Source organism: Aotus nancymaae, unplaced genomic scaffold (genome assembly GCF_030222135.1).
Source record: "Aotus nancymaae isolate 86718 unplaced genomic scaffold, 86718_ANA_hifiasm-v0.15.2.pri h1tg000044l, whole genome shotgun sequence".
NCBI lineage: Eukaryota > Metazoa > Chordata > Mammalia > Primates > Aotidae > Aotus > Aotus nancymaae.
This window is the reverse complement of record NW_026988458.1, coordinates 3,378,633-3,450,721: the sequence shown is the minus strand read 5'-3', so window position 1 is coordinate 3,450,721 and position 72,089 is coordinate 3,378,633. Positions and strand designations below refer to the sequence as shown.

General features: G+C 43.0%; 1 protein-coding gene across 7 annotated transcripts; it reads right to left on the bottom strand.

Annotated features, from left to right (window-relative positions):
- Positions 1–31,527: 31,527 nt before the first annotated feature.
- On the bottom strand, positions 31,528–68,956 carry ANKRD10 (ankyrin repeat domain 10). Of its 7 annotated transcripts, XM_012464765.3 has the most exons (8): positions 67,275–67,897; positions 66,208–66,284; positions 64,580–64,732; positions 59,318–59,409; positions 46,340–46,575; positions 36,363–36,458; positions 34,331–34,378; positions 31,528–33,111 (listed from the first exon to the last, which is right to left on the bottom strand). In XM_012464765.3, exons 3-8 carry the CDS (start codon positions 64,718–64,720, stop codon positions 32,636–32,638), a joined length of 1,089 nt encoding a protein of 362 aa, XP_012320188.1. In that variant the 5' UTR covers positions 64,721–64,732; positions 66,208–66,284; positions 67,275–67,897; the 3' UTR covers positions 31,528–32,635. The 7 variants fall into 7 exon arrangements, with proteins under 7 accessions (XP_012320188.1, XP_012320186.1, XP_012320187.1 ...); XM_012464763.2 differs by lacking the exons at positions 66,208–66,284; positions 67,275–67,897 and adding an exon at positions 68,611–68,820; XM_012464764.2 differs by lacking the exons at positions 34,331–34,378; positions 66,208–66,284; positions 67,275–67,897 and adding an exon at positions 68,611–68,956.
- Positions 68,957–72,089: the final 3,133 nt, after the last annotated feature.

The following is a 72,089-nucleotide window of genomic DNA, read 5'->3' as shown; positions in this document are numbered from 1 at the left end:
ATCACAGCTCACTGCATACTTGACCTCCCAGGCCCAAGCCATCCTCCAGCCTCAGCCTCCCAAGTAGCTGGGACTATATGTACACATCACAATGCCTGGCTAATTTAAAAAAATCATTTGTAGAGATGGGGCTCTCTCTATGTTGCCCAGGCTGGTCTCAAACTCCTGGGCTCAAGCAATCCTCCTGCTTTGGCCTCCCAAAGTGCTAGGATTACAGGCATGAGCCACTGTGCCCAGCCTATGATGCAGTTCTAATTAGAAGCTCCAAGGAGAGATTTTGGGTAGCATAATCACTTAATTCCAGTGTTCAGCAGGAAAAATAAATGTATAAGAATACCAAGAACATCATAAACAAGAAAGAGTAGGAAGCTGGCACACAGTCAAATGCCCAGAGGAACAGAGCGGAACTCAGTAGCCTGCCCAAGCACACACAGAATTCAGTACATGGTAAAGGAGGTGCTTCAGGAGTGTGAAGAAGCCATTCAGTAAATATTTTGGGGGCAGTGCCTATGTATGTGGAAAAAAATAGGAGTTACTACTTCCTTCATACCACATGCAAAAATAAATTCAAAATGAATTAAGAACTAAATATGGCTGGGCATGGTGGCTCATGCCTGTAATCCCAGCACTTTGGGAGGCTGAGGTGGGCAGATAACAAGGTCAGGTGTTAGAGACCAGCCTGGCCAACATAGTGAAATCCTTGGGCCTACTTAAAATACAAAAAGTAGCCAGGCATGGTGGCAGGTGCCTGTAATCCCAGCTACTCGGCAGGCTGAGACAGGAGGCTCGCTTGAAACTGGAAAGTGGAATTTGGAGTGAGCCAAGATCACTCCACTGCACTCCAGCCTGGATGACAGTGCGAAACTCCATCTCAAAAAAAAAAAAAAAAAAAAAAAAGGAATAGGTAGCATATAGCAGCATATTTTTGAAATCTTGTGGCCAGGAAAGCAATTTTATATAGGAAATTACATTCAGAAACCATCAAAGAAGATGGGGATGGATTTGACTACTTGAAGACAAAAATGTACAAGTTAAAGACACTAGAACAAAGTTAACAGTAAGGTACAGAAAGGTGAATATGTGCCACATGTAAGCCAGGATTGGCAGCAGTATCAACCTGTAAAGAACTGCCTGAGACTGGGTAATTTATAAAGGAAAGAGGTTTAAAATACTCACAGTTCAGCATGGCTGGGGAGACCTCAGGAAACTTGCAATCATGGCGAAGGCGAAGGGGAAGCAAAGCACCTTCTTCACAGGGCGGCAGGAAGGAGAAGCGCCAAGTGAAGGGGAAAGAGCTCCTTATAAAACCGTCAGATCTCACTGAGAACCGCTATCCCGAGAACAGCATGGGGGAAACCACCCATGATTCAACCACCTCCACCTGGTCTCTCCCTTGACATGTGGGAGTATGAGGATTACAACTCAGGATGACATTTGGGTGGAGACACAAAGCCTAATCGTATCAGTAGCGTAGGAAAGCATCTGTGAATCAATGAAGGCAGTCTGGCAGAAAGCTGGACAGTATACAAGCGGGTCACAGAAAAATAATTCAGGTGGTCAATAAGCGTATAAAAGGACTGCCAGTGAAGTGTCCCTGTACTGAGACTGGCTTAAAATTATGTTCGAGCCCCTGTTTCAGTTCTGTTGAAAATATTTTGTTCCATAAGAAGTATTAAAGTTTCAAGAAATTGATTCTGGAAAGTCTGTATTTGAGGCAATTACCTAATCTGTACCTGATCTTTTAATTTCGATCAAGTCTGACAGGCACAAATGACAATTCTTTTCTTTTTAATTTGCAAATTTTTATTCATTATGTAGAGTGATCAATCAAGTCGTTTCATCACGTTAAGGGCGCTCTCCTGGTTTTGGCAGAAACTCATTCTTGTCACATTTCATAAGTTAAATAAGCTTTAAAAAATGTTTCCATTCTTTAAGCACAGAAATTAAAAGCCAGGCAGGAGGAGCGGAGCAGGCAACTTACCCTAGGACAGCATGTGTCACGTCAGGAAAGTTGGTGATTGGACACAAATTGCATTTTATCTTCTCTTTTAGTGTGTTTCTAATTTCTTTTCCATGAGCTGCCTCTTTCAAGGTTAAGTCAGTTGCTCCCTTGGTAGTTTCAAAAATAACCACTAATACTTTAAAGATCACCATCCCAGCCTTAAAAATCCTCACACATTCCATGGGCCAATTTAATTAACATTGGTTTCCAGGATTGGTATCTGAAGCAATTTGAATAAAATGATGATATTAAGGGTGGACCAGATGATGGTGGGCATTTGGGGTAAATCAGAAACCGCACTTTCCCCAGGGCTTTCTGGGCAGCATTGTTGATCATGAAAGTGACACCTCTGCTCACGGATCTTGTCCTTGACTCTGTCCTCCTGGAACAAAATTAGTCTTGGCTCCCATCTGTTCCTGAACTTCCTATGATATGCTAATTTTTCTGTCGTCTTGTTTCCCCCATCTCTGCCAGTTTTTAGCGTCTTTTAAAAGAGATTTATTTTATGAACCCTTATGTGATTGATATATATTAGACAGATGAACCCTCATGTGATATATATATTAGACAGATGAACCCTTATGTGATATATACACGTATTAGACAGATGAACCCTTATGTGATATATACACATATTAGACAGATGAACCCTTATGTGATATATACACATATTAGACAGATGAACTCTTATGTGATATATATATATATTAGACAGATGAACCCTTATGTGATATATATATATATATATATATATATATATTAGAACCCTTATGTGTTTGGGGAGGCATGAGGAACTCTCAATCTCTTTATAAGACTTAAATATTTGCAGTATGCACATTACTTGGATCACTTAATTTCTAGCAACAAACACCAACCAGGTGCATGGCAGGATATTCATGCCACAGGTCTCTGAGAAAGGAAGAATTCGTTGTCACATTTTTAGAGAGCCTGTGAGCACAAAAGCAGCCTTAGCTGATCACAGCCTTCTACAATTTCCACCCAGATTGCCTCCCCCACTCCTCTGTTCCCAATCCCTCCTCCTGACACAAACATTAAAAAAAAAATGAGGGTGCTAGAATTTAAATGTCATCTTCCTTCTGGAGATTAAATCAATCGTGTGTGTCAAAAGGCTTGGAAATATTCCTGTGTTATAATGCAATCATTCTACTTCTGGGGATCTATCTTAAGGAGCTGATACCAAACATGGAAAAATCCACACAAAGATATAAATTGTTTCATTGTTTATGTACTAAGATAGGATCATCTGCCCTCTCTTGCCTTTGAGGCAGAACATGTATCCACTCCTCTACAAGGAATTGGGGCCATTCCAAAAATGTATAATACCATGGGTCTTTTGTAAAAGACAGAAAGCAACGGAGACTCTGCTAGCAGAACAACACACCGCGGATGACAGTAAGATTCACCGCTTCCCTGGCCATCTCATCGCAATGGGAGTGTGTTCTTCTTCTCCTCCTGTGCCGCATATCGGAGAACTTGAAGCCCTCCTTCTTCAATGAAGAAAACTGTTGGCCGAGAGTCTCTGTCATGAACCAAGTAAGAGAAGAACACAAAAGATCCTGAGAGATGAAAAAAAAAAGGGGTTGGGGGCGGGGTGGGAAACCACAGGGACGGCAGAGCAGAGAAGAGGGAGGTAGACCAGATGCCCCAATGATCTGATGCCTCCAGAGAAAAGTAGCGAAGAATTTTCCCAGCCCTTTCAATTCTATACATGTCGATTCATTGAGTAGAAATGTCTTCTTTCGGTACTGGACCTCCTTACTTGGGTTCCCTTGAAAACGCAGACAGAGGCGAGGATGAGAGCGGTTATGCCTTATTTGGGAGGTGCAGACCTGGGGCAGCAAGGGTGAGGGTGTGGGGCTGGAGGCAGGGAGACGAGGAGGCCGTGGGGAGTGACGCTGCAGCTCACATCACGCATGCATCCACTTGGTGTGAGGGCTGCAAGAAGTCACGCCCCAGAGCAGCCACAGGCCCGGAAAACGGAGGGGGCCAGCTGCTGGCCGACCTCTGACCTCTGTTTCCCATTGCTCAGTGCTCGCCCCTCCTGGCTGCGCCACCTGCCTTTCTGTCCCTTGAGGCTGCTTGGAATTCAGGTGCTCACTCAGCAGGATGAGAAGAACAAGAAACAGCAGCTGGATGCTCAGCCACGCAGGCGGGAGCAGGACCAGCACCCTGGGCGGAGACTGTGGCTCTGGAGCTGGAGGAGCAGCTGGGAGGCCGGCAGTGCAGAGGGAAGCCAGGCAGTGTTGAGGGTGGGGAAGGAAATGTGAAATTATCTATGTGTCCAAGAGTCGGGAAATGGCAAGCCAACCGCCTACCTAGCGGATAAAACCTTAATCAGCCATTAAAATAATTTAATGAAGATAACACTATAACACAAGAACGTGTTTATAAAATAAAAATTTTTTAAATTCGTTGGTATTCCAGTAATATACTATGTTTACAGTTATGTTAAAGCCATAAAATAAAAGTTGGGAGATTCACTTCTGAAATGACAGAGCGAGGCTTAACAGATTGTTCCTCCAAAAAGAGACTACAAAATTGGACAAAACTGTGAAATACAACCATTTTAATGCTCTGAAAATCATCAAAAGTCATATAGTAAAGCTTATGAAGATGAAAATATAGCATATCCAAATTTATGAGACATAGCACGATGAGAGGTAAATTTAAGTCACTAAATGCACGTATCAGAAAAGAAGAGCTGAAATCAGTAATCTGAGCTACCAACTCAAGAGCCTAGACAAAGAAGAACAAAATAAACTCAATGCAAAGAGAATAAAGGAAATATGAAGAGAAGAGAAATCTGTGAAACTGAAAACAGAAAAACAATAAATACAAGCAATGAAAGAAAGAACTTGTTCTTCGAAAAGATCAATGCAACTGACAAACTTCTAGCAAAACTGACACAGAAAAAAAAAGAGACAAGACACAAATGACCAGGATCAGAAATAAAACAGGCATCGCCACAGGCCACGTATCAAAGGCACAGTAGGAAAGTGTGTGATCAACTCTACATACATACATGTGACAACTTATTAGAAATGGGTCAAAAATTTTCCTAAAAAGATGAAAACTGCCAAAACTTACACCATATAAAATTTGCTTTGAATAGCTCTATAAATATTAAGAAAATTAAATTTTAATTTTATCCCCACACCGCTACAATCATACTTAAAGTCTCCAGGTCCAGATGGCTTCTCTGGACAATTGTACCAAATACTTAAAGAAAAATCAATACAAATTCTACACAGCACCTTCCAGAAAATATAAGAGGAGGGAATATGTCCCAACTCATTCTATAAAGCTAGTATTATCCTGATGCCAAACCAGACCAGGTCCTGCTCCCTCAGACCAGGAACATGAGTCGGATGTGCTCTCTTGACACTTCTAATTAGCACTGTACTGGAGGGTCTAGCTGGTGCATTAAGGCTAAAGAAATAAATGCAACCAAATTTCAAGAGAAGAATAAATATACAAGAAAAAGAAAAATATACAAGAAAAGAAAATTATAGACTAATATCCCTCATGAACATAGATACAGAAATTCTTAACGAAATGTTAGAAATCAAATCCAGAAAAATAAAAAGGATTAACATGATCTAATGTGATTTATTCCAGACTATAAGAACGGATTAACATGCAAATTTCAATTCTCCTTGTAAACCACATTTATAAAGGACAAAAACCACGTTCTATTTACATTATCTCAATAGGTAAAGAAAGAGCATTTCTGGACAAACTAAACAACTACTCATGATAAAAGAAAAAAAAAAAAAACACCTCTCAAAAACTAGGAGTGAAAAAGCACATCCTTACCCAAGTAAAAATAAATGCGAAAAGCTCGCGGCTGACTTTAACCTTAGATTAGGGACTGAGTGCGTGCTCCCTCGGACCAGCAACATGCTTCAGATGTCCTCTCTTGACACTTCCAATTAACACCGTACTGGCGGGTCTAGCCGTGCAGTAAGGCTAAAGAAATAAACGTAACCAAATTTCAAGAGAGGAATAAATAAAATGTTCTTTATTTTCTGATGATTTGATCCCATATGTAGAAAATCCTAAAAAATCCACACAAAAAAAAACCCCACCTGGAATGCATGAGTGTGGCTAGATTGCAGGATACAAGGTCAGCATACAAAACTCAGTTGTCTTTCCACAAACAGGCAATCAACAATCTGAACGTGAAAGTCATAAAACAGCTCCATTCAAAAAGAATGCCTTGCAGTAGAGTGTTCAAACCAGCAACCAGGCCTCATTTAAGGATTGCCATGGTATAGCTCAGAGCAAAGGTCCCTGAGGTCAGATTAGCATGGGGGATGGGAGAAAATGGCTTAAAAAAATAGATCGTATCTGCCGTCCTGTTGCCTACACGAGTGAAACCCAGTGCTGGGGACTCAGAGGCAACGCAAACACAGTTGACTTCTAGAGAGGGCGCTAAGGTCAGCCCAGGAAATCCCGTCTAAACCAGGTTGTATTCCAGTGGGGCTCAGGGCAGCTACGGAGCCAAACTCCAAGGAGGCTCCTTGCTGCGCTGGGTCCCTGGGTCGCTGTGACACAGCTGTGCAGGCTTAAAGCAGCACAGATTTATCCTCTTACAGCTCTGGAGGCGGGAGGTCAGAGCCGCGTCAGGAAGGCTCCTGGAGGCTCCCAGAGAGAATGCTTCTCCCTGCCTCTTGCAGCTTCTAAGCGGGTGCTGCATCCCTGGGACCTGGCCTCAGTCACTCTGACCTCTAATCCTCCCGCCTCCCACCCGGGTGACTCCAGGGAGCCCGGTACATCACCCAGGAGAGTCTCCCACCCCGAGGTCCCCAGCTCACTCAGTCTACCAAGTCCCTGCTGTCAGGTAAGGTTTTGAAAATTAGGATGTGGACATGGGTGGGGGGGTGTTATTCTGGCTGCAGGAGACACTGGGGAGGCTGGGGGAAGGAACCAGGGAGCGGGGGAAGGAACCGGGGAGCGGGGGAAGGAACCAGGGAGGGGGGGGAAGGAACCGGAGAGTCAGGAGGGCGCCTTGGAACTGTGGCACTTATAGGAAAGGGGAAGATACATTTTTTAAAAACAGGCTTCTTGCTTACATTCTATTTCTGTTTGCTTTCTTAATTTTTTTTAAATTATTTTATTTTTTTGAGACGGAGTCTTGCTCTGATGACCAGACTGGAATGCAACAGTGCAGTGGTTCTCCTGCCTCAGCCACCCGAGTTGCTGGGGTTACAGGTCTGTGCCACCACAGCCAGCTAGTTTTTTTTGTATTTTAGTAGAGACGGATTTCATCATGTTGGCCAGGATGGTCTCGATCTCCTGACCTTGTGATCCACCCACCTCGGCCCCCAAAGTGCTGAGATTACAGGCATGAGCCACCGTGCCCAGACTTTTTTTTTTTTTTTTCTTTTTTTGAGATGGAGTCTCTCTCTGTCACCCAGGCTGGATCGCAGTGGCTCAATCTCAGCTCACTGCAACCTCTGCCTCCCGGATTCAAGCGATTCTCCTGCCTCAACCTCTAGAGTAGCTGGGAGATTACAAGCCGACGCCACCACACCCAGCTAATTTTTGTATTTTTTTAGTACAGACCATGTTTTGGCATGTTGCCTAGGCTGGTCTCAAACTCCTGGCCTTAAGTGACCATCCGCCCCTGCCTCCCAAAGTGCCAAGTCAAGCGTAGAAAGACACTTAATGAAAATGGAAAGTCCCTCCCCACATACCTGTCCCTTGTCAGATATAATAACGTGAGTTAAACTGTGAGCATTTTCCACACAATTAAAAATAGTTTCTATAGGTTGCCACACATTTTTACGTGGTGGGTGTTCAAATGAGATGGGAAGGTTTGCAAAATGCCTGCACAGTAAACACGTTTTTCCATAAAATCCTTTTGTTCAATCAAGTTTTTTAAAGACAGGTTTCCTGAGGCATAATTTGCATGTATTAAAATTCACCCTTTTAATGTGCAGGTCTGAGTTCAGTGTTGACAAACACAGAGTCATGAAACCACCTTCACAATCAAGACAGAAAAGTTGCAGCCCCTCCCCCAACCCCCGGTGCCTCTTGGCAGATGATTCCTCCCCGACCTGGCTGCCCCTGCTCTGTCTACAGGGCCGCCATGGCTTTGTCTTTTCCAGAATGTCATGTAAAGGAAATGGTATCATGTGTAGCCTTTGAATTTGGCTTCTTTCACATGGAATGAGCTCTGTGTATTTTTAGTATGAATCTCAGTCTATTATCTCCCTAGTGTCGGAAGTATTTTTGGAGATTTGCTAGAAATCCACTTCACTCTGACTCTGCACGTGGATCTCACTGGGCAGGCGGGAAATGCAGCCGCTGCGTTCTGGAGCCTCCACCCCCTGCCTGTCTGGGTCTTTCTTGGTTCCACACCAGGTGCTGCTGAGATGCCCACCATGCACTGGCACTGGGGTTCCTCAGGTTTCTCCTCTGCTTCCACCAGGGTCCAGCAACCTCAGGGGAGGCTGGAAGCTCCAGTCTAGAATCCCACTCCCCGGGGCACCAGTGCCTTGGCACAGAGCCAGCTGTGGGGTTTATGCCTCGCTCCCAGCATTTTCCACAGAAGCACACCTCCCTCCCCACCCTGGTGCCCTCGGTGAGACTGCTGAACACCAAACTTGGGCGTCTTGCCACAGTGCCCTGGAAGCAGGAAATCCCTGAGCAGGCCACCTTGAGCTGGAGAAAGAAGAGTGAGACTACAGGAAGAAAATGAGATTAGTGTCTCAAAAAACCATCCTGACCCAAACATCCCTCAGTGGGGAATGGTTGAATCACAATATGTAGGTCGGGCACCACTCAGCAATGAGAACAGTGAGCTGTGGGTGTACATCACTCCCCGGTGATGAAAGGGGTGACTGGATGGGTATATGCAATCATCCAGCAATGAAAGGGGAGACTGCTGGTGTACACCACCACCCAGCGATGAAAGGGGTGACTGGATGGTGTACACCACCACCCAGCGATGAGAGGGGTGACTGCTGGTGTACACCACCACCCAGCGATGAGAGGGGTGACTGGATGGCGTACACCACCACCCAGCGATGAGAGGGGTGACTGGATGGGTATATACAATCATCCAGCAATGAAAGGGGAGACTGCTGGTGTACACCACCACCCAGCGATGAGAGGGGTGACTGGATGGCGTACACCACCACCCAGCGATGAGAGGGGTGACTGGATGGCGTACACCACCACCCGGTGATGAGAGGGGTGACTATTGGTGTACACCACCACCTGGCGATGAAAGGGGAGACTGGATGGGTGTATACAACCATCCAGTGGTGAAAAGAGTGACTGTTGGTGTGTGCAACCAGGATGGGCCTTACACTGAGCCAAAAAGCCAGTCTGAAAGGGTCACATGCCATATGATTCCAGTCACATAACATTCTTGAAATGACAAAATTGCACAGATGGAGAGCAGATCTGTGGTTACGACGGGTTTGGATGCCAGGAGGTGAGGGGCAGGTGTGGCTATGAAGGGGCAGCATGGGGAGCCTCGTGGTGACAGAACATTCTATACCTTGAGTGAGGTGGTGACCACACGAATCTCCACAAGCGATGAGACTGCCTAGAAACACATGCACACACACACACACACACACACACACTTGAAACTGGTGACATCCAAAGAAAGTCTGAGCATAGTTCCAACGTCCATTCCCCAGCTCCGATTCTGTTCTCCAGTTATGCCAAATGTGACCCCTGGGGAGGCCCCATGAGGGGTGCACAGCAGCTCTGGTCCATTTGCCCTGCACTTACCTGTCAATCTACACTTATTTCAAAATAGAGAGTTAAAAAATGCATCCTGCCACACATACACAGGCACATGTTTGTCATTATTTTTGCAAAATGGAATTATAATATGCATATTACTCTCCTACTTTGGAGAACTGACCATTTTTCATAGATTTACTGTTTCATGTAACAACTACATATCTGTCACTGTGTGATGGGTCACATAGTTTACTCATCCAACGTCGTATTGATAAAATGTAGTCTCCCCGCTCCAGGATTCCTGCTTATTCCCGTTAAAGCTGCCATGAGCAGCTTTTTAACAACTACTGCAGCTGTGCATGTGCTATTCCATGCGTTCATTTTAGTCGACACTTACTGAGTGTCAAGTGCTATTTTAGGCACTGGGATTATAATGAACAAAACATCTTTGCCCTTAGAGAGCTTACATTCTGGTGGGAAACCATATAACATAATATTATGGAAAATATGGTAGAAGTAGAATTGCTGTGTCCCAGGACGTGCATGTGGAATTCTGAGGGCAATGTGACCATCTTTGTAAGGATCTCACAAAGGCATCATGGAAGGCCGGGCAAGTAGAGAGATCAATACAGAAAATTTAATTACCAACGAGTTATGAGTAGATAATAAAGAATTTGACATTCCTGGTAACTTAAGGAGAGGTCAAAAACACAATTTTAATTAACATTGAGGTTGACAGAAGAAACTATTTCATGAAAGTAAGCTGAAGAGGTACCCTCAGCTCCAGGGGTCCCTCCGCGAGGCCGTGTTCACAAAGCCCATCACTGGGGGATTCTCGGGACATCTACTCGCAACATTCGTGTGCATGGACCCAGAAAGAGAACACCTTCCCTCGGTTTGCTGCATCCATAGCCCCGTCATCTACATTAGGTATTTCTCCTCATGCTATCCCTCCCCAATCCCTCCACCCCCTGCTATTCCTCCCTTAGCCTCCACCCCCAAGGTCCCAGTGTGTGATGTTCCCCTCCCTGTGTCCATCTGTTCTCATTGTTCAACACCCACTTATGAGCAAGAACATGTGGTGTTTGGTTTTCTGTTCTTGTATCAGTTTGCTGAAAATGATGGTTTCCAGTTTCATCCATGTCCCTGCAAAAGACATGAACTCATCTTTTTTATGGCTGCATGGTATTCCATGGTGTATATGTGCCACATTTTCTTTATCCAATCTATCATTGATGGGCATTTGGGTTGGTTCCAAGTCTTTGCTATTGTGAACAGTGCTGCAATAAACATATGTATGCATACATCTTTATAATAGAATGATTTATAATTCTTTGGGTATATACCCAGTAATGGGATTGCTGGGTCAAATGGTATTTCTATTTCTAGATCCTTGAGGAATCATCACACTGTCTTCCACAATGGTTGAACTAATTTACACTCCCACCAACAGTGTAAAAGCGTTGAGACCAGGAGTTTGAGATCAGCTTGGGCAACATAGCAATACTTTGTCTCTACAAAAAAAAAAAAAAAAAAAAAAAAAAAAATATATATATATATATATATATATATATATATATATATATATTTGCTGGGTGTGGTGCATACCTGTGGTCCCAGCTACTCAAGAAGCTGAAGTGGGAGGATTGCTTGAGCCCAGGGGGTTGTGGCTGCAGTGAGCTGTGACCACACCACTGTACTCCAAACTGGGTGACAGAGTGAGACACTCTCTGAAAGAAAAAAATGTCCAACTCACCTTCACCAAAAACCTGTGCGCCTGGTGGGATTTGCTGGTGTTTCATTGGGAGCTCCACGGGGTGAGCAGTGGGGTAAGTTCTACACAGAAAGTCTGGTTCCTCTGGGCCTAAGGACACAGCACCGCTGACCAGACCCAACCACTGGCCTTGCAACTGACAGAGCCCGCTGGCCGGGCAGCTGGAGGCATGACTGCCAGGAACAAAGAAACAGCTGGGAGTTTCACATCCTCCTTACTAGCTCTGCAGAGAAGGCCTCTCCCCTCCCCACCCCGGCCCCAGCTCACAGATGGGACATTTGAGGCCTCTTGTCACAGCTCGCTGCGGGTTCTCTCTCCCGAGCAATGGTGAGCTTCTGAGGAACCACACCCGTCCTGTCTTCCTGGACATGTCCGCTGGGAATTTCTTTTTCCGTCATTGCCTCTTCTCTCTCTGCTTCCCCTCATCTACTTAAAGTCCTGCTTATGGGAGGTTTGAACCTAAGTATCGGTCTTCCCTGATAGTAAGTCCATTCCCTGTAAGCCCTTCCGTTTTCTTTTATAACTTGCGTTCATGTCAACCCTTTTCTTTCAGCACAGATTTCGTTACCCGTTCATTAAGTATCTAGGGTTCAGGTTTCCCCACTTAATTTCATCAATACTTTGATTTTGGTTTGTCTGAAGTGAGGTCCAGAAAAGCTCTCTGCATGGCTGACCCGCCTCCTAAGGCTCTTTTAATATCAGTTCACTTCCCTTTCTTGCTCATTTTCCGCAGCAATTTATTTGCTGAAGAAACTGAGCTGCTTGTTCCCTAAGTTACTCTAGGTTGGATCTGCTGTCCAAGAGCAAGTGTTTTCCTCTGTCCAGGATGAACCTCAAGCCCTGGACTCACACCCAGACGGTCAGGGGAGGTTGAGGCAGCAGAGATTCCAGGTGGTGGGGCCTCTGTACCCTGCCCACGTGCTGCTTGTGCTGAGCCCAGAGTGCCCCTTTCTTCTCACTACATGCTTTAAATGGGCATAATAAAGCGATGGGTTCATTTATCTTCATTTTCTCTGGGCTGTGTGTTCTGTGGCCTCTGGGACCGCCTGTCTGAGAGTGACCTTGAGACCATGCTTGCATTAAGGTCATTCCCCACACCATGGCCTGTGAAAATCCTTTGACATTTCCATTGCAATTTCAGCTACCTGCGCATCATTTTAGGGTGATTTAACTCCTTTATGACCTCATCTTCTCAATTCAGCATCTCTCTCCGTTTATTTAGTATTTATTTCTCACAGTAAGGCTGCTTCTGCACAGAACAATTGCACACCTTCTGTTAAATATATTTGACAGTTGATGTTTTTAAAACTGATGTTCCTGATTCAACTGGGGTTTCTGTTTGTTACTGGTGTATAGAAATACAACTTAAAAAAAAAAAAAATTGACCCTATAGCTGGGCATTGTGGTGTGTGTCTGTAGTCCCAGGTACTCCAGAGGCTGAGGTAGGAGGATGGCTTGAGCCCCAGAGGTCAAGGCTGCAGTGAGCTCTGATCATGCCACTGCATTCCAGCCTGGGTGACACAGTGAGACCCCATCTCAAAAAAAAAAAAGCTGTCCCTGCACCCATAAACTATTTAAACTCACTAATTCTATTTTAAATCTTTTGAGCTTTCTATGTACAAAATCATAACACCCACTAATAGAATTGTTTTATTTTTTCCTACCCAACCTTTTTTATTTCCTCGCCTCACTGCACCAGCGAGGACCTGCAGTAAAAGGTGAACATACGTGAGTAAGTGGGCATTCCCGTTTGTTCCTAACCTCAAACAGAACACTAGCAACATTTTACTATTTTCCGTGTGATACTTGCTCTGAGGTTTTTGTAGTTTCCTTTAATTTGGATAAGAAAGTTCCATATTTTTATATTACAAATGTGTATTTATTAAACACTTTCCTGCACGGATTAAGACCATCGAATTATTTTTCTTTTTTCTTTCTTGTTGACGTGATATACTGGTTAATTTCCAAACGTTCACCCATCTTGTATTCCTGGAATAAACGTGACGTGCCCTTGGCTTACCTCTAGCTCATGAGTAGTCAGTGATGTGGTCTGGATGTTTGTCCCTGCCAATCTCAGTTGAGATGCCATCCCCAGTGTTGGGGTGGGGCTCGGTGGGAGGGGACTGGATCACGGGTGGATTTCTCATGAGTAGTTTAGCATCAACCCCTTGGTGCATCCTTAAGATAGTGGATCAGTTCTCCCGAGACCTGGTTGTTTAAAAGGTGTGGCGCCTTCCCTCTCTCTGTCACTGCTGCTCTCAACGGGTGATGTGCCTGCTCCGGCTTCACCTTCCGCCATGAGTAAAAGCTTCCTGAGGCCTCCCAGAAGCTGAGCAGATGCTGGCGCCAAGCTTCCTTACAGCCCGCAGAACCGGAGCCAGTTAACCCTCTTTTCTCGGTAAATCACCCAGTCCTGGGTATTTCTTTACAGTGACGCAGAAACGGCCTGACAGTTGGCTCGCAGTTTTCCTCTCCCGAAATGTCAGGCTTTGGCATCGATGCTGTTTTGGTTTCATAACATAAATATGGAGTGCTCCTTCTTTACTTATTCTCTGTAAGAATTTGTGTTTGCCATTTCATTCCTAGACGTTTATGAGAATTTACAGGCAAATTCATTTGGGATTAAAGATTTCTTTGTGGGAAGGTTTTAAATTACACCTTCAGGCAATAAATTCAGACTTAGGACTACACAGGTTTTTCTTGTGTATGTTTTGGGAATTTGTACTTCTTAAAGGATTTTGTCTATTTTATCTAAAATTTCAAGTTTATTGATTAAAAAGTTGCTTATAAGATCCTCTTATCACTTTAATCAGAAGGATTTGATATGCCTTTTTATATTCTTGAAATTTTTATGCCTTCCTTCTTTTCTTTGATCAGTCTCACCAATGGATTTTTAATTTTTTAGTTATTTCAAAGACCCAAGTAATGGTTTTATTGATCTTCTCTATTATACACTTATTTCTTATTTCATTAATTTTTGCTTTTATTTTTATAGTTTCTTTGGGTTTAAAATGCTGCTGTTTTTCTAACTTCTTAAAATGCATACTCAGCTTATTTTGGCTGTTTCTCCTGTGACATATGTCTCTAAATTCATACTTCTCTTCATTCAAGGCTTTAGCTGTAACTTAAGAGCTACTGAAATGTAGTACTTTCATTGTCATTTGGTTCAAAATACTTTTTTTTTTTTTTTTTTGGAGACAGAGTTTCACTCTTGTTACCCAGGCTGGAGTGCAATGGCATGATCTCGGCTCACCGCAACCTCCGCCTCCTGGGTTCAGGCAATTCTCCTGCCTCAGCCTCCTGAGTAGCTGGGATTACAGGCACGCGCCACCACGCCCAGCTAATTTTTTGTATTTTTAGTAGAGACGGGGTTTCACCATGTTGACCAGGATGGTCTCGATCTCTTGACCTCGTGATCCACCCGCCTCGGCCTCCCAAAGTGCTGGGATTACAGGCTTGAGCCACCGCGCCTGGCCTCAAAATACTTTTAAATTTCCACCATGTTATCTTCTGTGGCTCACGGGTTATTTAGACGTGTATGTCTTACCTGGTGTATGTGAGGGTTTTCCGAGTGTTTCTTTATTACTTGTTTCTAGTTTAATTCATCGTGTGAGAGAAAATATCCACGTCCTTCAACTCCGGAATCATCTTCTACACTGGCCGTCCTAGCGGGCGTGAGGTGCTGTCTCACCGCGGATTTGATTGGCATTTCCCTAATGAATAGTGATGTCGAGCAACTTCCCAGGTGCTTATTGGCCGTTTGTAGATCTTTGGAGAAATGTCTATTTAATTCCTTTGCCCATTTTGAAATGTTTTGTTGTTGTTGTTGAGTTGTGGGAGTTCTTTATATATTCTGGGTATCAGCCGTTTATCAGGTGTCTGATTTGCACGTATTTTCTTGCATCCCGTGGGTTGCCTTTGACGGCTGTGTCCTTGGTGCATGGGTTTCAGTATTGATTTGGTCAAATTGATCTCTCTTTTCCTCTGTTGCCTGTGCTTTCAGTGTCATATCCAAGAAATTACTGCTACTTGCAATGTCGTTAAGGCGTTCCCCTGGGTTTTCTTTTAAGAGTTTTATAGTTTTAGTGTTACATTTAGTAAGAGCTAAATCTTACAAAATAATATTTAATAAGAGCTAAAAGTATAATTAAGTATATTCATATTTGGTAATTACTATTAATATTTATATGTGGTGGAAGGTAAGGGTCCAGCTTCATTCTTTTGCACACGAATGTCTAATTTTCTCAACATCACTTGATGGCGAGACTGTCTTTTCCGCATTGAATGCTCTTGGCAACCTCGTTGAAAATCATTTGTCCATGTACCCAAGAGTTTATTTCTGGGCTATGTATTTTATTCCATTAGTATATTGGTATATCTTTATGCCAATACTGTATTTTTTGTAATATGTTTTGAAGTCCAGAAGCGTGAGACCTCCAACTTCGTTCTTCTTCAAGATTGTTTTGGCAATTCAATGTCCCTTGAGATTTCACCTGAATTTTAGGGTGGATTTCCTATTTCTGCAAAAATGCCATTGGGATTTGATAGGGTTTCTGATCCACTTTTAAAGTATTCTCTATATGTGTAGAGGCTGAGCCCTACGGGGTCCTGGGGTGTCCCCTATCACTGTGCTGAGGCACAAGATCTGAGAAGTAAAGAGACAGGACACAGAAGGACTGGAAAAGACAGCTGGGCTTGGGGGGCCACGCCACTTATGAGTGGAGACAGGTGAGGCCCCGAATGTCTAGAAGCGTCCGTATTTATTAGGTACAAGGCGGGGGAAGGGTCGTAAGTGAGGTCATCTATCGGCTTAGTGATAGGGCATACATAATCACGTGAGTAACAAGCAGGGGGGCTACCCCATTAGGTCACCTGGGCAGAGAGGTAGGCCATGCGCAGTAGTAGAGGGTCGTGTACAGAAAAGGGGTCCACCCCCATTAGGTCACAGAGGCAAGGAGGTGGGCTGTATGCAACAGGTGTCGTGCACAACACTTCTTATCCGGGGGCTGGACACGTCAAAGGATTCTTATAGAAAGATACCGTAAGCCAGTGCAGTGGGAGCTGCCAGAGTTGTGCTCTTCTCTAAGATATTTATGGGAGGATGATTTGAGCTAGTACAGAAGCGAGCAAAAGCTGACAGGGTGTACAGCTGCTGTGACCTGGTCACACCAGAGGGGTTCTTCTCCCTCTGTTATTTGTGGATATCTCAGGCCTGAGGCCTAATTTTCACAGGGACTGGATGCAAGATACCGCAACTTCTTTTTCAGGAGGAGAGGCTCTTGCTCCAAGCCTGCCATACAGCATATGCCCTTTCAGGCAGGGATGCCACCGCCTGGGTCTTTGGTTCTTGTCCTGGTCTGGCTGTACTACTTCTGTTCTGTGACTGCTGTAGGCATTCCTCCTACTACAAACTACTATATGGTTATATAGAAGGATTACATAAATCAGCACTAAATGTGTCGGTACAGCTCCGACTACAATACCTGTATGAGTATATAGAGTATATATATATGATTATATAGACTACAATATTTATATGACTATATAGAAAGATTATATGGAACTAAGCATGGTAGATATAAGTACTAAGTATGATTATATAAGCTAGATATATGTAAGCAGTAAGTTATACTTCAGGCACTAATTCTATAAACTAATATATGATTATAAAGGATTATATAAAGGAAATAACTGAGTAATAACACTATAAACTAAGACATTCTTCAGGCACTAATTGTGCCTGGGATTTGCACAGCTCTCCCTCCTCGGTGCCCGTGTCGGGGGTTACCCACATATATGTGGCAGGACATCAGCCCTTGGTCTAGCTTGTGACGGTCATCTTTTTATTTGATGTGGAATATACCTTAGAGCATGGCGAGAGGTGGTGATTTAAAACTTACTTCCCCAGTGCTGAGTCATGATATTTAATCCCTTCTCTACTGATTGCTGATAATACTATATATAAACTTTTCCTTTTCATTGGTCAGGTTCTGGTTTATTTACTTCGATCTGACTTTACACTTTTTTCTTTTCCAAATTATCTGAAGTTCCTGCCCTAACATGCCCCAAAACATTGGCGTGTGATTCTAAGAAACGAGGACACACTCCTGCCTGACCAACCCCAGCCACCATGTATGACGGCTGTGCTGACCACCACCCCACCCACCCTCAGGCTTTATTCACGTGTCTCCAGCTGTCATAATAATGTCCTCTACAGTGAAGGATCTGGTTCACTGTAAAAGGACTTTATTGCAGCCATAAAAAAGAAACAAGATCATGTCTTTTGTGGGAACATGGATGGAGCTGGAGGCCATATCCTTGACAAACAAACCCAGGAACAGAAAACCAAATACCACATGTTCCCACTTATAAGTGGGAGCTAAATGATGAGAACTCATGAACACAAAGAAGGGAAAACACACACTGGGGTCTGGTTGAGGGGTGAGGGTGGGAGGAGGGAGAAGAGCAGAAAAGAGAACTATTGAGTACTGGGCTTCATACCTGGGTGATGAGATCATCTACAGCAGACCCTGGGACATGAGTTTACCTATGTAACAGAACTGCACATGTACCCCACAACCGAAAATGAAAGAAAAAACCTGGTTCAGAAGGAAGGGTGCACCGTGGTCAGGTCGCTTCAGCCTCCTGCCACCTGGGGTGCTCCCCAGCTGCTTTTAACCTTTCAGACTCTGGCACAGTCCCCCAGTTCCTGGGTCAAGGTCACAGCTGGGGTTTTTCTGGTGTTTGCTCTGAGTCAGGGTCCAGGTCTGTGCCTCCGGTAAGACTGTTCTGGAAGCCACATCTCCATGTGCCCCATCGTGTGTGTGAATGTTTGTGTCTGCACATTTATGCTCATTACTGTGCCTATTTTTATACGTTGAAACCCTGAGCTCATGCCCGTGCTTCCAGATCCAGTCCGACCCCGCAGGCCCGCTCCCGTTTCCTGCTGTGACCTGCGTCCACTCTTCACACTCGCAGGTCTGGTAAGTGACCTCTCCTCTCTAGGTGTCCATAGAAGCGGGGGTGTTATGTGCCTGGCTTTTTTCTTTAATGTGGAGTACTCCATAGAGTGACAGGAAGATAAAATGCTTACTATTTCTCAGTTCGTCTTTGATAGGAAGCATCTTGTCAAAACCTCTCTCCTGCTTCCCTCACTGGGTGGTGCTGCGGCCAGAGTCCCCTTATTCAGTGGGGCCCTATGACGTCCCTGCCTGCCCTTCCTTCTGCTGCAACCCTTGTGGGGTGAGCGGTCCTCAGCTCCCAGACTGTTTCTCCCAGGCATAAAGTCAGGTGGAAATTTAGCAATTTTCAGAGTTATATTGCTGGGTAATTAAGGTGCTCTATTTACACATTAAAACAGAAACAAATAATATTTATTTGCAAATCAAATCACTCAGTGTGGGGAGCCTGCATTGAGTTAACTGGGTGAGCCTCGACCTGCCCTTCTGTTGAGCTGTTCCCGGCATACACTGCTATTGTCACTGGGCTGCCATCACTGCCTCCTGCCCCATGTCACACCCCACTGTCTTTTATGGTTGGGAATGATGGTGAGTGTCAAATATACTCTCTACACAAGCTTACACTTTGAAGAAAATTTCAGAAGGAATATAGGAATCCACGCTCATGGTAAAACTGCAAACAAGATAGAAGCTGATTCTATTAGTCTGTTCTGACACTGCTAGAAAGATACGACCTGAGACTGGGTAATTTATAAAGAAAAGAGGTTTAATTGACTCAAGGTTCCACATGGCTGGGGAGGCCTGAAGGAACTTACAATCACGGCAGAAGGGGAAGAGGCAGGTTTTACACAGCAGCAGGCGAGAGGGAGTGAGCAAGAGCAGGGAAAACTGCCTTGTGAACCATCAGCTCTCGTAAGAACTCATTATCACGAGAACAACATGGGGGAAACCACCCCCATGATCCAATCACCTCCCACCACATCCCTCCCTCGACACGTGGGGATTATGGGGATTACAATTCAAGATGAGATTTGGGTAGGGACGCCATCAGATCCTATCACTGATGGACAAACACTTTATGAGGGCATCAGCTCATTTAATCCTCATCAACATCTTATGAATGAGGAGTGGGCGCTGTCACAGACCCTACTTTAGAGAGGTGGAAATCAAGGCACAGAGGGTCTTAGGCATTTTGCTCAAATTGCACAGCACTAAGTGGGAGCAGGATTTAAACTCAGGCAGTGTAGCACCAGGTGAAAGCCCATCTTCACCCTCTGCCCATGCAGAGCTAACTCCTCCTGCTGTGGGGTGACAGATGGATGCACTCATGTTTCTATGTAAATTCACAGCTTGGGACTTGTTCTTTTTCGCCTTTGTAAACGCAGATAGGGCTATCTTAACCCACTGGTGCTTGGAGACGCCGTTCCATTCTCACCTGCCCACAGCATCCCACAGCCCCGGGCGCCACCACGACCATCCCACAGCCCCGGGCGCCACCGCGACCATCCCACAGCCCCGGGCGCCACCACGACCATCCCACAGCCCCGGGCGCCACCGCGACCATCCCACAGCCCCGGGCGCCACCACGACCATCCCACAGCCCCGGGCGCCACCGCGACCATCCCACAGCCCCGGGCGCCACCGCGACCATCCCACAGCCCCGGGCGCCACCGCGACCATCCCACAGCCCCGGGCGCCACCGCGACCATCCCACAGCCCCGGGCGCCACCGCGACCATCCCACACACGGCGTTCAGGTTGCTTCCTGAGTTTTGCCACAACAGTGTTCAACCCTCATCGTCCTTTGCGTATTTCATGAGCACTCGTGAATATTTCTGTGAAAATGTCCCCTGGAAGTGGATGCTGGGTGAAGGCTGAACCTGCTGTTCATTTTTCAACAAATTCACACGTGCAGCCAGAAACCAGGAGGAGACTCCCTGCAGTCCCACTTTTCAGAGGCATCGTACGGTCATTCCTGCTCTTTACCACCGTAAGCGTGGTTTGCTCTTATCTCCAGTTCTGGATCTGCCCACCTCAGGTGTTACCTCTCGGCCTTGCCCGTCACAGGTGGGGATCTGGCTCACTCGTGCTGGTGCTGCCGGAGGGGGCAGTCACGGCACTGGGTTTCACTCTTCCAGGGGGCACCTGTGGCAGCGAGTGCCCGTGTGTTTCCCCAGCGTCCCTCTCTGTTTCCGTGGCAGAAGATCCCAATGTCTTCGTCTCTCCCGGTTGCTGGAGCTCTGGAAGCCACAGGCTGGGAGGACGGGAGGTTCATGGTGGGGTGTGGCAGAGATGCAGCGCTGCGGATCTGATGACACTGCAGCTTTCAGACTTGTTTTACAAGAGACAGAAACAAATTTCCAGTTCATTCCCTGTGGTTTGGGGATTTTCTGTGATGTGCACCCTAATCTAATCCCACATAAAGTAATGTCATTACAACTGCCTCTGTTCTGTCTTCCGCGCTCACTCCACGAGGGCCGTCCCCTGACTCTCCTCTGTGCCTCCTCTCAGCCACCACCAGGTGCTTTTGCCACTGCCACGTCCCCCTTGCCTGGTCCTGGGTGACAGGCCACCCCTTTCTACAGAGACAGCTGAGTCCTGTGCTTCGTCCGCAGCTGAGTCCCAAAGAAACCCTACTCGTGCATCACTACAACTGCGTGAACGCTGGTTTCCTACCAGACTCTGCAGTGGAGCGCACAGCCTCCCCAGACAGGCAGGAAGCTCGCCTCCTTCCCTGCGCGCCCCACGCAGCTCACCATGAGCTAGCTGGAGACTCTGGGTACTGCCCCGTGCACCCGACGCACTGTTTACACACTCAAGTATTTGGACGGCAGGTAGTACTTGTGTTTTTACTCAAACTGTTGATATTACGGATGCTGGGGGGCAGTGGTGGAGGTGTTTGGCCAAAGAGCGACCATCGTCTCAGTCTGACAGAGACTGTCCCAGTGTTAGCATTAAAAGTCCTGTGTCCACAAAACCCCCTCTTTGGTCCAGGCATGGTGGCTCATGCCTGTAATCCCAGCACTTCCGGAGGCTGAGGCAATCAGATTACCTGAGGTCAGGAGTTCGAGATCAGCCTGGGTAACATGATGAAACCCTGTCTCTACTAAATATAAAAAAATTATCCCGGGCATGGTGGTGGGTGCCTGTAATCCCAGCTACTCAGGGAGTAGCACTGGTCATTAGGCGCTGTCCATCAAGGGGAACTTGCTCTGCACATGGAAAATGCTGGTCAGCTCCCTGATTTGGAAAATGACCTCATTGCCAGGCTGCCCACAGGAGGCGGAGCATGCCAGTGCTGTTCCTTACTGGTGTGTCTATTACTGATTTCGTCCCTTTTATGCAGGCTGTGGAGGGTAATTCTATAGCAGTCATTTCACACCTGTGTTTTCCCGGCCTCGGGTGAGGATCCCACACTGCTGGTGATGAAAGTTGCCTCTTCCCTCAGTGGCTTTCACAGACCCTCCCTCCTTTCTCTTCCAGAGAGAAGAAGAGAGGTGCTTGCTTTTTTTTTTTTTGAGATGAAGTTTCGCTCTTGTCACCCAGGCCGGAGTGCAATGACACGATCTCGGCTCACCACAACCTCTGCCTCCCAGGTTCAAGCGATTCTCCTGCCTCAGCCTCCCAAGTAGCTGAGATTACAGGAATGTACCACCATGCCCAGCTAATTTTGTATTTTGAGTAGAGACAGAGTTTCTCCATGTTGGTCAGGCTGGTTTCGAACACCCAGCCTCAGGTGATCCACCCACCTCAGCCTCCCAAAGTGCTGGGATTACAGGCGTGAGCCACTGTGCCTGGCCAGTTTTGTTTTGTTTTGTTTGAGACAGGATCTTGCTCTGTCACCCAGGCTGGAGTGCAGTGGCACGATCTTGGCTCACTGCAACCTCTGCCGCCCAGGCTTACACCATCCTCCCACCTGTGAAGCAAAAATAAATCTTGGGACTCCAAACTCAAGCCAAAGGGAAAAAGTTAAGCTGGGAAGTGGGTCATGCAAACCCACCTCCCCTTTTGGTCCCTAAATAAGATGGCTGCAAGATGTAAAGCTACATGTCTCCCCATATTTTGCCCACAAGGAATTCCTAGTGAGCGCTGAGATCTTTAAGGTGTTTCTGTTAAGATTTCACTATGGCAATGTAAATTGATAGTTCGTCTTTACGGGGACAGTTACCCATGGCCCACCAGACACAAATGCACACCTGATTGTTCCCCTACCCCATTTGTCTATGTCCTCTTGTATTAAAAAATGCAGATTCAATGAGCCAAAGGCATGACTACTTTCCTCTACCTGCCTCTTACATGAAAATCGTGTACTTGTCGATATCACGCCCTTTCCCCTTTAAATTTGGAGCCCTCAAAATCATCTTCGGAGAAAGGTACAGACTGTCTCCTGGGTGTTCAGACTGTTACAGACTGTTCCCCTGGTTAACTCTGGCAAATAAACCTCCTAAAATGATTGGGACTTGTCATTTTTCTCAATTGACAGCTTCCCAAGTAGCTGGGACTACAGGCGTACACCACCAAGCTGGGCTAATTTTTGCATTTTTTTGTAGAAACCAGGTCTCACTTTGTGGCCCAGGCTGGTCTTGAACTCCTAAGCTCAGACAGCTTGCTCACCCTGGCCTCCCAAAGTGCTGGGATTACAGACGACAGCCACTACGCCCAGCCGAGAGAATTTTAAAACCACTAAGGAAATAGTGTCATTGTTATGAATCAGAGACTTAAGGTGCTGTTTCATGTAGTGGTTCCTGTCATTTTGCTTGCAAAATTGGCTTCAATTATCTTGAATTATATGAACTGTCAGAAAAGCCCTACCGCAAATGATGGTAATGAAAAGATATCCTTTAGCAGACAGGGAATGGGACTGGTTCACTGATGCATCTGAGATGCAATTTTTGTAGCTGTTTCTAAAAACCTTGTAATTAAATTCACTGGTGAGAGCACAGTGGCCTTCATAAACAGGAAAACGGAAAAATCGAAGTTGTTCTCAGACCCTCCTGGAATCTTAAAGTTCAGGGTGCACCTGGCAGGGGAGAGCCATAGAAAGACAGGGAAGGGAGAGTTAAGACGAGGCCGAGATAAACCAAGCAGGACTGTTCCAGTTTGCTCTTTCTTATTTTGTTCTTAAGAAAACTTGCTGAATGTAGCTGGCTTCAGATCTTCCTGGTTTTTGTTTGTTTGTTTGTTTTTGTTTTTTTATTGCATTTTAGGTTTTGGGGTACATGTGAAAAACATGCAAGATTGTTGCATAGGTGCACACGTGGCAGTGTGATTTGCTGCCTTCCTCCCCTTCACCTATATCTGGCATTTCTCCCCGTGCTATCTCTCCCCAACTCCCCACCCCCCGCTGTCCCTCCCCTATTTCCCCCCAACAGACCCCAGTTTGTAGTGCTCCCCTCCCTGTGTCCATGTGTTCTCATTCTTCAACACCCGTCTATGAGTGAGAACATGCGGTGTTTGATTTTTGTTCTTGTGTCAGTTTGCTGAGAATGATGGTTTCCAGGTTCATCCATGTCCCTACAAAGGACACAGACTCATCGTTTTTGATGGCTGCATAATATTCCATGGTGTATATGTGCCACATTTTCCCTGTCCAGTCTATCATTGATGGGCATTTGGGTTGGTTCCAGGTCTTTGCTATTGTAAACGGTGCTGCAATGAACATTTGTGTGCATGTGTCCTTATAGTAGAACGATTTATAATCCTTTGGATATATACCCAGTAATGGGATTGCTGGGTCAAATGGAATTTCTATTTCTAGGTCCTTGAGGAATCGCCACACTGTCTTCCACAATGGTTGAACTAATTTACACTCCCACCAACAGTGTAAAAGTGTTCCTATTTCTCCACATCCTCTCCAGCATCTGTTGTCTCCAGATTTTTTAATGATCACCATTCTAACTGGCGTGAGATGATATCTCAATGTGGTTTTGATTTGCATTTCTCTAATGACCAGTGATGATGAGCATTTTTTCATGTTTGTTGGCCTCATGTATGTCTTCTTTTGTAAAGTGTCTGTTCATATCCTTTGCCCACTTTTGAATGGGCTTGTTTTGTTCTTGTAAATCTGTTTTAGTTATTTGTAAATTCTGGATATCAGCCCTTTGTCAGATGGGTAAGCTGCAAAAATTTATTCCCATTCTGTTGGTTGCCGATTCACTCTAATGACTGTTTCTTTCGCCGTGCAGAAGCTGTGGAGTTTGATTAGATCCCATTTTTCTATTTTGGCTTTTGTTGCCATTGCTTTTGGTGTTTTGTTCATGAAGTCCTTGCCTATGCCTATGTCCTGAATGGTTTTGCCTAGATTTTCTTCTAGGGTTTTTATGGTGTTAGGTCTTATGTTTAAGTCTTTAATCCATCTGGAGTTAATTTTAGTGTAAGGTGTCAGGAAGGGGTCCAGTTTCTGTTTTCTGCATATGGCTAGCCAGTTTTCCCAACACCATTTATTAAACAGGGAATCCTTTCCCCATTGCTTGTTTTTGTCAGGTTTGTCAAATATCAGATGGTTGGATGGTTGTAGATATGTTGTGTTGCCTCCGAGGCCTCTGTTCTGTTCCAGTGATCTATATCTCTGTTTTGGTCCCAGTACCATGCTGTTTTGATTACTGTAGCCTTATAGTATAGTTTGAAGTCCAGCAGTGTGATGCCTCCTGCTTTGTTCTTTTTGCTTAGAATTGACTTGGCTATGCAGGCTCTCTTTTGGTTCTCTCACCACTCCTGTTTTGTTTTTTAAAAAAGGCAATAAAATGAAAAACCTGACGTGTCCTCTGCCCTTCCTCAGCCCTCCCACCCCTCCCTGCCCCAGGTGAGCAGTCCTTGGGGTGCCTGGTGGAGAGGTGCTGGGTGGCCTCAGGTCAACAACTATCACAGAACTCAGGCCCTCAATTCAGCAACCTGTGGGGAACTGGGTCGAGCTACCAGCCTTGTATGTGAGCTTGGATGCACATGCTCTGGGGTAGCTTTCAGATGTGACTGCAGCCCTGGCTGACACTGCACGGCATCTCATGAGAACGTGAGCTGGCTCCTCCAGGGTGGGATGTGCTGCCTCTGTCAGTGCTGTGTTTTGAGGGGGATGTCCAGTGCTGCACTGACTAGCTGTAACCCTGGGGACACTGCAGGCCTGGCCACGGCCTGGGACCCCTTTGAGGTGACCCTCCAACATAGGTACTGGACAGGGTGCCCACCCTCAGCCTCTGCCAGCCTTTACCCAGGAGGCACATCCCTTCTTGCTGCACTGTGGCCTTCCCAGGTACTGGGCACTTGGTCATCTAGGGGCTGTGGCCATTGCTGGGATGAGGTCTGAACTCCAGATGGAGACCTCTTTCCCAAGACTGCCCTTCCTGGAGCTCCTCCCTGAGCCCTGGGACCTCCCAGAGTCCTCTTCACTTGTGTGGCTCTGCTCGCACAGGTTAGAAACTTCTAGTTCAGCTTTCCTGGCTGAGCCCTGCTGGTTTCTCTGCTGAATGCCCAGAGACTTGGGGGACCCATGGCGCCCCTCCTCTGCCCACCCCTTCCCCGCCTGCCCACGAGGCTCGGTCATGCAGCAGCTGCAGGCTTTTCACCTGGCCCTCACCTGTGGGGTCTCCACCTCATCCTCATCTCTCCTTGCGGATTGACCACAAAGCAGTCACTCAGAGTCCCCTCCGAGATGGCTTCAGAGCTTCACCAGCCTCCCTTCCCCACCCTCCAAACCTTCAAAGCCAGAGCCCACACCTTGCACATGCTATTCCCAACAGAGAAAAATGTGACCCCATCTGTGTCCCACCCCAGACACTCAGGAGCCCCAGTCCTCTTCCCTCTCCACGGACTGGAAGCTTCTCGAGGGGCCTGAGACGCCCACCTTCCCAGCAACCACCTGCTCCCCAGTCTCTGATTTCAACCCTATTCTGTCTGCATGGCCCTTTCCGGCCCATCGCCCCTGCCCATCTCCTGAGACCTCTCCACAGGCCCCTAGGCCCCTGCACAGCCCCCAGCAGGATCCCTGAGCTCCATGATTCTGCATGGCCCAGGCCTTCCCTCCAGAGCCACCCTGCCCTTCCCTCCCACCCCACAATAGGTGGCCGAGCTGCCCTGGGGGCCTCTTCATAGTGTGCAGGCTCCCCAAACCCTGGCCTTCCCTCCCCCATGGCCACTCCTCCTTCCTTCCCCACAGGTGCTCCCTCCGCCTTCCCCCACTGCCACTGATCCTCCTCCCTCCCCAGTCTCCAAGCACCCGCTCTTCCACCCATCCTCCACATGTGCACATCACACACATGACATTCACAAACATGCATACATCCACATTGACAAATCACACCCATAACATTCACACACACACACATTCATCTACACATGTACGAGTCACACACACATTCACACACATCCACAGATACACAGGTCACATTCACACACATGCCCATACATTGACAACACCCACATGCAACATTCACACACACATCCAAACATGCGCAATAGCCACACACATGTTCACACATGCACACACACATCACACACACTACATCCACTCATGCACATCAGCCACACATAGAAAATGTTCACACACTCACCTTCACACACATTCACAAACGTCACATACAGCATTCACACATGCACAGCAGTCACACACATTCACATCCACATACATGCAGTTTATACACATTTCACACATGCACACATATTCATACACATCCACACACATCATGTACATTCACACATAAACATTCACACATTCACACACCAGATTCCCACTCACATACAACACTCACACTTCCCTCCACATTCCCATACACACATTTGCACACTCGCACATTCCCAATGACACACACCCTCATACACATTCCCACACCGACACACACACATCCTTGCACACATTTGCACTCATACACGGACACACATTTCCATGCTCACTCACATGCATTTTCACACACTGACACACATCCTCACACACACACTCACACACTCAGGGGCTTCCTGGCTGCAGCTGTGTCCGAGGTCACTGTTCACGTCGCTCAGTGCTACTCGGGTGGTGCCCTCCTCCAGTTCCCTAGCTCCAGCCCTGTCCTGCCGCAGCCCCCACTACCCTCCCACTGTCCCGGGACCTCTCATCTGCTCTGGCCCATCCCACCCAAGGCCTCAACTCAACTCCGGCTGCCGTTCCCCAGGCAGAGCCACCCCAAGACCTCCCAGCTCAGCCCCCTCCCCACCGCCCCCCGCCAAGTTTCCCACCCTCCCAATGGCTGGTCCCCTTCCACCCGCTGCCTGTTCCTTGGCTCCCTTTTCCCGGAGACTCTTCAATGTTTTCTACATTCTGTCTCCAAATTATTCTCCTGTTCTGTCGTCCTTAAGAAACCCCAAAAACCCAACCTATGGAAAAGTCAAAAAGAGTAATTCAATGAATACCCTGTCTACATTTTCCAGTATTTATCACTAGCTGCTTAGAGCTCATCATTCAAAACATTCCAGCAGTACTCACACGGTGGCCTGCAGAACCCCGGGGTCCCCAGGACCCCATTTCAGGGGGTCTCCAAGATCAAAATGATCTCATTTCCAAGATGTGATTTGCCTTCTTCAGTGTTGACATCTGCACTGAGGGCTCAAAAGAAACGCTGGGTAAAGCTACTAGCACCTTGCCAAGAACTGTCCCGGCCTGGTCACATTTGTATTATTCAAAGCTGTGCAGTCAAAAAGAGGAAAAAAGCCAATTTCACTTCAGAATGTCCTCAATGCAGGAAAAATGAGTCACTTTTGACAGCACATGTTCTGTGTGATGTAAAGGATTTGTTGTGTACAGCTGTCTCCAGGAAAACCATGTCTCTGGCTGATTATGTGAAAAGTGGATCCAGTTGCTTTTTCAGAAACGTCATTTTCATTTGAAATGACTGACAAGCTACGTGATTAAACCTTGCATGTCTGGCAGATGTGATTTTTTAAAAAACCAGGTGGGTGCAGTGGCTCAAGCCTGTAATCCCAGCACTTTAGGAGGCCAAGGTGGGATGATTGTTTGAGACAGCCTGGGTAAAACAGTAAGACCCCCATCTCAAAAAAAAAAAAATTAGCCGGGCATGGTGGTGCATGACTGTAATCCCAGCGACCTGTGAGGCTGAATCAAGAGGATCCCTTGAGCCCAAGTGGTCAAGGCTGCAAGGAGCCAAAATCGGACCACTGCACTCCAGCTTGTGTGACAGAGTGAGATCCTGTCTCCATTTTAAAAAATTTAAAAATTACCAAGTGAGCCTTCTACTTCAAGGAAAACTGTATTTTCTGTCCAACGATAAAACTTGAGTTTTTCAGCAACAATCAGAATGTTGTAAAACTTGTATCCAGTACCACAAGCTTGACAACTTCCAACTTTTGACTTTCATGAGATTGTTGATCAATATTTTAATATTAATGAAAAGTTTCAACATTTCAAAGATTTGCAGAACTCAGTTAAAAGGTATTTCCCAAGTAACTAATGCATAAAGTTACAAAATCATGCATGGGTTAAAGGTCCATTCTAAGTGAAAGACAGATGAACTCTACTGTAACTGAATACAAGAAGCTCATTGATATGGATCCTGATTCAACATTGCAACAAGCCTTTAAGAAACTACTGTTACCGGATGGAAGGTCTTGACAGCTCGTTGTCCAGGTTCTTGGTGCAGCTGAACAAAGAATTGAACAAAACACACAAAGCAACAAAAGAATGAAACAACAAAAGATGCATCAAAAGTGCAGATCTCCTGTAGCAAAAGTACACTCCATGGAGCGGGAGTCAACTTGAGCCAGGCTAGAGTCCCCCACTTTAGGGTTTTTAGTGAGCTAAAAGAATTTGGTAACACCCCTAGGTGCCCTTTAGAGGCCTCCAATTGGCTGCACCCTATAAAAGATTAGCCTGTGACCAATCAGAGGCTGGAGACTGTCTGTTAACACAGGAAGGAGGCTGTGGCCTGAGTGCTGCCTAATCTTGCCCAGAACTGGCTGCACCTGCTGTTCTTTTGCTTCTGTCTTAGCCCTCGGTTACCCTAACTTCCTATTCTCCTGCCCTACAACCACTACAGAGTTGGGTGGTGGTGTCAGGTACCCACAATTCACTGCAAAGATGATTCAAATATCCCCTTCTCCAATTACCTATCTGTGTAAGGCCAGATTTTCTCCACATACTTCAACCAAAAATGTATTTAAGTAGTCTCTGAGTAACGTTTTATAGTTTTCAGTGTAGACGTGTTGAACATCTTTTGTTAAGATATTTTCCAGCTAGGTGCAGTGGCTCACGCCTGTAATCCAAGCACTTGGGAGGCCAAGGCAGGCAGATCACCTGAGTTCGGGAGTTCAAGACCAGCCTGACCAAAATGGTGAAACCCTGTCTTAAAAAAAAAAAAAAGATATTTTCCTAGGTATTCCATGGTTTGGGTGTCACTGTAGATGGGCTCTCATTTTCCAATTGTTTCTACTAGTACAAAAGAATGCATGCAGGGAAAGGGTCTTCAGGCCAAAAAGGCTAAGACTCAGTGAGCTAGTCTTTCAGTATAAACGTCAATTCTGGTGAACACAGAAAAACCTAAGCTTATTCTCGATGTTAAAATGACATATATGTGTGTGTATGTATACATATACATATATATATATATATAGATATATTTTTTTTTTTGTTTGTTTTTTTTTTGAGATGGAGCCTTGCTCTGTCCCCAGGCTGGAGTGCAATGGTGCGATTTCGGCTCACTGGAACCTCCACCTCCCGAGTTCAAGCAATTCTCCTGCCTCAGCCTCCTGAGTGCTGGGACTACAGGCGCATGCCATCATGTCTGGCTAATTTTTGCATTTTAGCAGAGACGGGGTTTCACCATGTTGGCCGGGATGGTCTCGATCTCCTGACTATGTATCTGTCTGCCTTGGCCTCCCAAAGTGCTGGGATTACAGGCATGAGCCACCGCGCCCGGCTGACAACTGTATTTAATTTATACAGCATTTTTTCTTCAAGTCCTAAAACAAGCAAACAAAAAAAATCTTGTCTCAAAGAAATACAAAATAGGCAAACTAATGCACCTTCACGTGTCCACCACCCAGCTCCAACATCGGCTCGCACCAACTGTGTTTGATCCTTGTCTCCACTCATCAGGGAGCATGGGCTCACTCCTCACATTTTTATATTTCGATGCAAATTCCAGGCATGGTATTAATTCCATCATCACAATTTCCTTGTATTTCTAAATAAGAACTGAATATACTGGTGTAAATGACTCTAAACTAGAATATGTCCAACTGCGTCCACCATCCGCTGAAGCATAGATACTGCCCTACTGTAGGTTCTATGCAATGTTTGTTCCTAAGCAGTCACCTTCTGTCCAAAAACTTAACACTAATCAAAAGTATGTTTAGTGTGTTTTCAGAGATTCACTTAACGTTTTTCGGCAAATATTAACTCGCTATAGAGTATCTGGAATATCTTAGAAAACAGCCCAAACAGGATGCCATCAAGTTTCATGTCTTAAAACCTCAGCAGTGTGGGTGGCTTCTTGGATCAGTCTGAGGCCAAATCTCAGTTCTAAGCTTGATTACTACTGTCTGCCACACCATGGCGGGCAGTGGCCTGGACGGTACTATGCTTTCTCTTCCTGTTCTCAGTGTAATTTTTGCAAAACTTCCAAAGCTTAATGCTCCCTCATCATGGTCTATTAAGTTTTTACAAGAACATGTAAGAATATTGAATGTTTTAAATAACGTATGTAGGCATGCCAGAATGGCTATTTTGGTGCTATTTGAAACTGTAATTTTCTTAAAAGGCCTAATTAACATTTGCTAAAACCAAAGAAGTTTACAACATTATGGTTGCCGTCTTTTACGAAAATAAGCACTCGGGCACAATACTGTACTGGCATGCAATTCATCCTTCCTCCACAGAGGTTCAGCACTGACAGTGCCGTGAAACTAGAGCAGAAACTCCAAAGTGGAAGAAACACCATCTGAAGAGTGTCACAAGAGTCAAGTAAAATCTTATGAGCAAAATGAAAACCCAACAGTAAACTTCTCCTCCCTTCCCATTCCTTCCACAGAGATCCACCACCACCCCCTGCTGACCCCCAAGCCCCGAGAGAAACCCCAGGGACAAACTGAGTGTGAGAGTTGTTTATTCCATTTGTGAAGGACAGTTTTAAAACAAAATGTTACTAACACTCTTAGAACACTGGTTTGTTCATTTGACATTTTCTCTATCTGCACCAATTTTTATTACAAAAATCAAAAAAGTAAAAAGTCATTACAATATTCGCACAGTATAACGACTAGTTGCCTAGACAAAAGCTAATTTCTACAAAATCAAAAACTTAATGCAGTTTTATTAAGAGAGTCAAAATTCTCTCAGTTAACTGGATATATATAGTGGTATATATCTTAAAGCAGAAAACCCCAGAAAACAAAAACAAGGAAAAAAGAAAATATATGTCAAAAGTCAGTTAAATATTTTGACCTGATAATTCCTACAAATAGTAACTTCCACTACATAGAAAGGAATCTATTCTGTGTGGTAAAAGTTCCAGAACCAAGCAGGAGATATGGAATAGAACAATAATCAGAACGCAGCCCCAGGTGGGGCCTGTCTTCCACGAAGCCCAAGGCAGTGATCTCCATCATTAAAGGAGGGTCCACTGTGTCTACAGCTAAAACCTTCCACCACGTGGTGATCTGCAAAGCTTAATTGAAAAAGACAAACGTTCTCTTCTGCACACAAATCACTGCAGAAATCTTTGTAAGGCTGTACCTTGCATAGGGAAATAGCTGTGTTCTGCCAAACTCTACAGAAAACAGTAGAAGCAAAAGCTTTTTAAAATGATGCCCATGTACAAAGAGATAAATTACCAGGCACCTCATTTACCGCTCCAATTTATCTGGATCATCATATAATTTAATCTTTTAACAAAAGGAAAAACAGCAATATCTGGTGACAGTATTAAAAAGACAATGTTGAGATTGGCATCAGAAAAACTCCAAAAGCGCATCTTATAAAAAGGACACCTCACTGTAGAAACAGCTATGCACTCAGTAAGCCCTACTCATGCACAAACAAGAGCTCGCTGGGAACTTGTCGAAGTTTGCTTTTTCAGAAAGTTAAAGTATAAAAAAACAGTACAAACTGTGACATTCGTTCAAGTTGCTGCTACATCAGGATTCTGAGCAGGCGGCCAGGAAGGACTCCTGCGTTTCCGAGAGCCCGGCAGCACCTCTAGGAGCCGTGGTACAGGTGCATGCTGCCCAGCACGGCATTGTCGTACCGCTCCTGCACCTTCACGGAATTGGAATGCTCGACCACACTGTTCAGCTCTGGGAGGCTTTCAGCGGTGTCCCCAAACCCGTGGTAGTGTCCATAGTACAGGTTATCCCCAATGTCTTCCACCCAGGAAGGCCTACTGGCTACGCAGCTACTCGGACTCCCATTCAGGTGCAGAGAACCACACAACTCAGGGTTAGCTCTCACGGTCTCCTCCGGCTCCTCACTCCCACTAATGCAGACAGAACCCTGGCTACGCAGAAACGGCTGTCCTGGGGCTAATCCACTGCTAATTCCGTTAGCTCCTGTCAAGCACTGGCCATTCCTGCTTTCCATCCCACTGAGCGGGGTCGTGGAGGGGAAGTCCAAATGTCCATTGATGACACATCCATTTGTCAATGTATTCGATACGGAGCTACTGTTTTTCATATCTGCATTAAGAAATACACCTGTCACCAAAATTCAGAACCATGAGGCAGGAGAAACTATAAAATGCTTCATTGCCATTACAATTTTAAAGAACTTATTTAGTTTCTTTTGCTTTTTTCCTTTTTCAAAGTAAAACCACTGTGCACAGGTAGACTTGAAATGACAACATTAACAGTGCTGTTTGCTGCTAAGAGGAAACTGCATGCAGCCAGCAGCATCAGGTGGCTGAACTGAAACATGGAAGCCGACAAACACACTGTGTGAAAAATACCAACACAGTCCCGAAAGCCATCAAAAAAGTGCTCTCATTTTAATACTTTTGAGAGTGGTTTTTCAAAAATCGCCCCTAAAAAGGTCCATCAGAACTGAATGTAAAGTGTTCTATGAAGGGTTCCAATAGAACACAAACTTCTCTAGTTCTCAAGCAAAAAGGGGAAAAAAGGTGAATCAAGTGGTGAATTAAGGAAGTTCTTTGAATTAGATATGACAGCATCATATAAGGTTTTTAAAAACTCTCTCCTCATAAATCAGGTAGGGACTCCTGACCCTCCCCTGAGTCTCAAATCAGGACTGTTAAAAGGAACCACTTTTTTTTTTTTTCTTCAGTAGCACAGAAATCTACCTAGTACTTCTGCAAAATGCCACATGAGAGCACTGGCAGAATACAGAGAAAGCGGCGACTACAGCCAGGAACTGTGACTGCCAACAGTCCTCACGCACGCAGCCTGGGCCAACAGCACAACTCGGAGTCACTTCTTCTCAGTCCAGCAATTAAAATGACCATGGCAGCCAGGGTTTCATTTATTAGGTTACTTTCAAAAACCATGTCTGCTGGAAAAAATGTTGATAGTTTAATCTGCATATACAGATATCCATTAGGAGGGAGATGTCTTACGGGACAAAAAGTCCATTACGGAACATGTGGGCACATCAGGACAGGCAATGACAAGTTATTCTTCTGTATACTGCAACTTGAGAAGCAGTAATATTCATATTCACAGGAATTCACATAACAGTGTAAGGGATGATCTAAAATTATCTCTTACTATACTAGTTTTTATCTCAATGTTCTTCACTACCAAAGCAAAGCATGATATGAAATGTAGAAGAGCTCAGTTCTAATAACTTTTAAAATAAGGACACAGTTGAAATACATCTGATTACCCTAACATGTCACACACCATGTGACTCTTCCCATGGAGGCCTCCCCTTCCATCTCACCTCCTGGATGCCTCCAACAGAGGTTTCTGTTATGCCCTGCAAGTCTTCCTGCCAAGGAAAGATCAGGGCTTGTTCAGTGAATGAAAACATTATCTAAATATTCCATTCATTGTCAATTTCTTGGATATTTAAGTAACATAGTTTAATAATTGCTGTAAGTTCTTCAAAGGACAATAGATTTACTTTTACAAATTAAATGATAGCTTTTCTATTTGGCTAAAATCTAAGATTAGAAAATAAGTGTTTCAATGACTAAACAGAAAATAAAAACAGAAATAAAACAAGCTGCTCCCAGCTGCTGGCCAAAACCCACTTTCTTTGTCACCAGCTGCCTGGCCAGCCCTCAGAACCCACCAACGTCCAAACACCATGCTGGGGATGAGGTTTCGGGCAAGATCCTACCTCCCTCCCAGCCAACTCCATAGAGAAGATCAGGATTTAGAAGCAAGCACCTTCCTGCCTGAGTCCTTTCCGGGGGTAAGGACACTTGATCCTCCCGAGTCTCAAACTAGGGGCATTTAAAATACAAAGATGTCTGTACACAGTTGTTCAAAAATGTAAAATTCTTGAAAATAATTTTGGCAGGACAAAACTTCGAGTTACTCAGAAGTGTTTAAAGGAGAGCAGCCTGACTTTCGGTCCGATTCTCAAAGGACTGTGGAGGCAGCTCCCTCAAGCTTCCAGTGGACGTGGAGTGCCACGTCCCACAAGAAAAACCTCATGTAATCTCTAGTGATTTAACACATTGTTTATTGGTCAGAGTGTCATAAATCAAATGAAAGGAAACAGGGGGTGTATGTACTTGACATCTGGTATATGGGATGGGCTGGGTTTTTTAAAAGTATGTTCCAGCTTGGATCAAGTTTAACAAGGAACTAATGTCTGAGGAATAAAGGTTGGCCACTTCTGCCTACTCAAAAGCAGGGAGCAAGGTTCATTTTCAAAAAACACAGGATTTGAGTTTTGTTATGGATCTTTAGCTAAGGTCAAATAGCTCCTGACTACAGAAAATCTATTATTTAAAATATGCTAACTGATCAGAATTTCCCTACTGAGAAAAAGGTGACCCCAGCAATTCTGTAGCTTCTAGAAAGATGAACACATTTTCTTTTCAATGATTTTTTCACGTGGTTTGGGAAACAAAATACATACTCTTTTTTTCATCCCCAGGGAAGAATTTTGCATAAAGATATAATAAACTTTAAAAAAAAATCTATTTCTAAATATATTAACGTTAAGAAAATGGTGAAAAATGATTTTTAGTCACCTAAATAAAAGAACATCAGAAAAAAGCAATAGCTAAATGGAAAAATCATTTTAGTTATTCTAAATGCTATAAGAACTGAGCTGCTTCTATCTTTTAAAAGTTGGAAATAGGAATACTGTTTTAATACACTAAAAACATTAATGTAGAGAATATGTGTTGCTAAACAGTGTTCACCATGTTAACAGACTCAAAATGAAGGCCACAGAAACCAAAGCAAGCAAGTCCTGGGTAAAGGATTCCATGCTGGAGTGGCCGGGCTGAGTCTGAACCACACTGCCTAGTTCTCAGCGTTTACTGCTAGTTGTCCTCTTTGCAGTATATTGCTTTGAAAATATTAACCAGAGCATGTTCGGTATATTCACCCAAAGGCCGTATGTCAGAAAATTAAAAATGCAAACCTCATTAAAAGTAAGCAAGGCACATTAAGCAACAGCTTCAAATCAGAACAGAAAGATTGCACTTACATTTTTCAGTCCATAGAATATACCCAAGACACTAATCCTTATATCTACAAACTTAACTAAGATATGTAAATTAATAGTATAACATCTTTTAAAAGACACTGAACAACAAAGTGCAAAACGTCTGAGAGAAACTTATGTTAGAAATAATATGCATACTGATTCTTGCAACGACAGGGGGTCTGCATTGCTGACACAGTATATATTTCTATTTCTTTTGGTCCAACAGAACCACTCTCCTGCTGTTTGGTGTCTTCGACCATTGGATTGTTGTTGCAGCTAACAGGAAACTGTCCACTCCCACCTGTTACAACAGCAAACTCCCTATCAACGTGCATTTTGTCAGCATCGTCTTCTGTGTCGCCATTCACGAGTGGCACGGCAGAATCCAAGCTTGGAGCTGTACGGAAAACAAAGACTACTTCAGATGCCTTTGTCTGTAACAAGGTAACTGCTCAGTCATACAGTTTACATTCCTTTGTGTGAGCACTGAACATTCTAAAACAGTCACATTAGAAAAAAATCGACAGGTCACAATGAGCTTAGCATATGACTGAAAAACTTCCATAATAAAAAAAACTTCCTGACGTGCGGAGTTTAAAGTCATGGAATTTCAGACACCTATTATAGATTTCCTTGATGGCAAAAATTCTAATTTTTTGGCCACTGAGAGGACATACAGTGGTTATATAACCTGGAAACAATTCTACACTCTGTTTTCAAATTCAGCATGTTTTTTGGAAAAAAAAAATACTAAGACAATTTTAAATCAACAACATACAATTAAAATAATTCTGATTTTTTTTTCATTCACTATTTCAGGGACTCCATGTTTGGATCCCCTTCCACAAACACTCTCGTGGAAGCCGTCTCTCTCTCTCCTGGATTTTCCCTCTGGGGTCCCCTTCCCCACTCTCGTGGAAGCCTGTCTTCCCCCCTAAATTCCATCTCTCTCTCTTCCCTTCCACTCAGTGTGGAAGCTGCTTTTCTCTCCTCGATTCCATCTTTCTGGATTCTCTCACTCAGTGTGAGAGTTAGCTGTTTCTTTCTCTCTCCTCCTGTTTCTCTCTCTCTCTAAATAAATCACTTTCTACAAACAAACAAACAAAAATGTCACTATTTCCACTAACAAAAAATAAGGTAAAGGCTGAGATTCAAGACTAATCCGTCAGCACTGTCCCAGACTGACATTTGATCTGAGCACCAAATTATGTAAAATTATCACATCAAAATACAGACAACATTAGAAACGGGAAGCTAAAGCTACCCAGGCACTTCACTTACAAGACTACCTTCTCTGTACTGCGATGTGAACGGCCCATGTCATACACACTCCACACAAGCACCTCCACCTCCAATTCCTAGCAAGACTCACTTCTTACAAGCAGCCCCACCTGTCTGAACGGCTTCTAGTGTTTAAGAATCTTTTTACAAGAAAGGATTCTAACAATCACTGTTACACTTTGCTTTACTCATTTGCCATGGCACGTCATATCAGTTAATGTAGAAACAAGCTTTACTCTGTCATACAGCTGTGTTACAATTCACCTAACCAAATTCCCTGCAGCTGTCTGGGCTACTTCAGTTTTCTTTCCTATCATGAATGTCACAATTAACATATGCATAAATACATCTTTGTGTGTATTTCTGGTTAACTCAGATACTTAGAATTATTTCTGGGCCAAAAAATACACACCACAAATAGCAACTTCCAGTGCTAAATACCTCTTTCATAGAAACATTTAAAAATAGGGAGAACGGAACTTTGCAGCTTGAATTAACTCTAATTTTAGAGGCACACGAGTCATTTTTGATTATACTGAATATACTAGTTCTGGATTATTCTACAAAGATGCTAATGGACAGAATGAGAAACCTGATTTCTAAATTAGTATGTGGGAGAGAAACAGAACAGTGTGATTTGTGTAGTTTGGTGGGGGTAGAGGGGTACTCAGAAGTCTGAACAGGTAGGATGCCAAAAGCATTCTTCAAATACAGGTCCTTTAAAACCAGAGGCATTAAACGGTGGATTTTAGTCTTATCTATTTAAAGCTTTAAAACATCTTCCACAGGCCAGCCTCCACTTTTACTATGACTCAGGCACACACTTTTTAATCAGTGGTAAGCAGGGCATCTTTTGGAGAAAAAAAAAAGAGTGGGGAGGGGTTGGTGGAAGAGCAGATCCCCACAGTGTGCTGGGTGACAGTCCTCCCAACTCCAGGAGCCCTTCACGGCATGCAGACACGGGAAAGCTGCAGTCAAGAGCAGGTCAGCGTTCGCTCCTCCCACAGGCTGCCATCCTGCAAAGCCAACCATGAACACGGTTTGTACAAAAAGATGGACTTTTATGGGAATACAATGCAGACAGCTTAAAATACCTACACACTCAATTGGCATCCAGATGCCAATGTTCCCCGGATAAAGCAGCAACTGGAGGTTACTTGCAATTTCACACCTCTGACAAGGTTAGAAAACCCCAACAGAGAAGAGCTTCACAAAAGCTGGGGTACTTGTCTTCTCTTTCACTAGGCCCAGTGCCTAGACTAGTTCTATCAACAGATGAAGACCACTCACTAGCCAGAAGAAATAAAAACACAAGGTAAACAAAAACAAATGATTCGTACCTGGTCTAGCCTGTAATACAACCTGAGGAATCACAACCATCCAGGCAGGCCTGGCAATGCGAGGTGCAGGGACGCGGGCCTTGAGGGTGGAGGCACCACTAGGGGGCTGGAAGAGCTGAGGCAAGGGCAGCCCAGGAAGAGGAAGCGGGCAAAGCACTATCTCCCAGAAGCAATGAATCCTGCTAACTAGAAGCCTCGCAGTGACCAGGGGCCTCTCAAAAACTGCCTCATTTAGTAGATGCATCTTTTGTTAAGGCAGATAGTTTCTCTAAGAAAGCAAGGTCACAATGAAAGGCTTCCTTCCATATTTTACCAATCAAGATTCTATTGTGGGAATCATGACATCAGACATCCTAGAATTACATTCCTTCTCCTTAGATACAGCCCCTCTATACAGTGTAGTTCCCACAACCAGCTGTCCCAGAGCCTTGGGTAATGCTGTTTTATGTAAGTGCCTTCTTCATTTCTTCATTCCTAGTAGCTGTAAGTTCTCAATTGGCCGGTGGAGGCATTAAGCCTGCAATTATTTCTCTTTAAATTATGTTTCAAGCCATGAAATTAAAATTGGCCTCTCAAAATTTTACGAACATTGGATTTGGAACTGTTTCCTCCCACACACCTGTTGCCACTGCTGAAGTAATCATTTAAATGCTACACCTTGCATTTGAGGTGGCCTGTAAAGACATTTCATGAAAACAAAATGTCTCCCAAGGTTGTCAGTTTTTACCAAGTTTGTGAAAGGAAGCACTATCTTTTCCTATCTTCCTATTGACTCTTAAACAATGATTGAATGCTTCTGAAAACGTCAGTATGACCACTTTTTACAAAGGGTCCTTACCTAATGACTGTAAAAGCAGGTGTCTGTTGGGAAGACAGGCTTCTAGTACACCTAAGATACAACGTTCAGGGTGGAAAACTACCTAGCTCAAAACCTCCAGCCTCCCTGCTGAGAGAAACGGCCACACTCAGGTCCGATCACTGCCTGCCCTCCTAAGCAAGAACTAGCCAGCAGAGCACGGCTGACTGAGAAACCTGCATTCCTGCCCCTTGGGGACACAGGGAGATGCTCCACTTTGGGCTCACACTCAGGGCAACGAAATGGTCTGCATTTGTATTTTCATCTGAAATTTGGGGGTTGCAAAAAACCCCTAAAAGCAGTTCCCAGTAACTCTGTAACTATATGAGCTATTCAGGATCAAACAGCTTGGAACCATGAAAAAAATCTTAGTTTCAAGGTCTGCTGTGTTACAGAAGTAATGCAACTGGACACGAAGGTTGTGCCACTACAAAGGCTTGTGGGAGTGCTGACCAGGTGGGAGTTAAGCCACGCTGGTGCACAGCTCATACTGAAGCACAGAAAAACAGGACTTTAATTGCCAGGCACACCTGCAGATACCTCTAGGGCTTAGGAAAAATGCCTGATCACAACTTTAATCTTCACAGCTAAAAAAAAAAAAAAAAAAAGGCACTCTAAACAGTCATGTATTTTAAGATACAGGCGCTCCAGTTAGTTAACAGGACATTACTCCCAAGACCTGAGCCATAATGGTTATATTCCCTAAGACTAAATAAAGCAGGAGACATTTTACAAGTCAAAAACTGCCAAGTAGTTTCACACAATATATTTAAGTGAAGCTTGGGATCATGACCTACACTAGTAATCTACCTTTTCCCGTGCCTCTAGGTGCTGTTAAGGGTACCAGGTGTTGATCCAGGGCCCTCCCGCCTGTGGCCTTTTCACTGAACTGAGTGCATCCTGCTGTTGCTTCCACAGGGGAAGCCTCAATGTCCTCTCGTTAAAGGGAAGACGCTCTGCCTTCATGATTTCCCACCAGCCATTACCTACAACTAATCTTTGTTCTGCTGTAGAGCACATTTTACTCAACTGTTTTCTAATAAAGGTCCTGTTAAAAAACCATTTTTTTTTTTTTTTTGTATTACGAGGCGATCTTTCGTGGGACCCGCCAGGGCCCACATTCCAGCAGAGCAGAGGGTTGGGATGACTCCAGGTAGCATGAAACAACAAAGGACAGAGGAGGGCAGTGAGGCCCGTGGAAGACCAAGGGTTGGCTCCAAGAATACCCAAGTGGCTTGTGATTAAGTGTGCCCGTCTTGGTTTTGCTTCCCACTGCAGTGTCCACAACTGTGCTGAAGACAAATCAGGCCAATGAGGCTTGCTCAACGTAAGACTTTCAGTGGGAAATGCAGACACTGCCTGGACTTTAAGTGTAATCCAGACTGTATTTCAAGACGTTACGTCTTTAGGGACATCACAGCTCTAGGGATCAAGAAAAAATCACTCCTTATTTGAACACAACTAGGTAGGTGTGTTCTGTCATTCTGGCCAAATTTTTATAAGCAAATATACTGGAAATCTGAAAAGAGTAAGGACCTCAGCAGTTAAAGTGCTATAATATATAACTAGAAGGAACTAAATCACAAATTTACTCCTGGGAGGCATTTTATTTTCTGACTCTCAAGTGTCAAGCAATTAACATCTATCATTTAACAAACCTGATGGTCATCTCCGCCCTCCTTTACTAAGTCTTTAAGCCTGCTCAACACAAACAGGTAAGGACAGAAGGCAAGAGATACTTTATCTAGGTTAAATCCACTCTGGGGAAAGTGTTAAAACTTCCCACCAGTAATTTTACCTTTAAAGCATCATGTTGTAGATTTTTTTTCTATAAGGTGTTTTAATATTCAATACCATCAGAGTATGAATGAGATTCTAAGATCAATAATATGCCTATGTGATGAAAACGGAGCTGTGTAACACTTGAGGTCTGCTGTCACTACAGCCTATTTCTGGGGCAACTGTCCCAATTATGAAATTGAAGTTATCGGGTCAGTTTTTAAACTCCCACTGTATTCCCCTGCTTCTTCCCCACGACTCTGGAGCTCCATCCAAAACAATTATCAATCAGCAAAATGAAGTTTTCACTCATGGAAGGGACTGGCATTCTTTTCGAACCAGGATCACTGAAAAACTTGACAACAGTTTCCAAGGAGCATATATAAAAATAATTGCAGCCTGTAATCCCAGCACTTTGGGAGGCCGAGGCGGGTGGATCACGAGGTCGAGAGATCGAGACCATCCTGGTCAACATTGTGAAACCCCGTCTCTACTAATACAAAAAAATTAGCTGGGCACGGTGGTGCGTGCCTGTAATCCCAGCTACTCAGGAGGCTGAGGCAGGAGAATTGCCTGAACCCAGGAGGCGGAGGTTGTGGTGAGCCGAGATCGCGCCATTGCACTCCAGCCTGGGCAACAAGAGCGAGACTCCGTCTCAAAAAAAAAAAAAAAAAAAAAAAAAATAATTGCACTGGGTTATTCCTCAAGATTAACCAAGAACGCTAACAAACCTGAACTGGGTTTTATACACAGTGGTGCAGCAGGAGTCTCGAAGCCCATGCATCATATCATCTGAGCAAATGGTTGATAAACAAAGCAAAAATAATGACTGACACTTCCTTGCGCCATCTAAAAGGAACAAAATCCCACACTGGGGAAAGTATTATCCCAAGGTACTTTCCATCAAAACAAACTGCGTAAGTACCTGCGGATTTTATTTCACCCTCCAGAGTTCATGTCCACACTTATGTCTATATTCTGACTAAACACATTTAATACAGATGCAAATAACTTTATGCAAGTTAAAGTATGACTTCTTGTAGCACAACTTCCTTCCAAAGGAGTTAATATTCAAGCACTACAAAAGGCAGTCTTTATTCTTAACATCTTCTACATCAACATTGTTTCCAAAGGAAAATTACTCCAGTTTAAAATACTTGAAGGTAGTTTACTAAAAGCAGAGATACTTTTTGTGGGGAAGAGTAGTTAATATGCAGACTCAGGATTCCAGTGTTTTTTCTTTTCTTCTCTTTTTTTTTTTAACTTTTTAACATGTTGGTCAGGATGGTTTTGAACTCCCGACCTCACGTGATCCACTGTTTTTGCTTTTTAAGTGAATTTTAAAGGGACCTCCTTAAGGGCTGACTTTGAAAACTTTCTGGAAGTAATTACTTTTACAAATTCCACACTAAAAGCATCAATACTTGTAACTCTTAAATTCTAGGAAAACGGAACAGACTAAAATTTTACTGATAAGATCCAAGCTGGCATCTCTATGCAGCCAAGATATTATCCCTGGCACCTCTTAACTTTTTTTTTTAAAAGCCAAATTAAAGAAAAAAAAAAAAGCTTAAACTTTTTATATTTTTATATGTGAAAAGTTACTCAAAGTATTTTATATGCATGTGTTAAATGAGGAAATAATTTATCATATTTTTATATGTAAAGTTACTCAAAGTATTTTTTATCCATGTGTTAAATAAGGAAAGAAGAATTTATCATATTTTTACTCTGGCATGAGAACCAAAAACCTAATAAAATAATTCAGATTAAGCAAAACTTAAAACTCACACACACTTAAACAGAAAATCAAGATGCCAGCAATTACAATCAAAACAAACTAGAGCAACATTATCTTTAATTTAAAACTAAAAAACTGGTCAAATAATGAAAATAATTATATATCTACTGAAACCAGTAACAATTTCACATAGAATATTCAGGTAATTGAGAGAAAAAACAAAACAAAACCCTGTAATGGTAAAAGGTGGGGCGGGGAAGGGAAGCGCCTTTCCCATAAGAGTGTGGTGGGAGTGCAGGTGAACTTCTCCCATAAAAAAAAGAGTGTGGTGGGAGTGCAGGTGAGCTGAAGATGCCTATCTATGCTCACGCAAACACAAAATAAAAAAAATATACACAGCCTTGTGACATGTGGGGCAAATCTAAGGACTATCAACTACGTAAAAGACTGAACCACTAGAAGTTCCAGGATGTTAACAGTCACACTATACAAATTGGGAAAACCAGGGGAAGAGCAGTTTTCAGGTAAGTTGCATCTTGGCTTAAATATTTCTACTCTGATCATCACAGAAACTTAGTATGTACTTGGAACAGTGCTCAACCTGTCCAAGTTCTCAATATGTTAGGTCTGCATATTATCTGCAACACTTAAACAGAAGTGCCTACCTCCAACCATATTTTTGTCTAAACTAGCACCCTCAGGGTTAGGACCAGCAATGTACAGTTTGGGAATGCTGCATGATAAGTTTAACATGCAAAATGTGAACTTCTAATCACTGGTCAACCAGAACAAATTCTCGTTCTAAAGGAAGAAAATAAAATCCCTGAAAATCAGCATGACTCTTTTAAACCAAATTTATGTAATAATGAGGTTTAGGAAGCAAGGAATCCTCAGAAATGCTTTTCAGAGTAATTAAGCAACGTGGTATTGGCCAATTGAACTGACCTTAGAAACTCTGGAACTAGTTTTACAAACTCTGCTAGGAGTATTTTGAGTCAAATTAGCATGTTAAGTGATCTCTTTTTAAAAATACTAAACAGAGGCGGGGTGTGGTGGCTCACACCTGTAATCCCAGCACTCTGGGAGGCTAAGGGGGCGGGGGCGGATCACCTGAGGTTGGGAGTTCGAGACCAGCCTGACCAACAGGAAGAAACCCCATCTCCACTAAAAATACAAAACTTAGCAGGATGTGGTGTTGCATGCTTATAATTCCCAGCTACTCAGGAGGCTGAGGCAGGAGACTCACTTAAACCCAGGAAGCGGAGGTTGCACTGAGTCGAGATCGTGCCACTGCACTCCAGCCTGGGCAACAGGAGTGAAACTCCATCTCAAAAAAAAAAAAAGGAAAATAAAAGTACTAAACAGAATTCAAGATTTATCAGCAATAAGGGAAAATGAAGCATAAATCATTTTTCAAGGACATTTAGACTATACAGTGACATACAGGGACAGACATGTACAACTGGTGCACGAGGGCACAATGAGCTACTCTACAATATTAACCAGGCATTCAAGAAAATGGCAAAGGATTTTTAAAAAGTGGATGCTCTTACAAGGGCTTTGAAAATATATTAGAAAAAAATACATTAAAACATGGTACAAACATATGACAATGCTGAATATATCACCACTAAAAAGACCATTTTGAAACAGATGCAGATCTTCAAGTCATGCTTATGATTTCAGCATCTTTCCAGAAATGCTTAACTCATAAAAACCCTGAATTTGATAAAACTGTTAAGTCCATACATTACTACAGTCTTTTATCACAGGAATTTTTATGGTGACAAGATTTAAACAGTTGTCAAGTACGTAACACTGACATTTTATCAACTTTATAGGGAAAAAATGCTTCACTTGAACACATTTAAGGTAGAAAGCATGACGGTTCATGAAATTTAAAGTTAACTAAAACCTCTAGATTTTTAATTGATTTACTGATGGCCAGTTTTCCTCATGCTATAACTAGTACAGTTGATTTAAAAAACAAAACAAAACAGGCAACACTTTGTGCTTATCCTCAGCAAATCTGAGCTCCTAATCTGGTTCATTACACTCCCACCTCTTTTTCCCTTTAGGTTCACTACATATTCCTGCCAAGTTATCACATTTGTCTCCTACTAAGACTTTTTTTTTTTTAAACTAGAAATGAAGTCACACTATGTCACCCAGGCTGGTCTTGAACTCCTGAGCTCAAGTAATCCTCCTGTCTCGGCTTCCCAAAGTGCTGGGATTATAGGTGTGAACCATGACACCTGGACTAAGACGTCATATATATAGCTACAGATGATTTTCCTATAGGAAAGGGAGGAGTTTTCAACTTCAAGAGTGATTTGCTGACTCTGCTTATTTGCAAACTCCAAAATTACCTTAAAAAAAAAAAAAAAGGGCCAAGTGCAGTGGCTCATGCCTGTAATCCCAGCACTTTGAGAGGCTGAGGCAGGTGGCTCACACTAAGTCAGGAATTTGAGACCAGCCTGGCCAACATGGTGAAGCCCCTTCTCTACTAAAAATACAAAATTAGCTGGGCATGATAGCATGCACCTGTAATCCCAGCTACCTGGGAGGCTGAGGCAGGAGAACTGCTTTAACCTAAGAGGCAGACGCTGCAGTGAGCCGACATAACACCACTGCACTCCAGCCTGGGTGAAGAGTGAGACCGTTTTTTTTGTTTTCTTTTTTAAAGGTGGAAGTATACTTAACGAAAATAACTTACCTTAGGGACTTAAACTCTCAACATCAAATTATACACCAGATCTTGCAGTGATAAAGGAACACATATTACCATGTGGGGTAGAGACCAGCTGAGGTCAAATCATAGTACAGAAATAGTGCAGGAAACATTTACCTTCCCGAATGTGAACATGTTTTACTGCCAGACCATCAGCAATTTTTGTAAGCCCAGCAACATTTAGAAGCAAATTAAAAAAAAAAAAAAAAAAAAAAAATCAGGCACAGTGGCAGATTTTCTTTAATAGATATATTTCAAACAGATACAACAAAATAAAAAATCTAATTCAGGCAGGTAATCATAGGTGCTCAGTAAGTTCCACACAGACATTTCTATTTGGGCTATATTTCCCTCACATCCCCTTTCGTTAAGTGTCCCATCTTCGCAGTGGCCGTACAGGAGAAATCTCCACAGTCACCGCACAATCCACCAGGCACAACTACCACCTGAAGTGAAGGTCTCATCTCGAAGGTGCATTCAGCCATAAAAAGAAAACATATTAATGGAGAGAAAAATAAGTGTGCTCGTCCCACCCACAAAGTGGTCTCACCTTCAGTTCTAGCTTTCTTTACTCCAAAGGCTTCTGAGTCTTCCAAGCATCTCTTTCGATTTGTTCCCACACTAATATGATTAGGAAATACATTCTGATGACCCCCATTTAAGATGCCATTGTTATAGAAATGGTTCAGATGACAATTCTGGAGGTTCAAGAGAAACTGGGCACACTCTTGGAAACCCTGGGTTTGTGCAATGTCTGCTGCTGTCAGGCCACTGGCATTTCTCAGGCTGTACAACACAAAAACACTGAATTACACCCCATCCACGTGCTAACCTGGTCTCTGCTCCTGCTGAACTGACTAGCTATCTGAAGGTGGTATGAAAGAGTAAACAAATTCATAGCAAATCTTCATTAAAGAAGTAGTTAATCAATCTAGCTCTGTAACTAACTTCTCTTACACACATTTGATTTCTAAGCAAGATTTGGGAGATAATTTTAAAAAATAAATATGCTAAACTTTTAAAAAAGACATCTTCCTATTTAACTTCTCAAAATCATGTTTTATGTTAGTCTGAAGAATCTAAATTTATGCTAACTTCAGACTTAAAACTGAATTCTATATTATCTGCACTTAATTGTAATAACCCATTCCTTTAGCGTGAATAAAATCATAACAAACAAACATGTACTGAAATTGTCCATGGCATTCATAACAACTGTCTTCCTAAAAACAAAAGTAATGGCTTACCAACAAGCCAGACTTTATGCTTACATGTGACACTGTAAGTGGAAGTTTAGAAGGATGTCCTGACATTAAAGTAGCCTATCATCAGACTCTGAATACTGTCCTAAAAACACATCCCTACCACTCACAAGAACCAAGGTTTTACCTGGCTAATAATACTAAAAGGAAAGGTCTAGGACTTCTACAGTAGCTAAAACTCCTATTAAAGTAGGAAGTAATGGCAGAGTAAGTGAAAGAGCTGAATAAAAGAGAGTAAGTTGAACTTGTAAACCTTTAGGACACTGAATTAAAACTGAGGGATCAAAAGTAACTCCATGGTGAAGTTCCCCTGGAAGACAAGAATGTACACTGCTCTGTGAAATAAACCTGTAAAAAAGCAGACATCCTGTTAGCTGCAGGTTGATAAACAAACTGGAGAAGTACTTAACAGCAAAGACAGCACCCATATCTGTTCAGCAAGCTACACTACATCCACAGCAAAAGCATGATGAAATAAAGGCCTTATGCTGTGTCACTCAAACAACCAATCCAGAACCCTGATGCTTTTCTTGGAGTTACTGTTAATGGAAAAACAACAAGACCAAAAAAACTAAAAAACAAAAATAAAAAACAAAACAATAACAAAAAACAACCCGCATTTAAGAATGAAAACTACAGAATTAGGGACAAATATTATCATCTTATTTATAAGGACTAACAATAGCCTTGTATTTGTATTTCCAGCCATCATAAAAAGCTCTGACCTCAGAAGTGAAGTGTGTGGACACTCACTAACCATATCCCTACTTTTTAAAGCATAAGATAAATGTATTATACATTTTGAAAAAAGATCTAAATCCTATTTCATCAGATATAAAAGATAATTGAGAATCTCAGAAACCAACAAAATTCTTTATAAAAATTTAAGGCAGCTATATGCAGGACTATTAGAGGCTGAAGTCATTTTTGTTAGCCATAAGACTTCATGGCTGTGAATGGATGATGAATATTTTCTAATATTTCATAATCTTTTTATTTTGATTATGAATTAAATGAAAAGAAAGCACCAAAGTCTGGGCAGATTGAATTACACTAATTACACTTGTACAAAATCAGACACCTTGTTATTGAAATATAAAATACACTAATATTAAGTGATAGCTTAATCATATGGCTGAAGTTTTTTTTTAATGCTGCATTTCACTTTCAAAAGATATCAGAAGTGCAGATGACCTGGGAGGGTCTACTCTGCCAAGAAAGTGAACAGAAAAGTAAGTCACCACATGAAAATTCAAAACTCTTCAAGGAGAACATATGTTTATAAACTGATTATTTCTATAGATAAGCAGACTTGCTCTCCAAAGTCAAAGAATAGAAAAATGAGAAGCTACCACTTACTATTAGGACAAATAAAAATATAAAATAAACCCCACAGTAAAGATTACTCTTTAGTGGACCAGAGAATAAAAAACAGCTAACAGATTTTTGAAATGGCATTTAGAATCATAAATACCATGCCAGGCACGGTGGTTCATGCCTGTAATCCCAGCACTTTGGGAGGCTCGAGGCGGGTGGATCACCTGAGGTCAGGAGTTCAAGACCAGCTTGGCCAACATCATGAAACCCCGTTTATACCAAAAATACGAAAAATTGGTTGAGTGTGGTGGCACGCGCCTGTAGTTCCAGCTATTTGGGAGGCTGAGGCAGGAGAATCACTTGAACCTTGGAGGCAGAGGCTGCAGTGAGCTGAGATCGCACCACTGCATTCCAGCCTGGAAGACAGAACAACAAGACTCGGGCTCAAAATAAATAAATAACCAGTGCCAACATACGGAGATTCCATAAAGTTTGAGAGTGTTAGCCTACACACAGGTAGCAATGGTAAGCTCTTCCACTTCACTCTTTTCCCTACCAAAAGTAGTTAAACATGTGCTTGTCCTCTACTTAGACTAACTAAATTTCTGTGTGGTTTTATGTACCATCTCAAAATTTACCTTACTAAAAGCTCAAAAGGAGGATTACAGCCCACTCATGCTATGTACTTGTACATAAGGAACAAGCAAGCAAGAATAATCACAAGTCAAACAACTTCTGGCATCTCACATAATTTTGGGGCACTAGAAGGCAGACATGATGGGAAGATCAAAAAGTTCTAGAAAATGTATTGGACAGGTATCACAATCTAGGACACATGGTAACAGTGGAGTTATTAGAGAAAACTGTAATTCTGCTCAACATTTAAGTGGCACTATCTATGCAGCAATATCAGAAACAAATATCTAGCACCCCTTCTCTGCTTCTAGTGAGGTACAAGAACATTTCAACTCTATCACTTCCCTTGCTACCAAGGGCTGAATGTATACAACATACAGTTTAACTTGAGAGCATTTATATTCTACTTAGAGGATATCTATTAGTATCTGACTGAGACACAACAAAAAATGACCACCACCATCTCTTGCCCCTGAACGCCCCCATTCTCATTTCCTCTCCTTACCTACATTCATCACCTCCACTATCCCTGCTCACATGAAAAGCCTTGCAAGTGGTGGCTCAACTGTGTAGTGCACATTATAGAAACTGCCCTGAAATGATCCCTAAGGATCACCTAATCCAGAAGAAGGCACTTTTCTAAAAAGGACTGTGTAGTAAATATTTTAGGCTTTGGAGACCATACATTATCAATCCTAACTACTCAATTCTTTTGTTGTAGGCTGAAAGCAGCCTCAAGACAATTGAGCATGGCTATGCTCTCAGAAAGGTTTACTTATGAATACTGATATTGAACTTTCACCTAATTTTACGTGTTAGAAAATATCATTCCATTGATTTTTGCTCAATTATTTAAAAATAATTCTTAGTCCATAGGTTATACAAAAAAAAAAAAAAAAAGGCAGCAGGCCAGAACTGCTGAATAACATTTAACCAAATAGATAATACTGTAAATATTCTTCTATCCTTTTTAATATTTTTAAATGGATATATTGTGATGGGGTACACTGTAAATTCCAATACAACATATAGGGATAAAAAACCAGCATAATAGCATATACATCCCCTCACTTTTCATTTGTATTGAATTAGCTATATAAAAATATATCAAAAATTACAGTAAACCAGTCACCCTACAGTGCAAGGTAACCCTAGAACCTATTCTTTCCATCTAGTAACCACTTTTTTAAAGAGACAGAGTATTGTCCTGTTGCCCCAGCTGGAGTGCAGTGGCACAACCATAGTTTACCACAGCCTGGAACTCCTGGGCTAAGGGATCTTTCTTATCCTCAGCCTCCTGAGTAGCTAGGGATACAGGCATGTGTCACAATGCCTGGCTACTTTTTTTTTTTTGAGAGAGATGTTGCTCAGACTGGTCTCAAACTCCAGGCCTCACGCAATCCTCCCACCTCAGACTCCTAAAGCACTGAGATTACAGGCATGAGCCACTCTCTACCTCTTTTTTCTTTTTTTTTTTTTGAGACGGAGTCTCGCTCTTGTTGCCCGGGCTGGAGTGCAATGACGCGATCTCTGCTCACTGGAACCTCAGCCTCCTGGGTTCAAGCAACCGCCCTGCCTCAACCTCCCAAGTATCTGGGATTACAGGCATTTGCCACCACACCCAGCTAATTCTGTATTTTTGGTAGAGATAGAGTTTCACCATGTTGGTCAGGCTGGTCTTATACTCCCGACCTCAGGTAATCTGCCCACCACAGCCTTCCAAAGTGCTGAGATTACAGGCGTGAGCCACTGCACCCGGCCACCACTTTCTACTTCCATGAGATCTTTTTCAGCTTCCACTAAGTAAGTGAGTACAGTACTTGGAGTATTTATCTTTCTGTGTCTGGCTTACTTAACATAATGTCTTCTAAGCTCATTTATGTTGCTGAGAATGACAGAATTTTTTGTTTTCTTTTTATGGCCAAATAGTATTCCATTGGGTATATACAACACATTGTCTTTATCTGTTCATTTGCTGATAGACACATAGGTTGATTCCAAATCTTGGCTATTGTGAATAGTGCTGGAATGAGCATGGGGGTGCAGATGTCTCAGTATATGCACTTTCCTTTGAATATACACCCAGTAGTGGGACTGCTGAATCATACGGTAGTTCTATTTTCAGTTTGTTCAGGAACCTCCATACTGTTCTCCACAATGGCTGTACAAGTCTACATTCCCACTAACAGTGTTTAAATGTTCCTTTGTCTCTGCATTCTCATCACCATGTGTTACTTTTTGATAACTTTTTTCAGTTAGAATGACATAGATTCTCTTTAGAATGAACAATCTTTCTACTCTTACTATTCCTCTCTCTTAATGGATTTTGTGAAAAACATCTATTTTACGCACTATTCAATTCAAATAAAATAACTTTATAAAAGTTGCCGTATCTGTCACAATATATTAAATACCTAGAAAAACATCTAAAGGTAAACTTGAGAGGGGTGTAAAACATAAGACTTTTGAGAGAGTACTTAGCTGTAAAACAATCATTCCTATTCCAAAATTGAGTGTTTCTGGTTACAAGTTCTAAGTGCCTTACAATAAACCAGGCGGTATGCTTAATATGGACCAAGGGAGCCCTATCTTCAAAGTTCCTCAAACTTTTTAAATAATTTATATTTCAAATGTGTTACACTGAGAATAATTTGGGTTTCCATGTCAAAGATTAGAACAAATAATCATTAACAAAAAAGGTTCAGGTCTTTTAATTCTATTTTCATATATGCTTTCCTATTTGTTAAGCAGTATTTCAATTTTGATGTTTTAATTGCTAAAATTCAGTAAGAGTTGGGCACGTAAATGAAACACTTGATTTATAGGTTACATTCTACACTCAAATCTAGTGCTTCCAGTACTTTGTCCTGTCATAGTACTTTTACAATAGTCCATTCTTTACCTTTCACTCCACAGGTTTGTTTGTTTTAAACAGGATCTTACTCCCATAGCCCAGACTATAGTGCAGTGGTGCAATCACAGCTCACTATATCCTCCTCTACCTCCCTGGCTCAGGTTCAGGTGCTCCTCCCACCTCAGCCTCCTAAGTAGCTGGGACCACAGGCATGCATCAATCACCATGCCCAACTAGTTGTTGTTTTTTTTTTTTTTTGGCGGGGGGAGTGGGGGGCAGAGACAAGAGTTTCGTTCTTGTTGCGCAGGCTGGAGTGCAATGGCGTGATCTTGGCTCACTGCAACCTCCACCTCCCAAGTTCAAGCGATTCTCCTGCCTCAGCCTCCAGAGTAGATAGGATTACAGGCGCTTGCCACCACACCCGGATAATTTTTTGTATTTTTAGTAGAGATGGGGTTTCACCATGTTGGCCGGCTAGTCTCGGAACTCCTGACCTCAGGTGATCCACTCAACTAAGCCTCCCAAAGTGCTGGGATTACAGGTATGAACCACTGTGCCCAGCTGTTTTCTTTTGTAGTGTTTATAGAGACCGGATTTCACTCCACAGGTATTTACTTAGTGTATTACATGACCATAAGCGCTACCTGCTGGCCACTCCTGTCAACCTCAACTGAGGTATCAGCAGTAAGACAAAGTTCATCCAGCCTGTGTTTACAGACACTATTCCAAGGAAATTTAAAGTATTTGGAAGAAAGAGTTTAAAGAGAGTCTCAAAAACTATTTTGAATGCAAATGGTGGTAATGAAAGTATACACATTATTTTTAGATGAAATCTTCAAAACAGGCACACTTTTGAATTTAACATCCCCAGTTTGATGCACCCAGATACATGGGCTGTGCCTGACCCAAAATGTCTGTCTTTTCATTTCTGAAAAGAGGAGTGTGCTGTTCTCCAGCTCTAGCCTACCCTCCCCAGTCCTCTCTAACATCCATTTGATAAGTCTTTAAAAAACGGAAGAGATTTTTAAAAATCAGGTAACGGTCAACTTGAGGTTCAAACTGCTTCTAGTTTGAAGTTCTAAAATTAACTTTCTTTAAAAGAAAGTCAGCATGATCCGATTTTTAAGCTAGCAAGCTAACGTGCTTCAATTTATCGTGGAAACTATGATGACTGTGCTTCTATCTATAAATTCTGGCTCCTGTAACATTCGCCAAGACTATGAAAAGCAATCACTGAGCAGGCCACCCATTTTCTACTACTCTTTTGAAACAGGAATATTAAAACATGGGACAACACAGAAACATCTTTACTGTAAATTACATTTTCTGCTGAATAACTGAGAAAAACAAATCAAATTGGCATTAACTTTACTAAAGGCATAAATGCTTATATATTTTCTATAAGAATATTCTGAATAGAATATTAAAATTTATTACCTCTAGGCCAAGCACAGTGGCTCAGCCCTATAATCCTAACACTTTCGGAGGGAGAGGCAGAAAGACCACTTGAGGCCAGGAGTTTGAGACCAGCCTAGGCAACACAGAAGACCCTGACTCTTCAAACACTAAAATTTATCTATAGCTAAGAATTGTCCACCAAAGAACTTTAAAAATCAAGCTCTACTCTGCTGCCAGCCAGGGTCCCACCAGTTTCCACTTATAGTGCCACAATTCCAGAACAAAGGAGAAGCCGTGTTTTCATTTTGAAAAACCACGGATCAGGAAATAGCTGAAGTATAATTTTTAGAATCCAAGTTGTCACATCACCTTCAGAATGTTTTCTTATTGTTAATGCCATGTGACAATAAAAGATAACAATTTTTATATAGATAATATTTCTGTTAAAATTCTGATCTCAACTTAGCTATTGTTAGTTTACAAATAAAAAGGTAGATATCATAAATTAGGGTAAGCAAAGCATGCAAATCTAAAGAATCTATATCTGAATTCCTAGATTAGCATTAAAACCAATCACCGCAACAAATACCTCAACAGTATGCCTTGTGTGCAGAAAGGAAGCGATACTGAACATTCAATGCCACAACTGTAAGGTTTTCGGAGAAGCACCTGTGGCAGTTTCAGCAGTTTCTATATGGAATGCTCCCCCTTTCTAGGATTACTTGAAAAAATCAAGTCAATTCGAATTACGTAGCTGTAAGACATTGACATGTGTAGTTTTTACAGATTCAGAATCTTCTGTGTGATTTAAAACGGGCAATGGTTCATAATACAGGAAACTTAAATAATAAGGGATCACATATTTGCAGGCAACATTTGGATTAAAAATACATAGACACACATAAGGTGCAGAAGCACACTGACTGAGCTTAAGCCATTGTCATGTGACCACCTTGACCACGAGCTACTGCTCTAAAACACTGCCTTTTAAATTACCTCTGGTAATTTTTTTTTAGCATGAAGCCAATTTAAATATGTCAATATTTCAACAAAACTTTAACAGTATGGACTAAAAACCATCAACTCACGATTCTGGTTACTTTAAAATTTGGTATGCTGTATCTCAAATACATTAGTAACTATTCCTAGATGGAAATAAGCAAATACATGGAATCATTAAAAAAAGATAAAAAACATTACTAAATTGTCCATTTGTACAGACAAAACATTAGCAAACATCTAAGATATCTTCAGCAAAAGAAATACATGTGTATTTTTAACCCTTTGGTATCCAAACTCTTATTTAACAATGAAGACTTTCTTAAATATATTCTTCAGTTAATAGGAAGAAACTATTTTTAAAGTTTCTACCTACATAAATTTGGTGCCAAGTTTTCAAGTTCAAAGATACTGAGGATAGTTTTACATTGCAATTGAGCACAATTATGTTTGCATACATTAAAATGTAAAACCATCATTCTAGGAGTTTGATGAAGTATTTAACATGCTCCTGCTATAATTTAGCAAGGGAAAAAGACATTTGGATTTAGAAACCATTGGTTTCATTTGAAAGGAGTATCTATAAAAGCAGTAAAAAATCTGTATTTTAATCAACCTGCTATGAAAAACAATCAAAATTCTAAACTTAATTTCTTAACAAGTCTGGAATGGTGTCAACCCACTTACTGTCCCTGTCTAGCAGGCAGAACTTAATAGTTATCTCAGAAAGTGATTCCTCCATCCCGAAACACCTTAACCAGAAAATAGCCAAGACCAGACAAATCTGCTGTGGTGACACTTAGATAAAAGGAGGCAGCACAGTGGCTCACACCTGTAAACCCAGTGCTCTGGGAGGCCAAGGTGGGAGGATTGCTTGAACCCAGGAGTTTGAGACCAGCCTGGGCAACACAAGACGACCCCATCTCTACAAAACATTTTTAAAAATTAGTTGGGCATGGTGGTATGTGCCTGTAGTCCCAGCTACTCAAAAGTCTGAGGCAGGAGGATCACTGGAGCCCAGGGGTTTGAAGCTGCAGTGAAGTATAATCATGCCACTGTATTTTAGCCTGGACGACAGAGTGAGACTCTGTCTCTTAAAACAAAAAAGAGGAGGCAAAAAGTAGAATGTGAGGATTAGAATTCAGAGGACCTAAAATCAGAAAATATGAATTCAGAGTCATAATTCTGGTAGATTTCATAACTGCATTATTATTCTAACAGGCAAATAAACTAACAAAAATAAACCATAAATTTCAAAATGAACAGCTAAAAGTAAATTTGGGTAACATTTTGACAAGGGCAAAAGTTGCAAATAAATTTAACACTCATATTAAATATGCTCATCATCTGTATTTGCCCTAATGAAAATCTGGCTTCTAGACAGGACTCTATGGTAAACAAAGAAAGGTGGGTCTAAATGGTCAATTTTGATCCAAACTAAGCAAATTCCATTTTAATTAAAAATTTCTAAAAGTAAGGTATTGTTTTCGGCATTCGAAGTCTACTAACATCACATTCTAGGCTTTTGTTATTATGGCCAACTGTGCCGCTTTCTAAACTAGGCAAGAGAGAATTTTCTAGAGTCACTGAATTTGCTTATATAAGGCTATAAATGCTTCTCAAGCTATCTAATGATCCCAGTTAAGACAAAAAATAAATAATGTAATTAAGTTGAAATACTTGTAACCCAGTTGAAGATCTGGTTACCACAGAATAAATGGCTTCTAAAAAAATCCTCTCCTATAAAAAGGTTCTCAGACTTCGCCATTAAACATTGGCATCTATATAATGTAGTATTAAAATGGACCCACAAATCTGCCTGAGATGTAAGTAATGCTGGTTTCATTCTAAATCTCTTTATTCCTACTCAGTGGCATAAAGCTATTTTAATAGCTGGTTGATATGGAAACATCCTCCACTTTATCTCTCAAGAAAATAAAGACAAAGTAGCCAACATTAATTGGTACCAAATTACTAAGAGTACAGCTAATCCAAGGCTCGAAATCTGCTACTTACAATGTTAGTAGTAAAAAGATCTTAATTATCAGCAGACAGCAAGTTTTCAAGTCTTCTTCCAAAATCACATTAAGATTTAATGTTATGCTGCTATATGCTCTATCGTCCAAAAGAAAAACAAGATGACAATCTTTTTGTAATAGTATATCCTCTTCTTCCAATCAAAACCTGAGTGTCAAGCAAGCAGCAAATACTGGCTGCATTGGGAAAATGGAACTACTATGTTAGCAAGATTAAGGATGGTGAAAACTTCACATATTTGTTGAAAACTCCATACACAGAAATTTAGGTCCTTTAAAGTACACAAACATATAGTTTGATCACAGAACTTAGATTTAATCCTGTGAATTTTTAATTTTGAGATGTAAATAATGGCAAATATTAGTGACCAACATATAAGCCAGAAACAGAACCTCACATACAGAAAACTTGGCACCAAAACTCAAGATTTAAAATAAGAAAAGAAAAAGAAAGTCCATTAACATACTCACGTGTGGTGCTAGAAAATTTAATACGATGCACAGCAGCTGAAATGCGTTATCTTACAGATGCAACCTACATTAACAAGTAAGTTATATAACAAACCATTCTAGCCACAGACACTTAGTGTACTTGCCCTTATTATTATGTACCTGATGTCCAAAGCAGCACAATTTAAGACTTTGGGCACTTTATGTAGCAGATATATAAAAAGCAAAGCAGGAATTAAGAGCAAATTAATTTAATAATACTGATATAAGGCAGCTTTTAATCTATTCACAGGAAAAATTTATATTATCTCCTAAATATTATAGCATGTAATATGAATAATTAATAATCTGGTCCATTCTGAATGAAAAAATAAGTAACTTTAAGGACGTTAATTCTATGCTCCTTGAACGTCTTAAAAAAAAGTTTATGATTTGCTACAACTACACTTTACCATGAGCAGCATTACAGGGAATAAAATAGACCTAGTACCATGATTTTGGAGATTCAAACTGTTACACGTTGGTAGACTAAATGGGGTAATTATAAAAATGTGCAGAAATCAAGAAGCAACTTACAAATTAACTGACAAAACTTGACATTTTAGATGTTAAAACTAAATAACCACATATACAATAGCAATAAATAATGATTACTTGTGCTCTATCTCCAGGCCAAAGACTTGGAACTTTAAATCACTTTTGGCTAGGTAGCTCAGGCTAAGTATTTCTTCTAAAAAAAAAAAAGAAAGCTCAGTCCAGGGAAGTCACCATAATGCAGGGTCTTGAGGGGTGGCTCTTATACTGAGAAGGAAAAACAGACTGGCACCTGAGCCCATCTCAGCCACACCTGGTGGAAAAGAGACACTTGAGGGCCCTGTAACCAAGGACAGAATTGTAAATAAAAGATTCTCATTTTTAAAAAGACACCTACTAAAAAAAGGACATTGTGATATTTATTGGCTGAAAAGATTAAGCTATCCATAAAATGAATAAAACACTTTTGTAATAAAATGTTTAGGACCAATTAAGAGTATTATTTAGAAAAGTCATTAAAAATATCAACTTCTAATTATCCACTGTTTCAATAAATGACAAGCAATTTTATCAATTATGTTATATATGACTCCGTATTTTATAACGAAAGCTTCTGTTATTAAAGACGAGTTTTTAATCTAATTACAGCTAAGAAAAATGCACAAATAACTTTGCTTTAAAGCAATCCACTGAGAATCACCTCAATGTTCTTCTATTGTATTAAATATATTATCGATTGTTTCTACGTTACCTTTAGTCACAACTATACATGAAGTCACAAGAGTCCCTGCAATGTAACAGTAAATACAGGCCATGTTTATAATACTAAATAACTATATAAGGATCATAGCCCAAACTAATGGCGAATCTTGCCCATAAACTTAACAAAACAGAAGCTAAGATATTCACAGGTTATTGACAGCCGCTGGTACCTACACGTGTCGTGCATTAACGTGTATGGTTTTGCTGTCTGAGATCTACTTTCAATATTTACTATAATACAGAGTCAAAGCAATGAAATGGAAACCAAAGGGTTAAACTATTTTGTGGGTTTTCTTTCTTTCAAAGTCTAAATGTTCACATTTCTGATTAGAATAATGTGGTTTATTATTAATCTTTATGAATTATTCATAACACTTAAGGTAAAACAAAAAAGCTGATATCAGTTATTTTGGTTATTACAGCTCTATAGCTTACACTCAACATTTAAGGGTGAAAACCGCATCCATTTTGTTAATGCTGTGGAACTGCAGAAGAAAAATTTTTATAATATAAATTTTTAAGAGAAAGTTGATAACAAATTTAATAGCTAAAATAAACGTATAATGCCATGGCTAGCTAATGATTTGCATATAAGATCTAATTTCTAAAAGAATACATGTAAACATTAAGATTGTCCTATCAAAGCATAAATAAGCTAACTGATGTAAGCTGAGCTAAAACAAAAGATATTTTAAAATAATGCCACCGGTATGAGAAGCTTATAGCAAGCTTGAGGTCTTTAATGTAAAGAGTCCTATTTTACAAGGAACTATCAATTATTAAGTTGTAATAGGCTTTAAAACATAACATTCTCACATCTGCCAAGATGTGGAAACCGAAACCCAGAACAGCTAATTTTCTTCAGAAACTTTTTGAGTCAGAGAGGCCTGAAAAGATACTTTAATCCAACCCAAGCTTCTTGTTTTGAAATTAAAACTTGGCAAAAAAAAGTTTAAAGACCACAGTGACACAACTAGTTAGTGGAAAAGTGGTGGCAAAGTAATAATGTCAAGTTCCAAATCTAATTAGTTAACTGTTCTTTCAGTTTAAATACACTCTCAACAAGAATACTGAGGCTGCTTGAAATTAAACCCCCTTCTGTTAGAGATCAACTTAATCCACACAATTTTCCTCACTAATACCAACTGTTCTAAAAGGCAAAATTACATTACTAATTTTGAAAACAAAGGTATAGGACTTTTGCCTGCTTATGTACTGCCTTTAAACAAAACATCCTCAACTACATCTTTAACTGCAAAGAATAAATGAAAGACACTTACTCGATGTGAGCCCCATTCGCCACAAGGGCACTGATGCATTCTAGGCTCCCAGAGCGAGCTGCCTTGTGAATGGGAGTTTCACCCTCACAATCCTGAAACAACAAAAAGCAAAATATACACATACTCAGAACAAAACTTCTGGTATTTTAAAGTAACGTCATTAGCACAGATCAGAGACCTTCTCATCCTTCTTTGAGATAAAATGTGTTGATCAAGGTCTGAAGCAGAACACAAAGAAATCAATACATGAACAGAGGATGAGAGCAAACCAGGAGGGGCAAGTGCTCTAAAACATTTAGCTACAGATCAACGACCAAGTATCTTTGGGCCTTCTCCAGTAGTGACACCGTGAACGCTCTCAACAGTGATTTATAAATCAACTCATGCTGGATCTTAGCACACGTGTGTTTTATATAAACCCAGAATAAGTTAAAACACATACACACACACACACACACACAAACACACATTAAAATAGTCATCAAGGCCAAGAAATAGCACATAATAGCTGACATTATGGTCTCAGCTACCCACTTTTCTCTGTGCCCACCCCAATGCTAACCCAAGTCAACATCATCAATGCCTACCTTGAATCTTCTACTTTGAACTTGAAGTGGGACCACAGCTTAGACAAGATGGCCTGAGGCACAATGGTTGACCTATTTTCAGTATTTACTAGAAGGAATATTTACTAAATATTCCCAAACTATTTTCAGTATTTATTAGAGGAAAGAGAGAGGAACACAAAAGCAAAGCAAGCTTCATAAGAACAGATAGGGGAGGAAGGCAGCAAACCACACTGCCATGTGTGCACCTATGCAACAATCTTGCATGTTCTTCACATGTACCCCAAAACCTAAAATGCAATAAAATATATATATATAAAGAATGAGATTCCTGCTTCAGAAAGGGTAGGGGACATGGGGGAGGGGGTGAAGCACACACAGAAGCAGAGGAAAGAGAGCAGACCCAGGAAAGCCACTGTGGACATCGGCACAGTCAACCCAGGTCTACACTACATGAATGAAACAATCTCAAAGGCCGTCTTCATAGGCTATCAGCCAAGCAAGAGAGAGGAAAGGCAATCGGACACAGCAATCAAGAGAAGAAGATCATTTCTGGTGGAAAACAAAGACTGGGAAATCCTGGGGGCTCCACAGCAACACCTCTTGAATAATCACATTGCAACCTCACTGGTAGCTGAACTTGGCAGAAGACTACCACAGAATTAAGAGATCAAGATATAAAGGAGTGCAGTGATTGTGGGTCATTTAGAAAACAGTTCATTCATAAACTCAGTATATAGCTGAGCTCCTTCACCAACACATGCTAACTCATAGGAGAAAAAATGAGGTGAGGGCCACCCAAAGTTAAAAAAAACAGTGGTAGGATAATCTACAGAAAAAAAAAGAGTATGAAAGCCTCAAGTGCTTGGTGGAAGGAAAAATGTGCACATTTATTTAAACAAAGGTCTAAAGAGAATAAGCAACGTAAAGCTCTACACAGAAAAATCCGTTTTGAAAAGAGAAACACAGAAAACCATGCGGCTATACAATAAACTATCTACTGAACTCAGATTTTTTTAAAAGCCAAAACCTAGCCCTATCCTCCTAAAAGAGAGGTGGGAATGGAAGAGGGGCAGTACAAAATAAAGACAAATAAAAATTACACAAAAACATTGCCAGGAAAACGGGAGCTGAGATTTTAGATAAAGTTTTGCTGAAAAAGAAAAAAAGCTGAAAAGGGGGGAAAATGGTCTTTAAAGATATCCTTGGAACAAGACGAAAAAGTAAGGGTCTGTTATTGGGGTGTATCAACAGATGACAGAGAAAAAGCAAAACTATCAACCTCTGTAGGGACAATCTTTCTTTTTTTTTTGAGACAAAGTCTCGCTCTGTTCCAGGCTGGAGTATGGTGGCACGATCTCGGATCACTGCAACCTCCACCTCCCAGGTTCAAGTGATTCTGTTTCAGCCTCCTGAGTAGCTAGGACTCCAGGCTCATGCCACCACGCCCCGCTATTTTTTTTTTTTTTTTTTTTTTTTTTTTTTATATTTTTAGTAGAGACAGGGTTTCACCATGTTAGCCAGGCTTGTCTTGATCTCCTGCTGGGATTACAAGTGTGAGCCACCACGCCCAGGCTGTAGAGACAATCTTTAAGGGCAGAGCAAACACTAAAGGCAGGCCTGGGCACCTTGAGAGAAGGTAGCCAGAAGAGAAGACACTTAGAGCAAGAGCCAGATGAAGGTGCCCAGGCCTCCAGCTCAGCCCAGGCACATAGCAACCACAGCAAATTGAGTGATAAAGGGAACAGGGAGCAGTGCCAGAATACTCAAGACAGGCTGGGCACCTTGGGTTTTAATAAAGAAAAATTTCATTTCTAATCTAGATGTGAAAAATTAAAGGCAACATCAAATGCCAGCAAAATTCTAGAAAAGCATATGAAAGAGAAAGCTTGCTAATGAGACACCAAGCATAGTCAATACAGACTCACTAAAAACAAACAACATGAAAGCTGACTTCATTTCCTCTTGGGGAAACCGAGAACATGGGCCTCCAGACAGCATATGAGCTTCGGTAATCTTACAGGCTCACCTTAGAGACTGCCAAGAAAGTCTGTGGTGTTAACCTTGAGGAACATGAACTTAGAACTATTAGTAGCTAACATGCCAAAGGATTAACATACTAGAAATTGAGTTAAAACACAGCATCAACAGGTTCAAAAAATTAAATACATACAAACAACAAAGGAAAAAGACCTGGATCTGGCGTCCTAAGAGTTTATATGAGAAATGAGAGAAATTGTCTTCCTGGAGATGAGTCAGCAGGTGGGCGGGGGTTGGAGGGAGCTAACAAAAGGGTTATTGTGCCCTCAAGATCACTGGGTGCCCATCACAAGAGGTGTCGAAATTCACCCACTACTACATAATAGAGGGAGATGGTGTCTGAGATTCGGATGCAAACTCTACATGCTGGCAGACCACAACTACCTAACCTAAGACCCACTAAGGAGAAATTCCACGGTGCTTAATAATGCCAAATGATACTCCCTAGGCACATGGGAGGACTTAGAAATATCTACCCAGATATTCAAATGCAGGGGGGCTGCAAAGAAAAAGATTGTAGGATCCTGTCTTGGAAGAAGCAGAGTGCAAGTGCAGGAGAGGTTGCCAAGAGGTGTTATCTCGAGGCACCTGAAAAGAAGGTGGGGGACACAGCAGCACATTTTCTGCCCCCCTTCTCTATTGGAAATACTGAACTGAAATAAGACACTTTGAAAAGGGGTCTTCTCGATTTATAAAGGTCTGGAAAGCAGTGTTAGACAATTTCTCTAGTCCTCTCTAAATTAGATGCTATGTAATAATTCAATGAAAATTAGCATACAAAAATCCTATAAATTCCATACTACATATTAATTACTGCCATTCATGAATTATCCATATTTTACTGATAAAGGAAATTGAGCCACAGACCAAGTTAATGACTTGCCCAAGGCCAGAGATGTGGCAGAAGAAGGAAGCAAGCCGACACTGCCCTTTCTACCAGGGGACAGGGGTAGGGAAGAAGGAAAGACACAAGGTGATGCCCAGCACGGTAAGGGCATACAGCAGGTAATTCATAACTCTCAAATTTATGAATACAAGCAACAGAGCAGCAGAGAAATCTACATATGTAAAGTCATACATGCAGAGATGGAAAGGGAAGTGACAGCATGGCAACCTGAAAAGTTGTCCCATATCCCAAGTTTCAGTTTAGTAACAAACAGGCCTAAACTCTTGGCCACCCTCCCTTACCCTGTCTTTTCTACTTCGCATCTCTTTAGGGGACACTTACCCCACTTTCCCATTGATTCTTGTTTTAAATCATGGCTAACATCTTCTTTCTCAATTACTTGCTCCTTAGCTGAGTAGCTGAGTTTTTAGGAGAGAGACTAGTAACTGCTTTATACCTGGTTATCAAGGATTGAATCTTGGGAAAAACAGAAAAGTAGGAAGAAGACTGCATAAAACAAGGCCTTGATGACTGTATATAGCAAAAGCATTTACAAAAAGGAGAAAAAGAGAAAGGCATAAAAAACAGCTCCTAGAGTGTAAGGCTGGTTGCCTCACCGGGAGCTCGGACGCACACCCCACCCCCCGACCCCCTCCCCGTCCCTTTTTTCTCGAAAGCTCGGACATGCTCGGGTTGTTCCCTTTTCCCCTTCTTGCACAGCCTGGCTTTCCCTTAAAGAATCCAGTATGCAAGCGGGGTCTTGTGATTCTAGCCAATAGCAGCCGAGTAATTCTAACCAACGGCAGCCAAGTCCTGTATGCAAACAAAGGCTTGTAACCTTACCTAATAGTAGTCCTGCTCTCCCACAACCAATCGAGCTCCTTCACTCCCTATAAAACCCCAAGTCTGAGAGGAGTTCATGCGACTTCTCCGGCCCCTCCTGTTGGACCGCAGAACCTCGCCCGAGAGCCTGAATAAACCCTTCACATCGGATCTTCTTGTGTTGGCCTCAATTTCTTCTTTTTAAACTCGACAAGAACCCAAGAACAAACCTTACACAGAGCCCATGCCCAGGTCTCTTAGACTAATCCAATTGCAGCAAAGGATGCTGAGTGTGGGGACTGCTCCAAGTCAGACAACCTACTGGTTATCAGATGCTGCTTGTCTCATGAAGTCCCTAACAATCTGAACACTCTCATTTAGGTGAAATGCCACTGAAAACACACCATGGACAAAATCTGGCACACTTACGTTCCTGTTTGTATGCTTCATCTTAAATACCAAGTCCTCAAGTCACTTACTCTTCCCACTTAGTAAATGATACTTAGCTACTTATCTGCATCAAGGCATCAACTCGCATCTGAAGCTCACTTTGGAGCCAACTTAATAGCCATGTTTTTTCTAGGATAAAGTGTTTTTATAATTATCTGTGGAAATGAGGCTAAAGCAGCTGTGAGTAGAAAGCCTTAGAAAACCCGGGCTCAAGGCCAGGCTCCTTTAATTACCAGCTATAACCTTGGGCACATTACCCTGGATCACAGTTTATCATAAAGTCACATTATAGGTGAAAGCACTCTATAAACTGAAAGCATTCCTGTGGAAAGGGCCTATTATCCTCCACAAACAACCGAAGAAACAGAAATTCCGGTGTGTCCTCAGGTAAAGATACAAAATTCTAATTAGGACCTCCATTTAAAACAATACCATGTGTATAATTTTAACTGCAAAAAGAAAAAGCAAGAGCAAACAAAGTCCATCCAGCACTCTTACCGGTTTGTTAATGTTGGCTCCTGCTTGAATCAGCCAGATCAGGCACTGAGGATGTCCCCCAAAGGCCGCAATGTGGGCTGGCGTCTGCGCATACCGCGTGGTGGAGACGTTGAGTGTGGCTCCCGCTCTCACCAACTGCATTAAGCACTCCAACTTCGAAAATATGAGGGGGAATGAAAACACGCAGACATGTCAGTACACTGTTCAATATTACACAAATAATCTACATTCTATAATGGTGACAAATGGCTTGTTACCGATTTTTTAATAGAGCAAATTAAATCACTCCTTCCCAATGCCATGCAAATTTTAAAAGGCATTTAAAACAACATTTTTCCTTGTCCTTATGAAAAAGACGGTAGACAGAAATAAAAAAACACAAAAAGACTAACACCATACGGATTTAAATATTTTGGTTTCCCTACAACTGAATAAGCCAAAATCAGCAAAGATTGGACTGCACCGTTCAAAGACTTCTATCAAAACTGTTTTTTGCACAGACCATTCTAAACAAAAATGTTAAAGGGATTGGTGGGTTAAAAAACTTTGTGTAGGCCAAGCGTGGTAGCTCACTCCTGTAATCCTAGCACTTTGAGAGGTTGGGTGGATCACTCGAGGTCAGGAGTTCTAAACCAGCCTGGCCAACATGGTGAAATCCCGACCCCACTAAAAATAAAAAAATTAGCTGGGCATAGTGGCGGGAGCCTGAGGCAGAATTGCTTGCACCCAGAAGGCAGAGGTTGGAGTGAGCCGAGATCACGCCACTGCACTCCAACCTGGGCAACAGAGCAAGTCTCCATCTTAAAAAACAAACAAACAAAACTTTGTGTAATGCTGGGCACGGTGGCTCATGCCTGTAATCCCAGCATTTTGGGAGGCCAAGGCGGGTGGATCACCTAAAGTCAGGAGTTCAAGACCAGCCTGGCCAACACAGCAAAACCCCATGTTGGGGTTTCAAAAATACAAAATCACAAAAACTAGCCGGGCGTGGTGGTGCATGCCTACAATCCCAGCTACTCAGAAGGCCGAGGAAGGAGATCAGTTGAACCCAGGAGGCGGAGGTTGCAGTGAGCCAACATTACCACTGCACTCCAGCCTGGGCAACAGAATAAGACCCTGCCTAAAAAAACAAAACCCCCTACAAACTTTCTGTCGCTACAACTCCTCATAGTCAAAGACTATTTTCTATAGTGTACACAACTGCACTTTTAAACAAGTCAGCACTAAATACTCATTGAATACTCAACTAAGGCCCCATTCTCCACATTAGTTTTTTACTCTTTTCAAATGATTTATATTAAAAAACCCTATGTAAAAAAAAAAAAAAAAGCTTACAGCATAACTGAGCAATGCACCTGGTAAGTGACTAACACGGCAAGTTAAGGCTTTGTGGCCAGGCACCAACACAATGCTAGCCTCTGGCTAAAATAATTCACCACATTCAACAAATTTAGCAAGTGCCTACCATGTGCCAAGCAATGTTCGACCCACATTCTCTAATCCTAGACTACTCGTTTTCCCTCCACTCCAATCACAATGCAGTCAGGGAACAAGCTATTCTGACCGCAAGCAATTCTCAAGAGCAGACTGCACCTGAAGACAAAATATCTAATACCCTCCCGTCTCACCTCAAGGTTTCCTTTCCCATCTCTCTTAGCACTTTAAGGCTTTCCTTGCAAAGGACGGATCGTATCAATAAACACTTCTGTGAGACGAAGAATACACAGATTCAAAACACACTCTTCAACCAACTTGGATCTGGGGGTAAAGGCTGATGTCTATTTTTATTTACTGCCTTTATTAATTTACTGGGTGAAAATGAAAGCATTAACTAGTGATAAGATGAACAGGTCTCAAATCAAATAAAAATAAAACGGATGAAAATCACTTGGTGTACCAAAAATCATTTACTGAGAGCTCACTGGGGATTTGGGATTCTGGAAAGATACTGTTCAATACAGTATCATAAGAGGTACAATAGAGATTTTAAACAACGTTTAGTCCTCTGGGAACAAATGAGTCTTACCAACGTTAGGGATCTTGTGCATCACTAGCACATTTCTCAGAACACTAGCCTGAAACCTGTGTAAAAGGGCAGCCGTTAGCAGGCTTGTGGGGGAAGCCAGGACTGGAAAGCTGCAGCCCTGAGTCCTGGCCTGATTTCTGTCCCAACAGCTTCTCAGAAGGCAATGTCTGGACACTGGATAGGTGCTTTCTAAGGCCCCTTCCATATCTAAGACTAAACAGCCCTATGATTCAGACAGCTGGAAACAATGAAGTAACTGCTTCTAGTTACATTTGATGACCAAGGTAAAGATACTGCTCAAAATTCCGTGGAAGTAGGCTTTTGAAAAGTTTTTCTTTTTTTTTAATGGGATAAAATACACATGAAAAGTTACTATTTTAAAGTAGTTATGGCTATTTTAATCCCCAGAGACAACTGGAGGCACCACTGGGTGAAATATTTTAAGTGACCATCCGTAACGAGGCTTTAAGCATTCTACAGATTGTTGTTCACTGTCACCCAGTATTGTGTCACTCTCAACCAGAGTAGAAAGGACGGAATCCTAAAGTCTAGTGTAAAAATAAACCACATCAAGAGGCACTCTGGAGGGAGGGAATCCTCAGATTACCGACTGCCTCGGGAAATCTATTTCAAGCTGCAGGCAAAAACGCAGGGAGGAGGCTTTCTTACTTTTGTTTGTTAAGAAACTCATTTCCCCTGAGGACTTGTTTTCTCCAGCTGCTACCACAGTCGCACAACTTCAGAGACAGTGCCACAGGGACCTAATAGCCCTTGAGGGTTAACCTGCTTCCCCACCCCATCGTCAAAACTCCTTTTCATTTCTTTTACTTAAAGAAAAGTAACTTTTCCACTTTAAGAGGAGAATCAAACTGTTTCCCAAAAGATACAACTAGGTTGTGAATGCAGCACCGGGGGTAGCAAGGTAAACTGCACCTTCATCAGCTGGTAACGACACTACGATGGCTAGACCTTCTTAAAATAACTTATTTCACGTTCTCCTCTATATATTTCTGCAAAACCATTTAACCCCATCTCATAATTTACGAGGAAAAACACTATAAATATCCCTGAATTTTAGCGAATTTAAAAATACTAATCATTTAAAGCCACTTTGGAAAGGCAAGGTGAAATCTCCGTTTAAGACTTATCTGAGCAAACACCAAGAAACTGCAGCCATCCAACCTTTAAAAACTTAAAGCAGTACTGTGTTCCCCAGAATTTTCAGTTTAAGTAAAAAAGAGAGGAACGTAAAGGCTCCACAGGAAGAGAATTCTGCTTAATTTAACCACTTCTGCAGTCATTTAGATCCAGGATAAACACAGCCGTCACTAATTTTCCTGAACCGGGGCCAGCTACGAGCCTTAAAGCAAACCCAGAAGCTGGAGAGCCGGCCTCCACCCCACACGGCTGTCCGGGCCTTCCAGGCCGGCCGGGGCGCTAGCTCCTCGGCTGAGCTCGTCCGCAGCGCGGGCCTCGGCTCCCGGTGAGGCTGTGCCGAAGCAGAAGCTCGACCGCGCCTGGGCATTCCCCCCGCGCCTAGTTCCCGCAGCGCAAGGGCTAACGTCGCCTCCGACCCCAGGCTCCGCTCCCCGGAAGCCCCCTGGGCGACGACGCGGCCTAACATCCCGCTCTGCGAAATCGCCCGAGTCCCTGGCCCGGCCTGGAAGGCCCCGCACCCTCCGTGCGCAGGCTCCGGCCGACAGGCACGGGGACTCCCAGAGACCGCCTAGTTAGAAACTTGCCACGCGCGCCGCCGCACATGCGCCCTAGGCCCCTCGGGGCGCAGGCGCCACCGACCCCGCTTCCGCCCGCGTTCCCGGCACGCCCCGCACCCCCTGGCTGCCCCGCCGCGGCCCTCGAGCCCTCGCGCTGCCGCACAGGCGCCACCGACCCCGCTTCCGCCCGCGCTCCCGGCACGCCCCGCGCCCCCCGCACTGCAGACCCGCTTTCCCCGACCCCCACTGGACAGACACGGAAAATGGCGCCTTAAAGCGCTCGCGCCCACCTTGCCGAAGTGCGCGGCCCAGTGCACGGGCGTCCAGCCATAGAAGGAATCCTCAGAGGCCAGGTGGGCGTGCGGTGTTTGCTGCAGCAGCGAGCAGAGCGTGGCCAGGTCCCCATCGCGGCAGGCGCGGTGCAGCGGGAAGCGGAGCGACAGCAGCTCCTCGCTGGAGAAGCCCGCCTCCACGCCCGCGCCCGCTCCCGCCGCCGACATGGTCCGTCACCGGAGAGCGCGGAGCTCGCTGACCGAGGACGCGTCGGGGAGGACCCGAGAAGTCGCCGCCGCCCGAGCACAAAGGAGCGAGACAAGCGCAGCGATCGCGTCCCACAGGCTGCCGAGCCGAGCGCGCTCTGAGGGGGCGGGGCGGGGCCTGGAGCAGCCGGGCGCGGGGCGGGGCCTGGCCCCGAGGACTACTGGAGCAGCCGGGCAGGGGGCGGGGCCTGGGCCAGAGAACGCCTGGAGCACCCGTGTGGGAGGCGGGGCCTGGAGCCGCGGACGCCTGGAGCGGCGGGGCAGGGGGCAGGGCTTGGGGCACAGGACGCCTGGAGCAGCCGGACGGGAGGCGGGGCCTGTAGCGGCCGATGGGGTCGGAGTCTAACCCAGAGGACGCTTGGAACAGCCGGCTAGGGAGCGGGGCCTGGACCAGAGGAAGCCTGGGAGCAGCCGGGCAGAGGGCGGGACCGGGCCCAGAGGACGTCGGCAGTAGCGGGTTAGGGGGTGGGGTCTAGAGCCGCCGACGTCCGGAGCAAACGGGCACGGGGCGGGGCTTGGGCCAAGAGGACGTGGGGAGCGTCCGCGCAGGGGGCGGGCCCTGGCTGGGCCACCGCCTACCACGGCTTCCGGAGCTCGGGGGCACCGAGCTGAAAGTTTGGGGGCTCAGGGACTTAGAGCGGCAGGGCAGCGGTCTGAGTGGGGCCGGGGGCCGCCAGCGCGGTGCGTCTCGGCCGCACCCTGGTTGTGGACCGTGGTGTCTCTAGCCTGGGAGCCGGTGGGGGGGGCGCAGGTTGAGGCTTCGCGGGTCCCCACCCCGAGCAGATGGGAGCCGCGGGTCTCCCCAAGGCCCCGCAGCGCGCAATGAAGTTGTCCAGTTAATATTTATGGAGCGCCTGCGGAAAGCAGGATTTCTTATTAAAATCTGAATATCAACAAACCCTAGTTCCTTACGGAGCGGGAGAAGTTCCTCGGCTTTGTCCGAGGGACGCCTTCCTCGGAACCCAGTACAGTGGGTTAGGACTATACGTTTGCAAATTTAAAAGATAAGCCAGAAGACCACACAGAGTCAAAAAAAAAACCACGGCTTTTTGTTGAGAACTGTGCAACTGTAAGGGAATACAAAATTCCATGTTTCAAATGACAGCATCATGGGCTTTATGACATACGTAATTTTATTCTGATTATGAAAGCATCAGTAATTTAACTATTGAGGAATAACCACTTAATGTTTATGAAATTTTCTTTGCTTCTAAATATGTGGTCTTTTTGAATAATGTGTTCTCTTTCTTTCTTTCTTTTTTTTTTAGACAGAGTCTTGCTCCATCGCCATGCTCCAGGCTGGAGTGCAGTGGTGCGATCTCGGCTCACTGCAACCTCCGCCTCCTGGGTTCAGGCAATTCTCCTGCCTCAGCCTCCTGAGTAGCTGGAACTATAGGCACGCGCCACCACGCCCAGCTAATTTGTGTATTTTTAGTAGAGACAGGGTTTCACCATGTTGACCAGGATGGTCTCGATCTCTTGACCTCGTGATCCACCCGCCTCGGCCTCCCAGAGTGCTGGGATTACAGGCGTGAGCCACCGCGCCCAGCCTTGTTTCATTTTTATGTATTGTTTTCCCCTGTGTAAATTTCCTTACGTTTTACAAAATTCTACGTCACAGAAATTGAACTTTAACAAAGCAATTAGATGTCTAGGGAAACACTGATGAAGGAGAAAGCATATTGTAGCATTGGTTAATAAAATAGTAAGTAGAAACCTAAGATTTAACAAAGGGTAATTGTTAACTAGTGTTATAAACACCCAACACAGACATCTATTCATGCAGCAAACATTTGTTGAGTATATTACTGAATGAAACACACGGAGAAACACTCTATAGTGAGAAAGTATCAGATAGTTCAGTGAGCAATTGCTAACGAATAGGAAATATGAATGACAAATAGAATCTATCTTTTCTCAAGGAGTTTGTAATCTATTAGTGAGGCAGGAAAGAATAATAATTCAAGCAATGCTTTTTTGTTTGGACCAAAAGGTTGAGAATAGTCTATAAACTCATTTCAGGCTTTGTTTACTCTAGAATTTAATCCTTCTTCTTTTCACGTGCCGTGTTGATTTTAATCCAATCTCTTTAAAATATATCCCCCGATAATGATTTCCATCTTAGGAAAGAGGCCTCCCATTTGGCTAAAGGAAAGGAGTGTATCTTGTCCTCCATACTAATTAAAGGGAGAGGTTACTCTCTAGGCTACATTCTGGAAATAGTGAAACAGAGACACTGATAAACCAAGGAATTTGCCCAAGGGCAAACTGCATGACTGTGGCAGAGGTTAGAATAATATCCAGACCTAATTTCCAACCCACTGTTAAGATTTTTTTTAACTTTGGAATTTATTTTGCAGAGAGTCTTAAGGTCCAGGAAAATGAAATAGATGATAGTTGTAGGATACTTAGTGTACATCTTTCCTCGCTTCAGGTGACTGGGGTTTTTTTAGGATTATTTAGACTGTATACATATTTATGTAGCTGTATAGGAGTAAACTGACATGTATATGGTGATGGAGCCCCAAGACAGATCTCATAACTGTGGCAGGAGGATTGTGGATGGGATGGTGTCTACTGACTATTTGCAATGCCAGTGATCTAATTGGTTGGTCACCCAAGTTTTGCCCAACTCTTATAATTGTCAGAGACGTTCAAACGAGAACAACTCTATTTTAAATGGGGCTGGGTAAAATGAGGCTCAGACTTACTGGGCTGTATTCCCAGACAGTTCAGGCATTCTAAGTCACAGGATGAGATAGGAAGTCAGCATAAGATACAGGTCATGAAGACCTTGCCGATAAAACAGGTTGTAGCAAAGAAGGTGGCTAAAACCCACCCAAACCAAGATGGCAACAAGAGTGACCTCTGGTCATCTTCACTGTTACACTCCCACCAGTGCCATGACACTTTACAAATTCCATGGCAACATCAGGAAGTTACCCTATATGGTCTAAAAAGGGAAGACATAAATAATCCACCCCTTGTTTAGCATATAATCAAGAAATAACCATAAAAATGGGCAACCGGCAGCCCTCGGGGCTGCTCTGTCTGTGGAGTAGCCATTCTTTTATTCCTTACTTTGGACTCACCCTGAATTGTTTCTTGCGTGAGATCCAAGAACCTTCTCTTGGGGTCTGGGTGGGGACCCCTTTCCTGTAACATCTTCCTGGCGACCACAAAGGGACTATATAATGTGGAAACTCCCGACTTAAAGGCTAACTTTGGGT

What these genes read in the sequence shown, in the direction of transcription:
- ANKRD10 (XM_012464763.2), bottom strand. Translation starts at nt 68,820, where the DNA reads ATGTCGGCGGCGGGAGCGGGCGCGGGCGTGGAGGCGGGCTTCTCCAGC. An exon ending in GGGCCGCGCACTTCGGCAAG is followed by an intron (nt 64,733 to 68,610) that starts GTGGGCGCGAGC and finishes ATATTTTCGAAG; the next exon opens with TTGGAGTGCTTAATGCAGTT. An exon ending in CTGTTGGAGGCATCCAGGAG is followed by an intron (nt 33,112 to 34,330) that starts GTGAGATGGAAG and finishes TTCTTAATGCAG; the next exon opens with ATATGAAAAACAGTAGCTCC.